The sequence below is a fragment of the Rhamphochromis longiceps genome, linkage group LG3 (assembly GCF_057381845.1).
Source record: "Rhamphochromis longiceps isolate RC_006_pf linkage group LG3, R_longiceps_female_GT1.1, whole genome shotgun sequence".
NCBI lineage: Eukaryota > Metazoa > Chordata > Actinopteri > Cichliformes > Cichlidae > Rhamphochromis > Rhamphochromis longiceps.
The window spans coordinates 20909112-20972406 of NC_140559.1; the positions used below are offsets into that span (position 1 = coordinate 20909112).

The 63295-nt window shown below is 43.2% G+C and overlaps 2 protein-coding genes across 2 annotated transcripts; both read right to left on the reverse strand.

Moving 5' to 3' along the window:
• Nucleotides 1-31831: 31831 nt before the first annotated feature.
• LOC146673366 (Fc receptor-like protein 5) lies at nucleotides 31832-39204 on the reverse strand. The gene is made up of 5 exons (XM_085401932.1): nucleotides 39174-39204; nucleotides 32903-32938; nucleotides 32467-32730; nucleotides 32142-32387; nucleotides 31832-32055 (listed from the first exon to the last, which is right to left on the reverse strand). The coding sequence occupies exons 1-5, from the start codon at nucleotides 39202-39204 to the stop codon at nucleotides 31832-31834; spliced, it is 801 nt and encodes a 266-aa protein (XP_085258058.1).
• An 11499-nt stretch (nucleotides 39205-50703) lies between these two features.
• LOC146673367 (uncharacterized) lies at nucleotides 50704-60461 on the reverse strand. The gene is made up of 7 exons (XM_085390155.1): nucleotides 60392-60461; nucleotides 58879-59241; nucleotides 58275-58628; nucleotides 53813-54178; nucleotides 52316-52678; nucleotides 51597-51964; nucleotides 50704-51371 (listed from the first exon to the last, which is right to left on the reverse strand). Exons 1-7 carry the CDS (start codon nucleotides 60459-60461, stop codon nucleotides 51285-51287), a joined length of 1971 nt encoding a protein of 656 aa, XP_085246281.1. The 3' UTR covers nucleotides 50704-51284.
• Nucleotides 60462-63295: the final 2834 nt, after the last annotated feature.

Below are 63295 nucleotides of genomic sequence, written 5' to 3' on the forward strand. Positions count from 1 at the left end.
CAGTGATCTGTAGTTTGGTTGATGAACAAATCCATGTCCATGTAGTGGACGTCCCCCTCAGTGAGAGAGGCAGATATGAGCTGAAACACAGGAATCAAACCAGGGATGCTGCTGTTATGGAGCTGAACTGGAACCATTCAGACACTGAGGCCCTCTGAACACATTTTAATTACAACTGTGCAGAGACACACTGATGACCACTGTTCCCTCTAAGCTGAGCGAGTGAGCAATCGCACTGCTGACACTCCACGCACAGAAAATCAGCGACATAAAATAAATACATGTGTTTACTTTAATTCCAATTCAGGCTGGATTTTGTTTTTGTGCGCAGCACAGATTTTCACGGGGAGTCCGTGTCAGCAGTGCACGATTGCTCACACGCACACACATGCTTAGAGGGAAAATTGCTGATGACTGACTGGAACAGTATGATCCACATTTTACAATAACACTGTCCTCACACATGTGCAGTTCCTGGTAAAGCCTGATGTGATGAAACAGACTGTGGAAATGGTGTCATACTTCTAATATAAACAATGGAAGAATTATTTTTCTTAAAAAAAACTTACTTAAATTAACACTGCCGATGATAAAATAACACGTAGGTTGCTGTTATTTCATGATACCCTCCTATTCATTCCACTTAATTTTTCTTCTGCATGTAGGCAAAATGTAACCTAAACCTACAGTTAATTGGTTACATTGGTTTTATGGTCTTACTAGTGGATCTTAACTGTTGTTATAAAGCAGTAGTTCTGCTATAACCTCTTTCACCAAAAAGTTAAGTGGAGGTACAGATATTATTTTTTTCTCTCAAAGAGATAAAAGGCAAGCATCTGTATGTGAAATGTAACATATGTCCTGGAACAAAGTGCTTTTCCATATCAGTTGTAAGCAATTTGAATCCTATGAACAACATGTGACGTTGAGGACCACTAAACGTCACATGTTGTTCATAGATTGGACAAATATATATACTCTTGATGATAGGCTGAGCCCATCGTTGATTGTTTTTACAAGGGCGATTTATTCATTTATTTGCCCATGAGTAAGTTTGCTAATAACGATGGAGCCAATAGAATAATAATAATGGATTGCATTTATATAGCAATTTTCAAGACCCTCAAAGCGCACTATTCATTCATTCTCACACACTGGTGGAGGCAGACTGACAGAAGCCAGGCTGTCACATTGCGCCCATCGGCCCCACTTGCCAATACCAGTAGGTGAAGTGTCTTAATCAAGGACACAACGACCGAGATTGTCCGAGTCAGGGCTCGAACCCGCAACCTTCCGATTACACGACAAACTGCCAACTCTTGAGCCACGATCGCCCCACAGAAGTAGTCAACAGAAAAAATAATAATAACGCTGCTCTACAGGCACCCTCTTTTATCTGTGAGCAAATGCACCTCCTCAGAGCCCAAATGCTTGTTTATGGAGCTGGTAAAAGCCTAGCATACTCAGCTGGATGGGGGATACCTACATGTTCATCTTCAGAAGTGGAACACTGCTTTGGGTACATCGTTAGGTTTACTTCTTTCATCTGGTTTAAAGCTAAAGAAATCCCATATTGACAACTTTTCTTTTGTGATGTCAGCGTTAACGTGCCGTCATCACGACTGTGTTCACACCGAATGCGATAGAGGCGGCCAGAGCGTCAGGTTTACATGTAAAGTCAATGCAAAAGCGCGATGACACCAGGGCTGGACTGGGACAAAAAATCGGCCCGGGCATTTTGACTAGAGACCGGCCCACCAAAACTGTGACGTCATTCAGGGGTAAAACCACAAAGGATTCTGGGAACTTGTGGCAAGAGGTACTAGCGCACGCAGGCTTTCAATTGAACTCAGTTACACAGCTATAAAAAGAAACACAAAAAATGGCAAGAAGCTGTTGTATTATTAACTGCAATAGCCGGTGTTGTGCAAAAAGTGATTTCCGGTATTTGCCAAAAACTGATTGCTCGTATTTAAATTGCTATGAGTAACTTCTTGGGCTATAATATGTGAAACATATGTCAAATGCATCCCTCGTGGATGACATAAAGTCATCTCTCCATCTCTCTCTGCTGCTCTTCTGTCTCCTCTGTCACAGACTTCTCCACTTTTGATGATAAATCAGCCTGGTGCAACATGTAAGGATTGGCACAATTTGTTAAGATTGTGAGGAGTTTGAGAAACTAACCTTAAGCATAAAATAAAATTTACTATCAGTAACTTCATAGCACCCGCCCAGCAGTATATAAACGCCGTCATGCTAGCTAGTACGCAGTACCAGTTATTCTAAGCGACTGTAAAAAGTCAGCACAACGAAAACAAACTACAAATAAACTTGGTTTATATCTGACACAGATAGGCAGTAGGTCATAACTTCTTACCTGAAGTTCAGTTCACCTGCCACTATGACCGGCGTCCGCCTCGGTCTCTCCTCCTCCTGCCTCCCCTTTCCCTTATCCACCTGCTGGCCTCCACCACTTGCTGATGTTGCTAAATCTGTGGAAGCTATGCCATAGCTACCGCCAAGCAGTTCAGTTACAGTGGGGCAAAAAAGTATTTAGTCAGCCACCGATTGTGCAAGTTCCCCCACTTAAAATGATGACAGAGGTCAGTAATTTGCACCAGAGGTACACTTCAACTGTGAGAGACAGAATGTGAAAACAAAATCCATGAATTCACATGGTAGGATTTGTAAAGAATTTATTCGTAAATTAGGGTGGAAAATAAGTATTTGGTCACCTCAAACATGGAAAATCTCTGGCTCTCACAGACCTGTAACGTCTTCTGTAAGACGCTTTTCTGTCCCCCACTCGTTACCTGTATGAATTGCACCTGTTTGAACTCATCATCTGTATAAAAGACACCTGTCCACAGCCTCAAACAGTCAGACTCCAAACTCCACCATGGCCAAGACCAAAGAGCTTTCGAAGGACACCAGGAAAAGTATTGTAGACCTGCACCAGACTGGGAAGAGTGAATCTACAATAGGCAAGCAGCTTGGTGTGAAAAAAATCAACTGTGGGAGCAATCATCAGAAAATGGAAGACATACAAGACCACTGATAATCTCCCACGATCTGGGGCTTGTTGAAATCTCCCAATTCTTTGAATCTTTGGGCTGAAGGAAGGACAGTACTCGGTGTATAAATGCTCAATCAACAATTCTTTATTTCCATACAATCCAACAATCAGAGCATTACAGCGTCCGGACGGGAGAGATGTATGCAGAGGGTCAGCAGCATGTCTCAAAATGGTAGCAACTTTCACAGACTTTTATAGCTAGTAACAGCCCCCCTCCTTGTCATAAAAGCTGCATCTTCACATGTTTTTCTAATTCTTAGCGAGACTGGCTCCTGACCTTGCCTCCCTGTCTTTCTGTGTGAAAGTAGGAAGGGGGGTAAGGAATGTGGTTTTATCTATTCTCCACAGACACCAAGTCTCCTGCTCACAACCTTCTTCATATGATTCAGCAATAAAACATGTCAAGAAACAATGTAATACATTCAACAGTGTTGAGTAATGCAGGTCAATCCAATAGATGTAATGATTTTCACACTCTTTTAAGTCAGAAGTATAATGCAAACTAAAACTACATACTAATCACACACTCTATATTAAAGGGTATAATATGATCTACAGCAATATCATAATTCAACTATTTTGATTACATATATAAGGTAACATATGATAACAGAATAATCTCACAGGCTCCACGCAAGATCTCATCCCGTGGAGTCACAATGATCATGAGAACGGTGAGCAAAGATCCCAGAACCACACGGGGGGACCTGGTGAATGACCTGCAGAGAGCTGGGACCAAAGTAACAAAGGTCACCATCAGTAACACACTACAACGGCAGGGAATCAAATCCCGCAGTGCCAGACGTGTTCCGCTGCTGAAGCCAGTGCATGTCCAGGCCCGTCTGAAGTTTGCCAGAGAGCACATGGATGATACAGCAGAGGATTGGGAGAATGTCATGTGGTCAGATGAAACCAAAGTAGAACTTTTTGGTATAAACTCAACTCGTTGTGTTTGGAGGACGAAGAATACTGAGTTGCATCCCAAGAACACCATACCTACTGTGAAGCATGGGGGTGGAAACATCATGCTATGGGGCTGTTTTTCTGCCAAGGGGACAGGACGACTGATCCGTGTTAAGGACAGAATGAATGGGGCCATGTATCGTGAGATTTTGAGCCAAAACCTCCTTCCATCAGTGAGAACTTTGAAGATGAAACGAGGCTGGGTCTTCCAACATGACAATGATCCAAAACACACCGCCCGGGCAAAAAAGGAGTGGCTCCGTAAGAAGCATTTGAAAGTCCTGGAGTGGCCTAGCCAGTCTCCAGACCTCAACCCCATAGAAAATCTGTGGCGGGAGTTGAAAGTCCGTGTTGCTCGGCGACAGCCCCAAAACATCACTGCTCTCGAGAAGATCTGCATGGAGGAATGGGCCAAAATACCAGCTACTGTGTGTGCAAACCTGGTAAAGACCTATAGTAAACGTTTGACCTCTGTTATTGCCAACAAAGGTTGTGTTACAAAGTATTGAGTTGTATTTTTGTTATTGACCAAATACTTATTTTCCACCCTGATTTACGAATAAATTCTTTACAAATCCTACCATGTGAATTCATGGATTTTTTTTTCACATTCTGTCTCTCACAGTTGAAGTGTACCTCTGGTGCAAATTACTGACCTCTGTCATCGTTTTAGGTGGGGGAACTTGCACAATCGGTGGCTGACTAAATACTTTTTTGCCCCACTGTATTTTTACACATTTGGCAGCGTCTGCCTGAAGGGCTTGTTTCTTTTTGGCCCTATTTTTTTCTGCACCTCCTTTCCTTTTTTTGTTCTCCATTTTCTTTAGTTCGTCTATAAGATTGCTAAACAAGGGGGAGGGTGCATCCGACCTCCTCGGCTGTATTTGGTCCAGCCCAGAGTCGATCATGACCAATTGGCCAATCCAACACCTTTCGTTATTTATACCCTTCCAAAAAAAAATCGATCGGCCCATAAAAACAAAAAATCGCCAGCGGCCCACCGGGCAAATGCCCGGTATGCCCGATGGCCAGTCCAGCTATGGATGACACGCGATTGCGGGTCCCGCAAAAATTCGGAAGCTGATTGTTTGGCAAGCCATTACTGCCAAAATTCGCCACTTTCCTAACCCGTTTGGTTAAGAAATGGCGTAAAAAACGCCGTTTAATTATTCAAAACGCCGAAAAAAACGGCGTTCTGTTCCAGCAAACGCCGCTTTTTCCGCCACTCGGCTGGCGCCCTGAACGCACCATCCGAGTGACGTAAGAAGCGGTGTTCAAAGACAGACGGAAACGCCGTTTTTTACGCTACTCGGCACAAAACGCCGTTTCTATGCATCTTTGAACGGCGTTTAAAACGGCGTTTTATTGAAATTATGCAGGGCACTCCCCATGGTTCCCTCATCCAATTACTTTCAACTCATTTCACCCAATCAAAGAAGAGGAAGTGCAGACCACACTAATGCATCACCGATTCACCTTGCTGCTAAGTGATTGCCTATTCAGTACCAGTGCTTGTCACAGTATCAGCACCGGCTCCCCTCAGGGCTGTGTTCTTTCTCCTCTGCTCTTCTCCCTGTATACCAACTGCTGCACCTCCACCCACCAGTCTGTCAAGCTAATCAAGTTTGCAGATGACACCACCGTTATTGGACTCATCTCGGACGGGGATGAGTCTGCCTACAGGAGGGAGGTTGAACGTCTGGTGTCCTGGTGCAGCCACAACAACCTGGTGCTGAATGCCCAAAAGACAGTGGAGATTATTGTGGACTTCAGGAAGCACACAGCTCCACTCCCCCCCATCATCCTGACTGACACCCCCATCACCTCTGTGGACTCGTTCCGCTTCCTGGGTACCACCATCACCCAGGACCTGAAGTGGGAGCCCACCATCTCTTCCGTCATTAAGAAAGCCCAGCAGACGATGTACTTCCTGAGGCAGCTGAAGAAATTCAACCTGCCAACACGGACGATGATGCAATTCTACACTGCAATCATCGAGTCCATCCTCACCTCCTCCATCACCGTGTGGTACGCTGGAGCCACTATCAGGGACAAACAGAGACTGCAGCGTGTTGTGCGCTCTGCTGAGAAGGTGATTGGCTGCAGACTCCCATCTTTGCAGGACCTGTACACCTCCAGGACACTGGGGCATGCAGCTCGGATCTCAGCTGACCCTTCTCACCCCGGACACAGTCTGTTTGACCTGCTCCCCTCAGGCAGGAGGCTCCGGTCCATTCGCACCAGAACCTCTCGCCATAAGAACAGTTTCTTCCCCTCTGCTGTCGGACACATGAACAATAACCGTATGACTGTTCCCACCACTAACACATGACCCTACGCTGTGTTCACTGCATCATTCCATGTTTGGCACTGATCACCACCTGCACTCATGTATATATCATGTATATATCTATCCACTTAGCACTTATAATTCTTATTCTTAATTTTATATTTTTATGACAGTATGTTTGCACTGAAGCACCGCAGCAATTTCCTAATGTTGTAAACCTGCTCAACATCTGGCAATAAAACCCTTTCTGATTCTGATTCTGATTCTGAGTATTCACTTGTATTATAATCCCACTATGCATTTTGATGTGTTTAAGGCATGATCGAGTAAACAAACGACAGAATACTTTTTCTGAAACCTTAACTGTGTTACCTGTTATGGCAGCTAACAGGTAATGAGCAGAGCTAGCTCTGCTCATTTCTGAGCTTCTTTCTTATTTTCCTCTTTACTTCTCTTAACCTTTAACTTATGTCTTAGCAATCAGATCCTGCCATCTTGCATTACCGCTTCGTGCTAGTTATGTTGACTTTTCTCTTCTTTTGTCTCCACTTTTTTCCACCCGTGTTTGGACACTCGGCGCATGGCTCCTTTGTTTACATTAGGGATCAGCTGTTAGCGCTGCGCCCTGCAGCTGCGCTACCGGCAGACAGACCCTACATCCCCAGTGAGGGAAGAAACGGGGGTGATGTCTCCCGAGGACACCTCACACACCATCTCTCCTTCCTGTAATCACTTCAAATGTGAGATCGCTCCCTGATATGATTGAGGAGCTAATGACGCTAACCCGGTCACAGTGGCAGTATCCCGGCACTGCCCGGTACTCCCCTCTGTGAGTAGGCTGCCCGGCTTCCAGCTGCTGCGGGCGGACAAGACGAGAGACAGCGGTGAGAGGAAAGGAGGGGGGCTGGCAGTGTTTGTTAAAGACGGTTGTGGTATCTCTGGGCACATCGCTGTGAAAGAACAACTCTGCAACACAGACATTGCGCTATTAGCCGTTAGCATCCGTGGAGGTAGCCTGTGACTCTCTGTGGTCCGCAGACTGCAAACGCAATCTCCGAGAGCTCGTCTTCTGATATCAGGGGACTTTAATCATGTCTCGCTGGACTCCACACTGCCCACCTTCACCCAGTATGTGACCTGCCCCACCGTAGGCAATAAAACATTGTACTTAATGTATGCCAATGAAAAAGTGGCATACAGTTCATCACCTCCCCCTGCCCAGGGAAGATCCGATCGTAACCGAGTGCGTCTTTTCCCTGTGTGCAGCCCTTACTGTGCAGGGAGCCACTAATCACCCACGCAGTGCAGAGATGGTTCAGGTCAACAAGGTGGCCATGTCATTAGTTTTTCTTCTTTTAAACCCTTTCTTGCCAGCCACGCTGTGGAGTACTTGGACGCGTGTGATGGAGCATTGTACTGCATGAAAATCATGTTTTTCTTGAAGGATGCAGACTTCTTCCTGTACCACTGCTTGAAGAAGGTGTCTTCCAGAAACTGGCAGTAGGACTGGGAGTTGAGCTTGACTCCATGCTCAACCCGAAAAGGCCCCACAAGCTCATCTTTGATGATACCAGCCCAAACCAGTACTCCACCTCCTGCTGGCGTTTGAGTCGGACTGTAGCTCTCTGCCCATTACCAATCCAGCCACGGGCCCATCCATCTGGCCCATCAAGACTCACTCTCATTTCATCGGTCCATAAAACCTAAGAAAAATCGGTCTTGAGATATTTCTTGGCCCAGTCTTGACGTTTCAGCTTGTGTGTCTTGTTCAGTGGTGGTCGTCTTTCAGCCTTTCTTACCTTGGCCATGTCTCTGAGTATTGCACACCTTGTACTTTTGGGCACTCCAGTGATGTTGCAGCTCTGAAATATGGCCAAACGGGTGGCAAGTGGCATCTTGGCAGCTACACGCTTGACTTTTCTCAGTTCATGGGCAGTTATTTTGCACCTTGGTTTTTCCACACGCTTCTTGCGACCCTGTTGACTATTTAGAATGAAACTCTTGATTGTTCGATGATCACTCTTCAGAAGCTTTGCAATTTTGACACTGCTGCATCCCTCTGCAGGATATCTCACTATTTTTGACTTTTCTGTGCCTGTCAAGTCCTTCTTTTGACCCATTTTGCCAAAGGAAAGGACGTTGCCTAATAATTATGCACACCTGATAAAGGGTGTTGATGTCAGTAGACCACACCCCTTCTCATTACAGAGATGCACATCACCTAATATGCTTAATTGGTAGTAGGCTTTCGAGCCTATACAGTTTGGAGTAGGACAACATGCATGAAGAGGATGATGTGGACAAAATACTCATTTGCCTAATAATTCTGCACTCCCTGTAGAGTCTGACAGCTGCAGGGATTATATACAAATATTCATCTATACCAGAATTAAAACAGGTCTGAATAAAAAAAGGAGTGAGTATCACAGCAAAGATTAACCCACAGTGGTCCTCGTACTAGTTTGATATCAGCAAAACACCGAGAGAATACACTGATATGACACCACAGCCATGCTATCATTGCAAACACTGATAACAGCATAAATTGAATTAAATCGGGACTTGATGAGACCTTTTGAGTATCACTAGAAATATTATAAACAGTCTTCTCCATACCACAGTTTGCTATCAGTAAACACCGACGGCATTCATTGATAGCATAGCACATCCATGTTAGCAGTGTATAAATCAGAATCAGAATCAGAATCAGAATACTTTATTGATCCCTGGGGGAAATTATTTTTTGTTACAGTGCTCCATTTTAAACCAACATTAAGACAAGACAGACAATACGCTAACTAAGAATAGTACAATATATACATATATACACATACATACATACATAAGTCACTTATAAATAAATATTTGGAAAAGAAACATGTGTAGTTGTAGCAGCAAACAGTGTGTTAAGTGGATGCGTTGTACAGGGAGATGGCCACAGGCAGGAATGATTTCCTGTGTCGTTCAGTGGTGCTTTTCGGTAATCTCAGTCTCTCACTGAACGAGCTCCTGTGACTGACCAACATGTCATGGAGTGGGTGGGAGGTGTTATCCAACATTGTCTTTATCTTGGACAGCATCCGCCTCTCCGACACCACCTTGAGGGAGTCCAGCTCCATCCCCACAACATTGCTGGCCTTACGGATCAGTTTATTAAGTCTGTTAGCATCTGCGACCCTCAGCCTGCTCCCCCAGCATGCAACAGCATAGAGGATCGCACTGGCCACCACAGACTCATAGAAAATCCTCAGCATTTTCTGGCAGATGTTGAAGGACCTCAGTCGCCTCAAAAAATAGAGACGACTCTGGCCCTTCCTGTAAAGTGCTGTGGTGTTTTTAGCCCAGTCCAGTTTATTGTCAATGTGTACTCCAAGGTATTTATAGTCCTCCACAATGTCAACACTGACCCCCTGGATTGAAACAGGGGTCAAGTGTTTCCTGGTCTTCCTGAAGTCCACGATCAGTTCCTTGGTCTTTGCCACGTTGAGCTGCAGAGGATTCTGCTCACACCACGTGACAAAGGAGTCGACCACAGCCCGGTACTCTGTCTCATCATCCCTGCTGATGCATCCAACCACCGCAGAGTCATCAGAAAACTTCTGAAGATGGCAGGTCTCTGTGCAGTGGCTGAAGTCTGTGGTGTAGAGGGTGAAGAGGAAGGGGGAGAGGACAGTCCCCTGTGGTGCCCCTGTGTTGCTAATCACCTTGTCAGACACACACTGTGGGAGACGTACATATTGTGGTCTTCCTGTCAGGTAATCAACAATCCAGGACACCAGAGAAGCATCCACCTGCATCGCTGCTAACTTATCACCCAGGAGGGTCGGCCTGATGGTGTTGAAAGCACTGGAAAAGTCAAAAAACATGACCCTCACAGTGCTCGCCGGCTGGTCCAGATGGGTGTAGACACGATTGAGCAGGTAGATGATGGCGTCCTCTGTTCCGAGACGAGGCTGATAAGCGAACTGAAGGGGATCCAGATGTGGTCTTACTATGGGTCGCAGCTGGTCCAGGATGAGCCTTTCCAGGGTCTTCATGATGTGGGAGGTCAGTGCCACGGGCCTGTAATCCTGGGGGCCACTGGGACGAGGCGTCTTTGGTACAGGGACGAGGCATGATGTCTTCCACATCACCGGGACCCTCTGCAGACTCAGACTCAGCATAAACAGTTTATGAAAGACTCCACACAGCTGGGGGGCACAGGTCTTGAGGACAAGGGGACTCACTCCGTCTGGTCCAGCAGACTTGCCTGAGTGAAGTCTCCTCATTTGCATCTCAACCTGGTATTGAGTGAAGGTGATGGGTGGGGGAGGGGTGTCAGGAATCTCACAGGAGGCAACATGTGAAGAGAGAGGCTGGCACAGTGGTGTGGCTCTGGATTCCAGGCTGACTGCAGGTGAGGTTGTGGGGGTGGGAGCAGACACTGTGGTGTCGAATCTATTGAAAAACAGATTCAACTCGTCGGCTCTATTCTCACCTCCCTCAGCTCCCCTGCTGTTGGTTGGCCTGAATCCAGTGATGGTCTTCATGCCCCTCCACACCTCTCTCATGCTGTTCTGCTGGAGTTTCCACTCCAGCTTCCTCCTGTAATTGTCCTTAGCCTCTCTGATCTTGTCCTTTAGTAACACCTGGACCTTCCTCACCTCCTCTTTGTTGCCCCCTCTGAAAGCCCTCTTCTTGTTGTTGAGGAGGGCTTTGATGTCCTTAGTCACCCACGGCTTGTTATTTGGGTAACAATGAACAGTCTGAGCTGGAACAATGGAGTCGGTGCAGAAAGTTATGTAGTCTGTGATACACTCAGTAAGCCCATTGATGTCCTCGGCGTGAGGCTCACAGAGTGTTTCCCAGTCGGTCACCTCGAAACAGCCCTGTAGTTCCGCTATTGCCTCCTCTGACCACCTCCTAACAGTCCTGGTGGTCACAGGTTCCCTCCTCACAATTGGCACATAGCGGGGGGTGAGGTGAATCAGGTTATGATCTGACCTACTAAGTGGGGGGAGGGAGGAGGAGCTGTATGCATCCTTGACGTTAGCATACAGTAAGTCTAAAGTTTTCTCTCCCCTGGTGGGACAGTCCACATATTGTTTGAATGTTGGTAGTGTATTGTCCAGTGATACATGGTTGAAGTCACCCGAGATCACAATAAAGGCACTCGGGTGCTGAGTCTGTAGCCGAGCTATGGCAGAGTGGATAGTGTCACATGCAGCTGTGGGGTTAGCAGAGGGGGGAACATAAACAGCCACCAAGATGACGTGAGAGAATTCCCTGGGTAAATAATACGGCCTGAGTCCAACAGCACACAGTTCAGTGTCCGGGCAACAAATCCTTTCTTTGATTGTTATGTTGGCAGGGTTACACCACCGGTTGTTAACTAAAACAGCAAGCCCACCTCCTTTACGCTTACCGCTAGCGATGCTGTCCCTGTCCGCCCGAACAGTGTGGAAGCCTTCCACGGAAGCATTCTCATCGGGAATGACCTGGTGCAGCCATGATTCGGTGAAACACATCAGGCTACACTCTCGGTATTCCCTCTGACTCCGTACCAGTGCTGAGAGCTCGTCGATTTTACTTGCCAACGATCGCACATTTCCCATCACGATAGACGGCAGACACGGTTTGAACCTCCTCCTCGCTTCGAGCCTCCGCTGTCTCACCGTCACCTTTTTTCTTCTCTTCTGTCCTTGACCTCTGCATCCCCGATGTGTTTTCCTCCAAATTTCAGCTGGTACTTCTGCGGGCACTTCTGCGGGCCTGGCCAGCGAGCCGGCCGGCATCAGGGCGATCAGCTGATCTCTGGAGTAAACAGTCCGTGCGTGTAGGAGATGTGCCGCGGTCCCGTTCCATGATAAAAGTAACAGTTCCACGGCCACCAGAAGAACAAAAACTCTCTCAATCCACATGATTGAGTAAGAGATAGAAAACGGAGGAAAATACAAGTCAGAAAAAAAAAAAAGAATACGTAAGAAAAAAGAGCTAAACTAAGAGAAAAGCAGGAGCGACTGTAACAGGCTGCACGCTGGTTGGCGCATGCGCACTGAGCGCATGGATAGTTTAGCATATATTAGCACAGGTATCAATAAAGGACTACCGTATTAAACACTTTTACTAACCTCAATTCAATTCAATTTTATTTATATACCGCGAAATCACAACATAAGTCGCCTCAAGGTGCTTCATAGATACAGAGAAAAACCCAACAATCATATGACCCCCTATGAACAAGCACTTTGGCAACAGTGGGAAGGAAAAACTCCCTTTTAACAGGAAGAAACCTCCGGCAGAACATGGCTCAGGGAGGGGCGGCCATCTGCTGCGACCGGTTGGGGTGAGAGAAGGAAGATGGACAGGCGCTCTGCAGGTGGGATTGAGCGCCTGTAGTTGGTGTCTAGGCGGGAGATGCTTGGACCAACGCGGGACAGCAGGTCCTCAAACTGGGCGAGGGAAAGACGGTGGTATCGCTGTCATCCAGGCGTAGCTCCTGGAGCAACTGGTGAAACTCACCAAACTGCTCACGCACCTGGAGGACCTGATGGACCCAGGTATGGTGAGGACGTCCTTTACGCCGCTGCTCTACTCTCCACAGTAGATAGAGAAGGGAGACTCTCTCTTCAAATGCTAGCTCGACAGCTGCCATCTAGCAAAGATACCATCTGGCACAACTTCCTCCCACATTCCTCTCACATTTCCGGTTCACGTGTGTCAAAATATGCAATTTTGAGGCGCGATGGATTTTTCTTGGACACGCGTTGAGGTGCGAATGTGCATGCGTCAAATTAGGGGCGTTTGGTATGTTTTCGCTCGTGTCTATCGCGTTTGGTGTGAACACACTGTAACACGATTAACAATTAACGCACCTGGAGTGCAGACACAGTCAAAATCTCAGTCAGGGAGTTTGTGCGAATAACGACGTTAATCATGATGCCCGCGGTAACTCCGTATTAAAGTGATTAGCACTACCCTATTTTTTTTTAGGGGGGGAATAGTTCGTCCATGTTTGGATTTCTGTGTTGTAAATGCATAAATCAGTCTGCGCATGCATGAATATATATTGCCCATCGTCGATTATTGGTCTGAAGATTGTTGGTTAGAAAATTTTTACATATTGCCCAACCCTAACACAGACTGAAATAAACATACTGAAAACCAGGTATGTCGTCAAGAATGTCCTCTCTTTATCAACAGTCGGAATTTGTTCAAGTCTCTTTTTGACAAAATACCAGCAACAGAAGGAGTTAGCCCACCATGCAGAAAGACTTTTTCAGAAGAAGCATTAGAAGCATTATAACCAAGAGCGTAGATTTGGTTTTGGCATTGGTAGGGATGGATGATTCAACCAACAAACCCTTCCCTTTTTCTTTTTTTCCCCTTTTTGTCTTTGCTTCTTGATAAAAATAGAGAAATATACTTGCCTACATATGCTATTCTACATGCTTTTAAACCATTTAAAATTACAATTCATAGTTTTATATGTGAATTATATAATGTTAAATTTAACTAAGTATTTTAGACTTTAGTTTAAAACCAGCTCATAACCATAACCAGCTCATGTCTGCCAAGAGGCAGATATGAGCTGGTTGGATGCACAGGAAACACAGGAATCAAACCAGGGACGCTGCTGTTATGGAGCTGAACTGGAGCCATTCAGACACTGAGGCCTTCTGAACACATTTTAATTACAGCTGTGCAGAGACACACTGATGACTGACTGGAACACTATGATTCACATTTTACGTTAAGACCATCCTCACACATGGTTTATATTTGGCCACTAGAGGGAGATGTTTATACATGTGTATTGACAATTTTATGTTTAACTGTGCATAAAGATTGACTTAATGAAAAGATTTTGCCAGGATGTTGTTGAAACAGTCTGTGAAAATCTTGAGTTTCAGAAGCTTCTAAATTAGGCTGTAATACTTCTAATATAAACATCCATCGATCCATTTTCTTCCGCTTACCTGGGGCCGGGTCGCCGGGTGGAGATATAATCTCTCAAGCGTGTCCTGGGTCTGGCCCGGGGCCTCCTCCCGTGGGACTGGCCCGGAACACCTCAACCAGAAGGCATCCTTGTCAGATGCCCGAACCACCTACACTGGCTCCTTTCGATGTGGAGGAGCAGCGGCTCTGCTCTGAGCCCCTTCCAAATGGCCAAACTTCTCACCCTATCTCTAAGAGAGAGGCCAGTCACCCTTCGGAGGAAGCCCAACCGCAATCTTGTTCTGTCGGTCACTACCCACAGCTCGTGACCATAGGTGAGGGTAGGGACATAGATTGACCGGAAAACTGAGAGTTTTGCTTTCACACTAAGCTCTCTCTTCACCACAACAGGCCGGTACTGCGTCTGCATCACTGTGGCCGCCGCACTGCGGCCGCCGCACCAATCTGTTGATTTCCTGCTCCCTTCTCCCGTCACTTGTGAACAAGACCCCGAGATACTTAAACTTTTCCACTTGCGACAGGAACTCATCCCTGACCCGGAGTGGGCACTCCACCCACCCTTTCCCAGCTGACGACCATGGCCTTAGATTTGGAAGTGCTGATTCTCGTTGCCATCGCTTCACACTCAGCTGTGAACCCTTCCAAAGCAAGCTGGAGGCCATCATCCGATGAAGCCAACAGAACCGCATCATTCGCGAAAAGCAGAGATGAGATTCTGACACTAGCGAAGTGAAAGTGAAATCATGTTCATAAAAATTATGAACAGAATCAGTGACAAAGGGCAGCCCCGGCGGAGCCTATCCTATCACCCACCAGGAACAAGTCTGGCTTATTCCTGGCTATGCGGACCAAGCTCTTGCAACGGTTGTAGAAGGACTGAAAGTCTCGTAGCGAAGTATTCCTTCCGCTGCCCAACAATTTTCTCTGTCAAAGTCAGCAGCGCTCCACCCGAACTATACACAGTGCAGGTAGAACACCGCTTTCCCCTGCTGAGTTGCCTGACTGTTTGCCAGAATCTCTTCGAGGCAGTCCGAAAGTCTTTTTCCATGGCCTCTCTAAACTCCTTCCACACCCAAGTTTATGATTCAGCCTGTACCCGAGCCACGTTACGCTTAGCCTGTTGGTACCTATCAGCTGCCTCCAGAGTCCCTCAGGCTAACTAAGACCGGTAGAACTCCTTCTTCAGCTTGGTGGCTACCCTCACCTCTGGTGTCCACCATTTGGTTCGGGGATTACCACCACGACAGGCACCAACTATCTTGCACCCGCATCTCAGTGCAGTTGCTTCGGTAATGGAGGTGCTGTAAATGGTCCATTCGGACTCAATGTCCCCAGTCTCAGAATACTGTTGAAGCTCTGCTGGAGGTGTGAGTTGAAGATCTCATGGACCGGGGCCCCTGCTACGTTCCCAGCACACCCTCACTGTACGTTTAGGTGCGCCAGGTCTGTCCAGCGTTCTCCCCCGCCACCTGATCCAACTCACCACCAGGTGGTGACCAGTTGACAAGTCATCCCCTCTCTTTACCTGAGTGTCCAAAACATATGACCTTAGATCTGGTGATACGATTACAAAATCGATCATCGACCTGTGGCCTAGAGTGTCCTGGTGCCATGGGCACTTATGGACACCCTTATGTTCGAATATGGTGTTCGTTATAGCCAAACTGTGGTTTGCACAGAGGTCCAATAACAAAACGCTGCTCGGGTTCAGATCTGGGAGGCCGTTCCTCCCAGTCACAGAAACCCCAACATACAGCAGCAATCGGAGGGGATACCAAAATACCCACCCCAGCCCATTGCCTCTCACCAGGGACAACTCCAGACTGAGACAAAGTCCAGCCCCTCTCCAGGAGGCTGGTTCCAGAGCCCAAGCCATGCATTGAGGTGAGCCCAACTATATCTAGCCAGTACCTCTCAACCTTACTCACTAACTCAGGCTCTTTCCCCACCAGAAAGGTGACATTCCATGTCCCAATTGCCAGTCTTGGTAGCCGGGGATCGGTCCGCCAAGACCTCTGCTCCTGGCCGCCACCCGGCTCACAATGCACCCGACCCCTGCAGTGCCTCCTGCAGGTGGTGGGCCTGCAGAAAGATGGGCTCATGTCCCTTTTTCGGGCTGTGCCCGGGCTGTCCCCATTGACTAAGGCCCGGCCACCAGACGCTCACCCTCAAGCACCCTACCCTGGGCCTGGCTCCAGGGTGGGGCCCCGGTAACCCTATCCTGGGAAGGGTGAACTATTCCCTCGATAGTCTTATCATAGGAGTCTTCTGAATCGCTGTTTGTCTGGTTCTTCACCCAGGACTAATTTGCCATTGGAGACCTTACCAGGGGTCAAATCCCCCAGATAACATAGCCCCTGGGATCCCTGGGACACACAAACCGCTCCCCCACACAAATAATTTTTAATTAAAAACAATGAAATTAAAAATTAAAAACTAATAATGATAAAATAGCACATATCTTGCTGTTATTTCATGATACCCTTCTATTCATTCCACTTAATCTTTCTTTAGCATGAATGTAAAATGTAACCTAAACCTATACATAGGTTACATTGGTTTTATAGTCTAACTAGTGGATCTCAAAATGTTTAACTTTTGTTATAAAGCAGTAGCTCTGCTGTAACCTGTTTTTCCAAAAGGTTGCAGCACACTTCAAAATAGGATTTGTGACCGTTTCAAACTTGTCTGAGCTCCGTGCTGGTTCAGGAGATCCACTCTGGGTCACATGTTCATGAGTTTGTTACCTATCAATAAACACTAAGCTCTCTCTGTCTATATTTTATTATGCTCAAGCACAGCTGAAAATAGTTTATAAACGTCCAACCTAACATGTAAAGATTACTTTAGTTTATATCAATTACAATCAATATATTTAAAAAATGTGGAGATGCAAGGATTCATATCTTTGAAGAGTTACCAGAGTTCTGTTTTGTTTCTCTCATCTGCCTAAAATTAAGAGAAAAAAATACAATTAACGATACACAGTACAATGAGAATTTATTAGCTAATTTCTTAGTGACACAGAAAAATTATGACATTTATTTCCTCAGTCACATACTCTTAGTACTAACTAGTGATGGTTTCCGGTATCAGGTTGCCATAAAAAGTAGTAACCAGACCGAAAAGTAGTGCACATTTTGGTGCTTTATTTCTGTGCTTTTTTTTTCCTGAGATGCCATACACTTTGGATTCTAGCCAATCATTTTACCTTTGCAAGGATAGTAGGCGGGCCGAGATATGTACATTCTTTTAGAGTAGATCTACAGATTAAAAATGCCCAAGGCGAAGTGTTCAAAAGTCTGGCTGTACTTCACAGCAAAAGATGCAAGCTCAGCAGCCTGCAACAAGTGCTTTAAGGTAATACTGCGATACTGTGCAAAGGAGGTAACACCTCGAATCTGACGACAAACCTGGCGACGCATAGCGTTTTTTAAAAGCTGAGAAATGCACCGTATTTGATAGCTTGCTGCGAGACCTCACATTAATCCTACAACTGTTCATAACTTGCATAGTTCACATTTCTGTATAACTTTATATCTCATATTTCTGTATAGTTTTTTATTCCATATTCTGTATAGTTTTTCATATTTATATCCTGTTCATAGCCTGTACATAGCTTGTACTCACTACAGCCTGTACATACTTGTAGTTATAGCATATTCATAACATACTTCATACCGTGTACATTGTAACATACCATAATAGACCCATTTCTGTAATATACTTACATATCTATATTATTGCTAATATATTGTAATATATCTATATCATGGCTAAAGCACTTCTGGATGGATGCAAACTGCATTTCGTTGCCCTGTACCTGTGACATGTGCAATGACAATAAAGTTGAATTCTATTCTATTCTATTCTATTCTTTAAGCACCAGTTCGAGCACCGTTTAAGCACCGGCACTATTTCAAAAGTACCGTTTTGGCAATGGTATTGGATATAACCTAAACGATACCCATCCCTCGTACTAACACCATCTTTTTAGGTTACATTCACAGAATTTTGCTGCCATTCCAGTTACATGCTTATGCTTTCTTTTCTCCAGTGAAAGGTGTGTATTTGTTAGCCACAACTACATTGGGAGAAGCCCAATTTTCTATATGACACTTTGGTGAAACCCACAGAATCACATGGAGAAAACAAAATGGAAAAAAAGTTTTATTAATCTCACAGAGAAACTAGGTTTAAAACTCTGCTAAAAATACATCTTATTTGAAGTGGCTAAATAATTGGAAAAAGAAGATATAGAATGCATAATACAAATAATTCTTTGTAACATGTGGATCTCCTTTGGTCTGATGTGCTGGGGGGACCAGTTAAAGACCAGCAGCTGGACGTCAGTGGTTGGACTGTTAGACTACTACTGCTGGACTGGCAGTACAGAGTAGACGACGTCTGGCTCTGGTTCAATGTCTGAACACAAACACACACAGTTCAAACAACAGAAAACATGATTACACACTTTGTAGTTCAGTCAAGATCTCCAATCGCCACCTCACTGCATCATCCACAGTCCCAGTTCAGACTTTACAGGGAACCAGCTGCTTTATAAAAGATTAAAATGTGCAAAGAACAAACCTGAAACGAACAGATCTGTAGCAATTAGCTTATGAAAAGCATTAAATGACATTAAAAAGCCATATAGTCACTGTTTCCACATTTTCAATCATTTTCATTGATTGGCCAAAATACTGTGTTGTCATGTACTGATTCAAAAATCAAGAAAATGGCAAATTAGGTCAGATAGAGGGCCGTTATTGTCTCAGGAAGTGCAGGGGATTAGTAACAAGGATGTGAGGGCAACTATGAAGGATCAAGTTTATATAAAGAGCTGGTAACTATGTGAAAGTACATCTTATCACCGTGTTACAGAGAAATGCTACAGTAATAGAAGCATTGTACAGTAACTAGTGTAACAAATTCATTTCTTTGGGAGTCATTACTTAACTCAAAACAATTAATGTTAATGTTTAATTTGAGCATTCACCAGAAGAACAGGTATTGACTTTAACAACAAAAAAATAAAATAAAATAAAATAATGGATTGCATTTATATAGCGCTTTTCAAGGCACCCAAAGCGCATTACAATGCCACTATTCATTCACTCTCACATTTACACACTGGTGGAGGAAGGCTACAGTTGTAGCCACAGCTGCCCTGTGGCGACCTTCCGGTTATAGATGCGCTTCCCAACCCACTGAGCCACGGTCGCCCCTAAGAACTTTAATTATTTATTTATTTTTTACCTCAACAAATTCCTATTTATTAAAAAATTATTATTACTTTTTAGCTACATTTTAATAAAAACCTGAGAGCTTTCAGTTTTGCTTGCATAGAGTGCAAGATATTTCTTAACGCATATTTATAATGCTTAATTCTGTGATTGAAAAACTTTAAAGGAATTGTTTGAAATGGCAGGAAAAAAGACTGAAAATAGTCTGGAAACAAGCAGCTCACTCGGCTGTGTTAAAAATAAGGAGGGGCTGTACCTCTGGTCCTCTTTGGTGTGGCTTGTGTTCTCACTGTTGAGTAGATTACAGTTGAATCACTCACTGCACAAACAAACAAAAATGATTGCATGTACAATGATGACAGTATTGTTTTATTATATAGCTGTAACAGTACGGTTTTATTTTGGGTTATGCAGAAATTAAAATTATACACAGATGTGGGTTTTCACAGTTGTTGTTTTTTTCCACTTCTTACCACCTCTGCTGAAAATCATCTTACCAGACAGAAGTGGTGAGAATAGGAGGCAGATGACCACAAAGCTGCCATTTTCTTTTAATACAGACTGAGACGCTTCACCACAGAGCACAAAGCAAACGTGTTCTCACAACATGAACACGTCTGTTAGCCAAACCAGGACACACTGTGGTGACAGGTCTGATCAGTCTCAGACTACAGTTAACTGGTGTCAACAAAAAGAAGTTGCTTCAGTGGTTTCATATACAGAAAGAAGTCAAAAGTCAATATTATACACACACACACACACACACACACACACACACACACACACACACACACACACACACACACACACACACTGTTGAGAAACCAGGACACATTGACGAGAAGCTGACTACTGGAATAGGATGACACAGAAAAAGGGATGAGGAGAGGCCACTGTTGGCCCCAGTGGAAGGTGTAACATGAAGAGCATGAGGAAAATGAAAATGAGGAAAACCCTTCGATACCCAACATCTACACTAATGGCAAAACAGCTAGTGTCTCACAATATTACCGGTACGGTTTTTAATTGGCTGTTTTTCACTATGTGATGTGTTGCTGTTCCTCTACATGATGTTGTCTGTGACATTATTTTCTGAATCTTTGTTTTGAGCTGCTCTAATGATCCAAATTTAACACCAAAGTTCAGATAAAAATGTCAAAAAAAATCTATATTTGTCATTTCTAACAATCAGCATCAAGACATGCAAGCAATAAGACATTTCCACTTAATAAATGTTTTGATTATTCACCAAACCAAAAGCATGCATTTGAAATCTAGATATCCTGGGTCTCACCTTTAAGATTTTTGTGAGCATATCGTCTCACCAGTACCACCAGTAGAACCACAACACAGACTGATCCAACACATGACAACACAAAGAGAACAGCAGGAGAGGTGGATGTAGGTGGAGGTGTTTGCTTGTGTTTCTCCTCAGAGTCCATCCAGCAGAGCTGTCGTCCTCCTCACAGCTCAGAGACACAGATTGATCTTCAAAGAACTGAGAGCCGTTGGGACTCGCTCACAGTCAGACGAGCTGTGATGGTTAAATTTAAAAACTGATGATTAGTTATACTTTTGTGAGAACAATGGCATAATTATTCCCTCACTGCACTGTGCAGTAACCCAAACTGTGTATACAAAACACTTTTTATTTGTATATTTAGTTTTTGTTTACACCGGATTGCATATTTGTACAATTTATATAATTTCTTCAGTTAATACTGTTCATATGTATACAGTGATGCAGAACTGTGCAACCCCCCACCCCCTACATGTTTACACTGAATAGGAGAGGCTCAATATCTGATTGTACATCTGTATAGTGACAATAAAGGCATTCTGTTCTATTCTATTTCATCAGTTTCAGATGTGAGCTCCGCTGTGAATATATGAACTCAATCAGGTCATATCAGTGAGCATTTCTCAGGTTTAAACTGTGACAGAAGAAGGTTACTGACCTTGGTTTGTTGTGCAGCTCAGCAGTGAGATCAGAACTAAAGAGAAATGACACTCAGGTTGATTTGAGGTGACAAACTCGTCTCTCTGTGATATATCTGCTCATTTTCAAATTAACGCTCGAAAAAAGAGAAAGGACTGAAAACAATGTTGAAAGTTGAACAAACAAAAAAAGGAACATTTGGTAGGAGAACATCCATCTTCTCGACTAAATTTTGATCTTTGGGTCTACAGAGCCCAACTGTCGCTTGCTTACCATGACATTGGACCAGTAACATCTGAAATGTTACTGGTCCAATGCAGGGTTAACACATGAAACAAATCCCTGATTAGCCTGAAATGTTAAGTGAACATGTTTTAACATTTTACATCAAATTTAAAATCTGACACAGAGATTCTACTTACAGAGCAGACACAGCACAGATGTTTCCTTCATCGTCCTTCTCACTCATTTGAGCTTTTTTTCATTTCTGTCACTGACACCAAGTAAAGCCCGCCCTCTTCCTCTGAGCACCAGCTTTCTATTGGTTCAAGACATAGTGAGTGGTCAGTGTGTGTGTGTGTGTGTAGCCAGAACAGGCCCAAACTGCTGTACAATAAATACATTAAGAACTATAGCATAAAAGGAACCATTAAAAAAACAAACAAATAATACATACAAATTAAAACAGCCCTGTATTAAAAAAAACAAGATATTACAACACAGAATCAGCAAAAACTACAAAAATAAAAATAAACTAAAACCAACATCTCATACGTTGTCAAAGAAATTAAATAGTAAATATCAAATACGGCGCTTTTTTCGGCTTTAAAAAAACCGCTATGCGTCGCCAGGTATTTCATCAGATTTGAGGTGTTACCTCCTTTGACAGTATCACAGTATCAGCTTAAAGCACTTGTTGCAGGCTGCTGAGTTTGCATATTTTGCTGTGAAGTACAGCCAGACTTTTGACCGCTTCGCCTTGGTCATTTTTAATCTGTAGATCTACTCTAAAAGAACGTACGTACCTGGCCCCGCCTACTATCCTCGAAAACGTAAAATGATTGGCTAGAATCTAAAGTGTATCACAGCTCAGGAAAAAAAAAGCACCCAACTGATGGTCTAAACCAGTTGTTAAGGAAATGTGTTGCCCAAGAAAACTGCACACATGCATTATTTGAACTAAACAATGCTGAGATATTTTAATGTTCCTGAACATATCCTTGAGCTATAAGAGGTTTGTTATTTTACAGCTGTGTACAGGCAAGAGAGGACCCAAGATGCAGATTCATTGAGGCGAAACATGAACTCAAAAGCAGCTTTATTGCTGACGGGAAAACAAAACAGCATGAGGGGACAACACGATGCTGACCAGATGAAAACACAGGCAATGAATACAAGAGGAAAATGAGGGAATGAGGACCAGGGCCCTGTTTCAGGAAGCCGGTTTGGAAAACTCAGAGTGAAAAACGATACTCAGGGTTGAGTAACCCCGAACTGTCCAACTCAGAATATTCGGTTTCAGAAAGGCTGATAACAAGTAGTTCAATCAACGCGGAGTTGCTTTAACCCCAAGTTAAGCACGCGCACGAGGATACATAAAGCCCTGATAAGCGGAGCACAGATTAAGCGAGTCACCATGGAGACGGAGGGAAAGAAGGCGCGGTCAATGTATTTCACAGCGCTTGAGGCCGAAATTCTGATGGCAGCATATGCCGATAACATGCAAATTTTGCGGAAAAAAGTAACACAGCCTCAGCTGCAAAACAAAGGGAGCATGCATGGCAAAACATAGCCGACAGAGTCAATGCGTGAGTGTTAATATAAACATTGATCTAGGGATTTCCACCCATTTAACACGTTATTTTATCATATGTTATTTTATTTGTTATTTTATACATTTTATTTTGTGATGTGATGTGAGGGCAGGCGCAACCCAACAGGCCCCAAACGTGCCTGGCAGCAAGTAAAAATGAAATATAAAAATATAGTCCAAACAGGTAAGGTGTAATTGTATTATGAGCCATAGTGCTTGGTCTGTTTGTCCCATGTAAATCAATTGCAGTTAGAGGCTACATTAATTTTCTTTCTGTAAGCACTTATTGAAGTTATCTGAGCACATTACAAGTACATATTTGCTTACTCTGTATGCTCAAATGTGGCCCATTATAGCCAACAGAAAAAAAGCGGAGGCCCGAAAAACAGGTGGGGGTCCTCCACCACCACCACTCACAGAGGCTGAGCAGTTGGCCCTCAGCCAAAACAGTGGGCACCCTGTGGCCGAAGGCATCTCTGCGGGGACATCCTCTGAGTCAATAACCCCGCAAGACACAAGTGCCCACATAGGGGGTAAATTCAAAATAATACATGATGTGCATACATCCTTTCTTCACAGTCACCTTTGCAGTGCTGCTCATTCATTTGATAAACTCTTTACCATAATGGATTATTTTGTAGTGAAGTTATTTTCCTACTGATTTTGCCTTCCCTCAGTCTTGGTTGTCTTTGAGAGCATAATGACAATGAAGTGTAAGGTGATTGGTATGTTTGTTAATTGCCATTTGGTCCCTTGTAAGTTATAAGTGACCTGTATAAACCTCACATTCTATCAGTTGATGGTGGTGGTGTACTGCATCTGGTGCAGCCTCCTGTTGAGCCAGACCAACATGCAGTTGTGAGTAATACTCCACAGATTATATGAGTTTACAGTAGAACAGCAATGTTGTTTATTTCTTTACTACAGGAAAATAATGAAGAAACATTGACAGCTGTTACAGAGGAGGAAGCAACAGAGACACTTTATGAGGTTTACATCTTTTAATACTTTGTGTACAGGAAATACAGGCGACCAATAAAGCCAGTTGAACAAAAAATCTGTTTATTCTTCTTTCAACATGTTGAGGTGATGGGTCAAAAGAAATGATTGTGACATATGGTGTCTCTGACTGCGCTTCCATCTTGTATGTCCGTGGGAGGGTCAGGAGGTTCATGGTTTGGATCACTGCTGATGTTTGGTTCAGAAGGACAGTGTTCTCCTCTAATTGTGGCAATGTTGTGAAGAATCACACATGCCACAATAATGTCACATGCCCTTTCTGGGGTGACCCTGAGTCTTTGCAGGCACTGGAACCGGGCCTTAAGCATTCCGATAGTCATTTCAATTCTGGCTCTTGTCCTGCAATTAGCCAGATTATATCGCTGCTGTGGGCCCGGTTCAGGGTCAGGGTCAGGGGTAAGCAAATAGGGTAAACATGGATACCCCCTATCACCAAGCAAGTAGCCAGTGAACTCTCCTAAGACAGAAGGATACACTTCAGTTCAAATGTCCCTGAAGCAATTGGTCTTTATATATTTTAAAGTATTCTCAACTCACCATGTCCAAATTTTGTGCTCAGTGTACATTCACGGAATATTTGTGAGTCATGGACAGAGCCTGGCCACTTGGCTTCCACATTTGTGATAATGTTGGCAGCATCACATATGATCTTCACAGTGCAGAGAACACAAATTAGCATCCATTACTATAATGAAATAATTTGTTAGTTTGAAATGCTACGGGGAACTATGTACCTGTACATTAATGCTGTGGAAAGACTTCCTGTTCACATAGTCTCCTTCATTTACTGAAGGAGCAATGAGTGGAATGTGAGTGCCATCTGTACAGCCAATCACGCCTGGGAACCGTGAAAATAAATGTAAAATTTAAGTAGTAGTTCAAGTATCACCACATCATACATTAAGTTTTGTTCATCCTGATACCTGCAATTTTGTGGCATCCCTCTTTGATAAATCTTGTGGGTCTGTGACCGGGGAACACCACAGACGAGTGCAGGAGATGTTTCACTGCAACTGTAACATTCCTGACTGCCCGACAGACGGTAGCCTTGGAAACGTGCTCAGCGTCACCAATATTATACAGAAAGCTCCCGTTTGCAAAAAACCGAAGTGCGATACAAATAATATGTAATGAACTGAGAGAATGTCCGCGATGTGTCACATGCGTAATATAGGGCCTGCGGATGTTATCCAAATAACTTATAGATTGTGCTGAGAAACGGTAACGTTCGCACAGAAAATCATCAGGAAATGATAAAATGTCCAAACGCGCTCTGATCACTCTCTCCCGGCGGAGAGCTCTGCGGAGAATTTGGGCTTCACGATCTACTGGCTCTTCAAGGAAGGGACACGCCATGTCCGACACTTCCTACTGTCAGGTTTCCGACAAAGGGGCGGAGACAGTCAGGGTTAGTTGTAGTAAACCTGCTAGGGGGCAGGTTAGCTTCACGGCGTGTGTCGTCATAGTGACTCACTGAGGCTTCATCTGAACTCGCTTTGTGAAACCGAAAACCCAGAGTTTTCGTTAACTCAGGGTATACTTACTCAGTTTTTCCACTAAACCGGCTTCCTGAAACAGGGCCCAGGTGGGAAACACATCTGATATAAATTAACTGACGGGGCCAGGGTGCTGCAAAACTAGAAACAGACTGTCAAAGTAAAACAGGAACTCAATACTTAACAACATAATGTTAATCAGAGCGCACAACCAAGGAATCAGAACCGAAACCATAATAAAAAATAATACAAATGCACAAGACAGAAGATGCTGGGTCAATGACCCAGAACCATGACAAGGTTGAATTGATGAACACGTTTCCTAATCATCAGCCTTTCGTTTATATATATGTTTTTATTTAGTGGCATATGTCCATCTATCCATATATATATATATATATATATATATATATATATATATATATATATATATATATATATATATATATATGTGTGTGTGTGTGTGTGTGTGTGTGTGTGTGTGTGTGTGTGTGCGCGCATTGGTTAGTTAAAGTGTAACTTCCATATCAAACCAACATGAACCATGTTCCCACCACTTTGTTGGTAAGTTAATGTAAATTATATTCAAACCCATGAAAACTGAAACAATGAAAAAAAAAACATAAACAAAAAAAACCTGCAGCTTAATAAAAGTCAGAAGTAAATTTACTTTAATATTGAAAAATGTCACAAGACACTGTGAATATGTAGATTTCTTCCAGGTTATGTGACAGTGACACAACACTGAAACCATTAGGTCAAAGTGGGAAATTGCACTAGCTAATATTTCAGGAAATAATTTTAAAATATAGATTTAAAAAACCATGAAATTCCAAAAATTAAAGGATGTGCTGTGATTTTTTTATTTGTTTGTATTTTTTTCTGTTTGATGGTTATTGTTTTTCAGCCTGTGCAGATTTAATCATTTTTTGGCAATTAAAAATTAATCCAGCTCAAGCTGTGATGTTTATTGTGTTCAGAATCAGAAGCCTTTATTAATCCCTGTGAAAATGATGTGTTCACAGTTGCTGTGGTCTCGGCATCATCCTTTTCTTGGACAACCTCCGCCTCTGACACCACCTTCAGAGAATTAATTTCCATCACCACTACGTTACAGGCTTTGTGGATCAGTTTTTTTTAGTCTGTTAGCATCCGCAGCCCTCAACCCACTGATCAAGCATGCAACAGCACAAAGTATAGCACTGCCCACAACAGACTCATAGAAAATCCTGATGTTAAAAGTCCTGAACTTCAGAAGATGGCAGGTCTCTGCAGTGACTTAATTAAGTCTGACGTATAGAGGACGGTCCCTTGTTGTGTCCCTGTGTTGCTGAGCACCTTGTCAGACACACAATGTTGAAGACACACATATTGTGGTCTTTCTGTCAGGTAATCAATAATCCAGGACGCAAAAAGGCTACACCCCAGGAGGGTCGGCCTGATGGTGTTGACTGTACTGGAAAAGTTTTAAAAAAATGACCCTCAGAGTGCTCGCTAGCTGGTATAGATGGGTGTAGATACAACTGAGCATGTTTAGTGATGTTGAGAAGCTTCTGAAATGTGCTTTGGTTTAGCAGATGAAATCACAAGTGTTGCCGTAATTTCTACATGATGTTTTCTGTAAAAACAGCTAATCTGTTTAATAATGATAAAAATTAAGTGGTGCGGTGATTAGTGCTGTTTCCTCAAAACAAGAAGGTCCTTGGTTAAATCTATTCATATCTGAAAACAGATTAAAGCATTCTCTGTGGTCTGAAAGGACCATGATAATCCAGATGTTTGGAAGAATCTTAAGTGGTTATTTTGAGGTTATTAGTAAAAGTCAGAGTTCAGAGATGAATTATGGAACTACAACCCATCTGTCTGGAGAGCTTGTGGATGCATCTTCATTAGAGGAGAAAGAATAGTATGCAGTTATTCGGTCAAACTGGATAACTGCATTTAAAGTCTGACTGGAACAAACCTGTCAGATTTGGCCACTAGAGGGAGGTGTTTTAGTTTAGAAGCAGATAAGCAGGTCATCACTGATGCTTCCACAGTTTATTTTAGAGCACAAGGAACACATCTAACATGTGCAGTGAACAGAAGGACCACAACATTTCTTTTTTCAAAACAATACTGTAAAAATGACTTTTACTTTGAAACCCTACTTTGAAAAAGGCCTAGGCACATACGGACCAGAGCTGTGATGAAATTCACTGAGAGGAAATTCCCAGACTGTTTTGTATGAATTGGGATTATATAAGAAGTGACTGAAGCACGCGTGGTTAGCCTGAAATCTATCCATCCATCCCCTTCGGCTTATCAAGGTCATGCATGAACTGGAGGCTATCGTGGCTCCCACAGTGCGAGAGAGGTGGGGTACACTCAGGATATGTTCCCACTCTGCCAACACAGCAATAAAGATAACCCTTTACACTTAAATTCACACCTATGGGCAATATTGAATCATCAATTATGGTAATCGCACTAACTGCATGTCTTTGGACTGTTGGAGGAAGTCGGAGTACCCGGACAGAACCCACACAGAAATGGTTAGAACATGCAAACTCTACACAGAGAGACCCTGGCAAGATGGTGGCTTTAAGCTGGGACTGTTTGTTTTGGGGTTTTATTACTAATTGTTTGTTCTATGCATTAAAAAAAAAAGATTGGTGTATCAATTCTGGAAAACCAAACCACTACATATTTTTCCCATCTGATACTTTGGTGAAAGTATCACAGTAACAAAGTCAGACTAAGAGTGCATTTATTAATGATGCAAACAAACTAAACCACTACCAGCATTACAAAAGCAGGGTGACCTTATTGTAAGCACAAAACATATTAGCATACTTTTATTATCATTGCTGAAAATAGATACCTATATCAATTAAGATTATATGATTTTTGAAGTATGTGAGTCTAAATAAGCCAAAGAAACACATAAAATACACAAAGTCTTTTGAACATGTGGATGTCCTTTGGTCTGAGGTGCTGGGGGACCAGTTAGAGACCAGCAGCTGGATGTCAGTGGTTGGACTGGTGGACTACTTCAGTGAAGAGTAGACGACGTCTGGCTCTGGTTTAAAGTCTGAACAAAAACACACACAGTTCAAACAACAGGAAACATGATTACAAGCTTTGTAGTTCAATCAAGACCTCCAATCTCCACCTCTCTGCATCACACACAGTCCCAGTTCAGACTTTACTGGGAACCAGTTCAGACACAAATCAGAGCACTGTGAAATTAGCAAGTCAAACAGGAACCCGAAGAGCTGAAATTAACTCATACATGTATAGGGTCAGTTTGAAATCACAAACAAAAATAAACCCGTCATGTACTGGACTGTGGGAGAGAACCTGCACATCCACAGGGAGAACATGTAAACTCCAGACATTAAGGCCTGAGCCTGGATTTGAACTCAGGATGTTTTTGCTGTTAGGAAACAGTGCTAACCATCACAACCCTGTGCAACCCAATCATTGTTAGCTTATAGTAGAAATGGGACCTGGCGGCCCTCAGAATCTGCTCTTCCTGCTGTGCAAAATGCCCCTTAAAAGCTGATGAGGCATTGTCATCATCCCGGCTGGCATGCTGACGGACAGCATGGACACCTGCATTGATGAATATGACAACTTGAGATCTAGGGGACAGAGTTTCAAAATGATACCAAGCTCATCTACTAAAAATCTCCGACAAGTTCAAATCTCAGTATCATTGACCTCAAGGTCAGAAGTCAAGTTTTCTGAAAATCTGTAAATGCAATAAATTGAGCTCAATGTGACAAAGGATAATGAAAGTGATACCACAGGTGTGTCTATCAGAAGGCTGATTTTTGTTTGTAGTCATCCATTTAGAATTACAGAATCACTTGAATTACATGTTATGTGACATAAAACTCTTAAGTATTGTTCCAAGAGAAGGGGGGAGGCTCTTTTATCACTGATCTAATGTTTAGCTGTCCATGTCTCATTTAACAGGAACAGGTTTGTGTGCTTGTTCAGAGATGAGAAGTGTGAGTGTATTATCCTTCAAAAATCTGAGATCTGAAATTGAGTCATGATGTGGTTGTGTTAGCTTAGGTTAGGAGGATGTCTGGAAACAGAGTAGCCTTTATTCAAAGTTAAAAGTAAAGAGCAGTTGTACCTGGGCCTTCTTTGTTCAGATGGTTTCTGGTTGGTAAGTTTTCACTGCTGAATGGACTGCAGCTGGATGTAAAATAAAACACATTTAAATGACTGCAGGTACAACAGCTACAGCATTGTGATATTATCACACAAGAGCAAAAAGTTTGCTATTATTTGTATTATTATCATATTTTTTGTAAAGTTGCATCATGAAAAGTTTAACTGACAACATATAAAGATTAAAACCTTTGTAAAGTTTCCATTTTTTTAACAGCTCTGCTGAGAAACACAGACCACCACAAAGAACTGGGGAGAGTTTCTGAGAATAACAAGGTGGACAACCACAAACACACCTTCTTCTTCCATTGCAGACCGACGCTCTTTACCACAGAGCAAAGAGCAAAAATCTGCTCACATCACGACCACTTTAAGTGCATTGAGGCAACTGTTTTTCTGATTTGGTGCTACATAAATAAATCTGAAATGAACTGAATTATGATTGGCCAAATAACAATGCACTGCAGTGAGAAGCAGCTTAAGACTATATTTAACTAGAATCAATATCAATATGAATGGATCTGTTTTACATATTAGTGTGTCAAAGACACTAGCAAAATATTAATGTTGTTAAGGTGACACTCAGAATGCAAATATATATACTGATGTAGATATGATTTAAAATGCTATTGTCATTCCTTTCTGTGTTTAAAATGAGCAGCTCTGTGTTGAAACAGCTGCAGCTGAAGTGTTTTCTTTCTATCAGAAACAGGATGCTGGACGACTGCAGAGCTGTTAGCTTCAGTTAACCACAGACCACAAACACACAGTCCAGCTCACAGTGAGCAACACTCAGTAAGTACAGTGTGAAACACACATGGTAACATTCGTCTAAGTTAGCCAATGTTTAATCAAAGGACACAGATGTATATATAGGTGTGAACTTAATTGTTATGATTTCAGGCTTTTGATCAAAAATAGTTTTACTGTTACAATAATCTGCATTTCTACAATTCTGATCATCCCTCACTGCTTCATAATGTCCTCAAAATTCATCATATCACCAAAGTCATAAACAGTCTTCATGGACTAAATCTAATATACCTCCAGTCAAACACTCAGCAGCAGTCTTATATTGGGTCTGAGCAGAAATGTGAAGTTATTTTATAACCTCTGCCTAAATGAAAGTGAAACAACAAGGGCAGATGCAGAGTCACCAGACACCATCTGATAAAACTAGATTCAATGGTTTGATGACTTTGTCATTGAAAATAAATAAGTAAACCACACAAGTTATACTTCTACTCTTTATGTGTGAGCTGGTCTTCTAGTAAGGATTTTCTAATAAGTCTTAGATTAGAACAATAAACAAACTAAGCAGAAACTTGCAGAGGTGAAAAGAACAAGTGCAAAAAGCTGCTGTTCCTCTAATATTCACTTTCCTAAAGAAATTTATTCCCCACACAGTAATCCAGGAAGTTACCATAAGTATATTGAACTCCATCATTACTATGAAAAAAAGAAGCTGAAACTTTCTGATGTTCATATACTTTGTGTTTAAGCTGCTGATTGGCTCTTTGAGAGCGTTGCAACCATCATGTTTGTTACTACAACTTTCAAGCAAAGTATGCCTTACCTATTTATGAATGTTCTCACATTATAAAACACACCACACATCTACTCCCAAAACACACACAGACACAAAACACTAAAAACCGAGTGAAGGAAACACAGCGATACCTCTACTTTGTATTTTGACTGCACGGTACATGACACGTGTGATGATGTCATCTTCTCCAGCTTGTTGATCTGCTGAAATTTTCCAAAATGAAAAATATTTCAAATTAAATATCTAAACAGAGATTACATTTAATCAAGTCATTACTGTGGTCATCATGAATGTGAACTTTATTCTACTAAACAAACTCAGACATGAAAGATCAGGAAGTCTGAGTCTCACCTTCAGGTTTCCTGTGAACACATCGTCTCACCAGCAGAACCAGTAACACCAGTAGAACCACAACACACACTGATACAACAAATGAAAACACAGAGAGAACAGGAGGAGAGAGTGATGGAGGAAAAATGATGGAGGTGGAACCAGGAGGACAGGTGGATGTAGGTGGAGGTGTGGATGTAGGTGGAGGTGTGGTGGTGTGTTCCCCTAAAATAAAGCAAACACAGTCATTAAGTTGTCGTCACATTGTGAATGTTGAAAGCTGCAGAAACACAGACAGGTGAGTGTGTCACCTGTGACAGTGATCCAGCTGGATGGAGACTCTCCATGACCGCTGATGTCACACTTGTAGAGGCCTTCATCAGACCTGGAAACATGCTGGATGGTCATGTGACCTGTAGGCTGCTTCCTGATGAGGGAGCCATCTTTATAGAAAGCAGCTGGGAGGTTGGAGGGAGTGGTCTTTGTTTTACAGAGCAGAGTGACGTCATCTCCCTCCATCACAGGGAGGACAGGACTCTGCAGGATCACTGATCCACCTCAACACAGAGACAAACTACAGCATTTCATCCATTTACACACAGCTTCATCAACACTAACTCCACACACTCAGCTTACCAGTGACTGTCAGGTTAACCATGTTACTGATGGGACCCTCTCTGGACTCACACCAGTAAACTCCACTGTCCACTTGATATGTGTTACTGATGTTACACGAAGAACCAGCTGGTTTTCCCCACCCATCTCCACACTGAGTCCTCTGTCGTGTGCTTGTGTTTCTCCTCAGAGTCCATCCAGCAGAGCTGTCGTCCTCCTCACAGCTCAGAGACACAAAGTCTCCTTTAAAGAACTGAGAGCTGCTGGGACTCACAGTCAGACGAGCTGTGAGGGTTAAAAAAAAAAAACTGATGATCTGTTTGCTGTTGCATATTTTGGAATTATTGCTTCATTTCAACAGTTTTTTATTCAAAATCCATTGTGAAACATGAACCCCATCAGGTCATATCAGTGAGCATTTTTCAGGTTTAAACTGTGACAGAAGAAGGTTACTGACCTTGGTTTGTTGTGCAGCTCAGCAGTGAGATCAGAACTAAAGAGAAATGACACTCAGGTTGATTTGAGGTGAACATAAAGAACAACTCCACACAAACAGAAAAGCTATATGTGGAAGGAAATGACTACAATTGGCTACAATAGGTGACACGGGGGAGCCTATTGTCACCTATTGTAGCCAACCTTTACATGGAGGAAGTGGAAAGGAAGGCTCTTGGCTCTTTCAAAGGAAGAGTACCCAGCCACTGGTACAGATATGTGGACGACACCTGGGTCAAAATCAAGACACAAGAAGTGGAATCCTTCACTGCGCACATTAACGCTGTGGATAAAAACATCAAGTTCACCAGGGAAGACACAAAGGACAACTGTTTGCCTTTCCTGGACTGCGCCGTGCACATTGAAGAGAACGGCAAACTCAACATCGAAGTTTACCGGAAGTCCACACACACGGACCAGTACCTCCTTTTTGACTCCCATCACCCTCTGGAACACAAACTTGGAGTAATTAGGACCCTACACCACCGGGCAGAACATGTTCCCTCTAAGCCTGAAGGAAAAAAGAAGGAACACACACGTAAAGGAAGCACTCAAAACGTGCGGCTATCCTAAATGGGCGTTTTTAAAGTCAGCAAAGAGGCACAGAAAAGAAGACCAGACACCAGCGAAGGAGGATAAGAAGGACAGACGCAACAACATTGTCATCCCCTATGTAGCCGGTGTATCAGAAAAACTCAGGAGAGTTTTCTCCAAGCATGACATCCCAGTGTATTTCAGACCCAGCAACACACTCAGACAGAAACTGGTTCACCCGAAAGACAAAACGCCAAAACACAAACTTAACAACGTGGTGTATGCTGTACAGTGCAGCGAGGAATGCTCAGACCTCTACATTGGAGAGACCAAACAGCCACTTCACAAGCGCATGGCACAACACAGAAGAGCCACCTCCACAGGACAAGACTCAGCAGTCCATCTGCATCTTAAGGATAAAGGACACTCTTTCGAGGATGCCAATGTTCACATTTTGAACAGAGAGGACAGATGGTTTGAAAGAGGAGTGAAAGAAGCCATCTATGTCCACTGTGAGCGACCATCTTTGAACAGAGGCGGGGGTTTACGACACCAACTCTCTGCCATCTATAATCCAGTTTTGAGATCCCTTCCCAGACGCCTTAACGCCCACTCACATCCTGGGCCATCTGACCTCAGGAATTCGCATGACAAGGTGGGGCCAGGTTTCACACTGAACACACCCGAAACTCTGGCTGATTGGGTCCCACACCCAATTTCACAACTTGGCTCGGGTGATTAGAGGATCATCAGGGGGTCCTTTTGTCCCTCTGTGGGGGTCACTCCCACTAGGTTTATATCTGGGACTCTCCACCATTTGACCTTAGAACTGAAGAAGCTTCTCGGATGAGAGGTGAAACGTCTTCAAGCAACTTAAATAAGTCCAGACGCTTTTCTTTGCAAGCTCCTTTGACTACGATGACCTGGATGACTGAGAACCTTCACAGACAGCTTTAGTGAAGGTTACAAATGATCTTCTTGTGGCCTCTGACAGTGGACTCATCTCTGTGCTTGTCCTGCTAGACCTCAGTGCAGCATTCGATACTGTTGACCATAATATCCTATTAGAGCGATTAGAACATGCTGTAGGTATTACAGGTACTGTGCTGCAGTGGTTTGTATCATATCTATCTAATAGACTCCAGTTTGTGCATGTAAATGGAGAGTCCTCTTCACACACTGAGGTTAGTTATGGAGTTCCACAGGGTTCGGTGCTAGAACCTATTCTGTTTACATTATACATGCTTCCCTTAGGCAGCATCATTAGAAGACATAGCATACGTTTTCACTGCTATGCAGATGACACCCAGCTCTATCTGTCCATGAAGCCAGATAACACACACCAATTAGTTAAACTGCAGGAATGTCTTAGGCTACGTTCACACTGCAGGTCCTAATGCTCAATTCCGATATTTTGATCAAATCCGATTTTTTTTGTCTGCTTGTTCACACTACAAATAAAATGCGACAGCAAAGGCGCTCTAGTGTGAATGCTCAAAGCGGCCTGCATGCGCAAGAGAAGACTTCACACACAACGCTCTCTGTTTAGACCCAGAGCAAACAGTATTGTTTGACAGATGACCCTTAATATAAAGACTTCGGACTTTACGTTTCCCAATTTTTGCTTTAAGTTATTTTGTTATTTACATAATAATGTAGATAACCTAATAATGATCCTTATTGCTGTTTTAGAGAGGAGCGGTGCTTCAAAGGATAGCTGCAGATTTCTGTCAGAATCTGCAGATTATACAGTACAAATAAAATGTTCACGTTTCTCCAACGTTGTCTTCCCAACAGTTTCACTGACTTCTACACGGGATGGCCAGGAAGTGTTCGCGATGTCTTATCGGGCGCTTCTCTGGCGCTGATAATTGGCGTCTGTCTTGTGTCGATGACGTAAAATACGGATTTAATGCGACATGACCGTTCAAACAGCAGTCGCTTTCTAAAACATCGGATATGTATCGGATTCAGTACCACATACGAAAGTGACCCAGATCGGATTTGAAAATATCGGATTTGCGCCGTTCACACTGTCATAGCATGATCAGATATGGGTCGCATAGGGTCAGAAAAATCGGATTTGATGCTCTTTCGCCTGCAGTGTGAACGTAGCCTTAAAGACATTGTTAGGTTTTGTATTGTTGATTGTCATTTATGCTTAGAAATATTTAACCATATATGCTTAGAGGTGTATAATCAATTGTGTAGTGATAGGCTGCAAACTTTGTGTGTATTAGAGAGCACTCTGGGAGCACGAGAGAGGTCGTACCTTGTTTTATTGTTTTATGGTAGGATTAACGTGGCTGTGTTTGTTTTAGGCTAAGTGCCTTTTGTTTAGATGAACCGCTGGACTTCCAGACCAGCAGGTTTAGGGAAGTCATTTATGGGGTCACACTCTGACCACACACACACACACACACACACAAACAGGCAAGGTACTCTTTGTTTGTATGTAGACGTCATATGTTAATGAACCTGTGCATATTCATGTAGCCTCAATAAAAGAGCAGTGTTACAGGGGAGCGGTCGAGAGCAACTGGGGTCAAGCGAAGGAACGGCGTCTGTCCGGTTCTCTCCCGTGCACGAGAAACATGAAGAACTTTGCCTACTCGTGTCTTGCTTTGCTGTGTAATTATATTGTCTTCAACGTTCCAGCGAATAGGTTCAAGCTACAAACCTATCAGACATAAAGAACTGGATGGCCGCTAACTTTCTGCTTCTTAATTCAGATAAAACTGAGGTTATTGTACTCGGCCCTGAAAAGCTTAGAAATATGGTATCTAACCAGATTCTTACTCTGGATGGCATTACCTTGGCCTCCAGTAACGCTGTGAGGAACCTTGGAGTCATTTTTGACCAGGACATGTCCTTCAACGCACATATTAAATAAATATGTAAGACTGCTGTCCAAAAAACTCACTGAAAAGCCTTCAGCTAATCCAAAATGCTGCAGCAAGAGTATTGACAGGGACTAGAAAGAGAGAGCATATTTATCCTGTTTTGGCTTCCCTTCATTGGCTTCCTGTTAAGTCCAGAATTGAATTCAAAATCCTGCTCCTCACATACAAGGTCTTAAATAATCAGGCCCCATCTTATCTTAATGACCTTGTAATACCATATCACCCTATTAGAGCACTTCGCTCTCGCTCTGCAGGCCTACTTGTTGTTCCTAGAGTATTTAAAAGTAGAATGGGAGGGAGAGCCTTCAGTTTTCAGGCCCCTCTTCTGTGGAACCAGCTTCCAGTTTGGATTCGGGAGACAGACACTATCTCTACTTTTAAGATTAGGCTTAAAACTTTCCTTTTTGCTAAAGCATATAGTTAGGGCTGGACCAGGTGACCCTGAATCCTCCCTTAGTTATGCTGCAATAGACGTAGGCTGCCGGGGGATTCCCATGATGCATTGAGTTTTTCCTTTCCAGTCACCTTTCTCACTCACTATGTATTAATAGACCTCTCTGCATTGAATCATATCTGTTATTAATCTCTGTCTCTCTTCCACAACATGTCTTTATCCTGTTTTCCGGGCGCGCTGTAGCTCTGTAGTTTTATTAGATCGAACTTCTACTTTTAATACGGTTGACCATAACATTCTCCTTACAAGGGTAGAAAATGTTGTTGTGCTTAACCCTTGTGTGGTGTTCGTACTTTTGTTACTCAGCCAGTGTTCATGGGTCTGGTGGACCCGCTAGAGTTTTGGCTTTCCAAATTAACACTATCAAACAATTTTATGTTAAATTACTCAACAGATGTTTACTTCATCCCAATTACAAGCCATATGAACAGCAAACATGGTTAATTTTTTCCCTTTACCTTTGTTAGATCACATTTATGAATTAATGTGCTTCTCATTTTTTTTTTATAAAATGTTATAAAAAATAAATCAGTTTTAATCAAGTAGAGTGAAAGACACAACACATTTACACGTGAAGCAATATGTTTCACAACTAAATGGGATCAGCTGCTCATCAATGGTGACATTAGGCCCAGGGTTGTAAAACAGGGGAAGGTGGTGCACACACTTATCCCACACTGTCCTGATGGCAGCTAGCTTGTCTCTCTGCCGTCGAGCTGGTCTGTCATCTCGGTTATCAAAATGGATAATCCTGGAAATTTTGTGGAAGTTTTCCAGAGATATTGATGCACGGAAAGGTTCTTGCCGGTTTCTGCATCCCACAGAGATTCTGTGGATTCCCCTTTGGACCTGAAAACTCCTGCAAGGATAAGAACCCCAAAGTAGGCCTTTGGGGTTCTTAGATCAATTCGGTCCATCTCCTTCCACCTCTTTCCAAAAACACACCTTCCTTCTAGATTACTGCAATCCAGAATAATTTTCTGGATGGAATCTGGGATGAAAAGCTCAAATGACTTGATGTCCTGCACATGAGTAACTGTCAGCCGTGTTGGCCCTGGCTTATCACAGTAGCAGCTCTGCAGGGTGGCTCATTTCTTGGGCAAGGAGACCATTCAATTTCACCATTTATTGACATCCATATTTCTTCACTTGCTGTCTGGTGGGCTTGTTCTGGTCCTGGAGCTGGCTGCAGATCGTCTTTGTTTTGTTACTAAATGGTGCTCAACCTCATCCTCTTCTTCAAAGTCACTGTCAGACTCTGAATTTTCAGAAATCTGAAATATTCTGAAACCTCTTTGTCAACATCATCATCCGAAGCCCCTCTCTCTTCCAAAATCAATTGGATGGCCCTCGCAGTAGATAATCTTTTGACATCTTTTCCAGTGTGGTTCTGATCAAGTCTTATTTATAGTATTATGCCCCTAATTTGCAGGTGGGACAGGGTATGAGAAAATAAAATTTGGATCCCTCAAAAAAGAGGGTAAAATGTGTATGTGAATGTAAGTAATGTAAGTTAGCAAGGACAGGGATCGTCCCTGTCCTAGCTAACTTACACTGGCTTCCCATCAAATATCATATTGATTTTAAAATCCTTTTGCTCACTTTTAAACATTTAAATAACTTAAAACTTCAAATAACCCTAGCTACTTCATCTCCTTGACCTGTATAACCCAAAGTTCCTCCAGCCAACTGCTCTTGATGCAACCAAGGTCTGGTTTAAAAGCCTTTGCTATTGCCGCTCCTATACTCTGGAATAATCTCCTAGTTGATATCCGTACATCGGAATCTATTCAATCATTCAATTTGTTTCCCGTTCTGCCCGCATTGCTGTACTATTGTGAAGCATTTTGATGTATGCTAGTCTTTTAAAATGTGCTATAGAAATGAACTTTAATTGATTGACATGTACTTTATCTTTAAACCTACTGTATGGCTCTCATGGAATTACATTTTTAAAATATGGCGTTCATGGCTCTCTCAGCCAAAAAAGGTACCCGACCCCTGTCTTAGAGTGATCATAATGATTACAGTCATGTGCACTGAATACACTGTGATTACATCGAAAATATCCACTACTTATAATGACACAGCAAGGTCGTGTGTCCACTGTGCAGCTGTGTTGATATAATGAGTGAATGATTTGATCTTTTCACTGCCTGCTGTGTTTCCTCGACTCCTGAGCAAAGATAAAGAGTCAGTTCAGACCTGCAGTTGGTCCTCGTGGTGTTTTGAACTTGAATTCAGCCTGATTTGTTTTCCATGTCTTCTCCTCCATCATCAGTTATCAGGAGAGCAGACAGTCAAAGTACAAGAATTCAAACAAACACAGAGATTCTACTTACAGAGCAGACACAGCACAGATGTTTCCTTCATCGTCCTTCTCACTCATTTGAGCTTTTTTTCATTTCTGTCACTGACACCAAGTAAAGCCCGCCCTCTTCCCCTGAGCACCAGCTTTCTATAGATTCAAATACAGAGGTGGGATACTACTTTTCATCGTGTAAATATTATTATTTTATTTATGTTATTAACAGATTAATTTTAAGATGTAACTTGTCTGTGAAGGTTCAGGGGTCCTTTTGTCCCTCTGTGGGGGGACCCTCCCACTAGGTTTAAATCTGGGACTCCAGATTCTCCATTCTCGTATTCTCAAAATGAAGAGAATGAGCAGTCTTTTTAGCCCAACGAATCAGCAGCCTTGGAATAAACGATTTTAGATTTGATGTTCTTAATAGGTTTTGAAGAGTGTTTACGTTTTTGGTATTAACCATCTCAGGAGGAACATGAAAAAAGAAATCATTTTCACTCCCTACCAGGAGTTGCTCGGTGAAGGAAGAGTGTCGGTGGCATGAGTGCTGCATTCTCTGGGAGAGGGAATTGAGCTGTGCCTCCAGTGTGCAGAACAACAGCACCGAAGCTGAGGTGTGAATGCCTGCAGACACCTTGATACCGAAAAAGCTTTATTTATTTATCCAAAATAATAATTATTATTTGTTAACTGATGAGTTTCAGGGGTTTTTTGACCACAGAATGCAGGTTATGTTACAGCAAATTTATTACTCTTACTTTCCATTGTTTTTTTTCGAAGTGCATTATTTGAATTATTTAAAATGACAGAAAAACTTTCCCTTTCTGAGAGATGTCCAGTTTGATATCCTGAACTTTTCTAAGCAGCTTACCACCTCTGCTGAAACACATCTGATTAGAAAGGACCAGTGGGTGTTTCTGAGAAAATGGAAGTCAGACGACCACAAAGGTGCCATCTTCTTTTAATACAGACTGAGACGCTTCACCACAGAGCACAAAGCAAACTTTTTCTCACAACATGAACACTTCTGTTAGCCAAACCAGGACACACTGTGGTGAGAGGTCTCATCACAGTAAAACTACAGTTAACTAGTGTCAACAACAGGAAGTTGTTTTTGTGGTTTCAGAAGTGAAAGTAATGTATTGTATCATAGTAGATTAAGCCTGGTCAGTTTTTCTCCTTAGACACCTTGTACTGACAATGAAGTCTTCATGTGAACAACTTGTTTACATTTTAAATCCTAATCAACTCTGTTGAGGGATTTAATGCTCAGTTATGGCACTGCCAAATGTCACAACACAAGGTCCAAAGTGTTCCAGAGGCTGAAACTACACCATTGTGGTGGACCACTGGAGGGCTCCACTCACACCCAGTTTCTCAGGAAGTATTGTTGCTGTGTTTTGGAGGGAAAGTGTTCAGTTCTGTGGTGATGAGCAATAAACGAGCAGTGTTTATCGAGAGCTCTCGTGTCGTCTGTGTTTACCTCCACATTGGTGACCCCTGACTCGAACATGCTGCAGTCCAATGGTGGCGCCGACTCCGCTCTGGATGCATCAGCACGCGCCAGCCCTCTGTCTCCAGCTACAGCTATGTTTGCTGTGGCGCTTGAGCTGCCGGACTTTTGGCTTCACGATCCCCCGTCGTGGTTCGTACACGTGGAGGCCCAGTTCGCCCTTCGTGGCATCTCGGCTGACGACACGAAATATCACCATGTGGTGGCTTCTCTCGACCCTCTAGCCACCCGTCGTGCGTTGACTCTCCTCCAGTACCCACCCACCTGAGAGAAGTACGCCGCCCTTAAGGAGCTGCTTCTTCGGCGCTATGCCCTCACCGACGCAGAGCGAGCCGAGAAGCTCCTCTCCCTCTCAGGCCTGGGTGGTGGTACGGCTCTCGAACTGATGGAGCACATGCTATCCTTTCTCGGACCGGACGACGGGGGATTCCTCTTCACCCACATTTTCCTCAGACAGCTGCCGGCAGCCGTGAGAGCCGGCCTCGCCAACTCTCCGCTTCTGGGCACGAAGGATTATCGCTCCCTGGCTGAGGACGCGGATCGTATTCTCCTGGCTACCCGCACTTCCCACGATCACGACCTAGTTCCAGCCTCGCCGGCGGTGCCTTCCACTTCCCTGCTGACCTGCCACGATGTACCCGATCCTTCGCTGATGGCAAAGATCGCGGCACAGCGACACCACGGACGGGACCTCTGTTTCTACCATCAGCGTTTTGGCGCCGGAGCGCGCCGCTGCCTGCCGCCATGCGCTTTTCTGACCCTGGGACATGGACCCCGCCAGCGCGCTGTAGCGGCCGCGACCGCTGGCGACAAAGAAAAACTGCTCTTCATAGAAGACTCGCGCTCTGGGAGACGTTTCCTGGTTGACTCCGGCTCCCAGAAGAGCCTCCTTCCCCCGTCCGGAGCCGACAGTTTAGCAGCGGGCTGCGGACCGCAGCTTATTGCGGCTAATGGCTCTCCCATCACAACGTTTGGGGAAAGGTTCGTGACTGTTTGTTTTCATGGTCGGGATTTCCAATGGACCTTTGTTGTTGCCGCTAGCTCTGTACCTATTTTGGGCGCTGATTTTCTTTGTGCCCACGGACTGCTGGTCGATGTCGCTAACAGACGCTTAATCGACGCACTGTCTTTTTCTTCAATGCCCTGTTTCACTCGCGCCATGGAGCTAATTTAGTGACTTCAGGGAATGTTTTTCAGCGTTTGCTCTTGGAGTTCCCTTCACTGACTGTTCCTAATTTCTCGAATACGGCAACGAAGCACGGGGTTGAACATTATATTCCGACAGTCGGTCCCCCAGTGTTCGCACGTGCGCGCTGCCTCAACCCCGCGAAACTCTCCGTCGCTCGGGAAGAGTTTGCCGCAATGGAGCACCTCGGCATAGTGCGGCGCTCGAATAGTGCCTGGGCTTCTCCGCTACACATGGTGCCCAAGTCAGACGGTCGGTGGCGCCCGTGTGGGGATTTTCGCCGTTTGAATAATGTCACAGAGAATGACCGTTACCCCATTCCCCACATCCAGGATTTTTCCGCCCACCTCGCCGGCACCTCGATTTTTTCTAAAATTGACTTGGTGCGGGGGTATCACCAGGTTCCCGTGCGCGCCGAAGACGTCCCCAAAACTGCTGTTATTACCCCTTTCGGCCTGTTTGAATTTTTGCGCATGCCGTTCGGCCTGAAAGGCGCCGCCCAGACTTTTCAGCGGCTGATGGACTCTGTTTTGCGCGGGCTGCCTTTCGTCTTCGTGTACCTTGACGATATATTAGTGGCCAGCTGTTCTGAGAGTCAGCACGAGTCCCATCTGCATCAGGTTTTCCAGCGCTTGGCGGCACACGGCCTGATCATCAACCCCTCCAAGTGCCAGTTCGGCTTGCCGGTTCTGGATTTCTTGGGCCACCGCATTTCCGCCGACGGTGTGGTTCCGTTGCCAGACAAGGTCCGGGCCGTTTTGGCTTTTCCGCATCCTGCGTCCGTTAAAGCGCTGCAGGAGTTCTTGGGGATGGTCAATTTCTACAACCGCTTTCTCCCCAGAGCTGCGCACCTGCTGCACCTCTATGCTGCCTTGAAGGGTAAAACAGCTAAGGACCCGATTGATTGGCTCCCTGAACGCATCCAGGCATTTTCTGGGGCCAAGACCGCGCTGGCAAACGCCGCCCTGCTGGCCCATCCGTTTCCGTCAGCGGAGATTGCGTTGACCTCCGACGCGTCGGACGTGGCAGTGGGCGCAGTGTTAGAACAGCGGGTCTCCGGTGTCTGGCAACCGCTCACTTTTTTTAGTCGCACGCTTAGAGACAGTGAGCGCAAATATAGCATTTTTGACAGGGAGTTGCTGGGCCTACACCTCGCCACGTGGCATTTTCGTTTTTTTCTCGAGGGTCGGAAGTTCACCGCGTACGTCGATCATAAACCTTTGACATTCGCGATGTCCAAGGTCTCTGATCCCTGGAGCAGGCGCCAGCATCGCCAGTTGGCAGCCATTTCCGAGTTCACGACTGACATTCAGCACGTGGCTGGTAAGTCCAACTGCGTGGCTGACTGTCTATCCCGCGTGCTGGTTTCTCCTGTTTATGTTGGCATAGACTTTGAGGCTATGGCCGTGGACCAACAGGCCGACCCGGACATCCTTGCCCTTCGGTCTGCGCAAACGGGCCTTGTACTGGAGGACAGACCCGTGTGGACCGGCGGGCCTAGCCTGCTTTGCGATGTTTCCACCAGCCGTCCACGCCCTGTAGTTCCCCTTTCGTGGTGTCGTCGCGTTTTCGACTCCGTACACGCCCTCTCTCATCCAGGCGTCCGGGCCTCGGTCAAGCTGGTCAGCTCTAGGTTTGTTTGGCCGGGCCTTCGTAAATCGGTGAAAGACTGGGCAGCCGCATGCATCCCATGCCAACGCGCTAAGATCCATAGGCACACACAGGCGCCCCTCGAATCCTTCCGCGTTCCAGGGAGGCGTTTTGATCATGTGCATGTGGATCTGGTTGGTCCTCTGCCGCAGTCACAAGGTTTCACGCACCTTTTGACTGTAGTGGACCGCACAACCCGCTGGTCTGAGGCAGTGCCCCTGGCGTCCACTACAGCAGCAGCAGTGGCATTTTTGTCAACGTGGGTTTCGCGTTTCGGTCCCCCCACCGACATTACCTCAGACAGGGGCCCCCAGTTCGTTTCCGAGCTTTGGTCTGCCATGGCTGACGGCCTGGGGGTCAAAGTCCACCGAACCACTGCGTACCACCCGCAGGCCAACGGGATGTGCGAACGTTTCCACCAGTCGCTTAAGGCCGCGTTCCGTGCTTCTCTCACAGATGGCAACTGGGTTGACTGCCTTCCATGGGTTTTACTGGGGTTGCGCTGCGCGGTTAAAGAAGACCTTGGGGTTTCCCCGGCTGAACTTGTCCTTGGTCAGCCCCTCCGGGTCCCCGGGGAATTCTTGCCTGAGAGCCCACCCCCGTGCTTTGCTCCCTCTGTGCTGTCTCCCCGTCCCCCTCGTTTTCTCTTCCTGGCCCAGTGCACCATTGTGTGCCCGACACCTTTGTTCCGAGGTCGTTGGAATCTTCGCAGTTTGTTTTTGTCAGGCATGACGCTCATAGGCCTCTGCTGCGTCCACTGTATGACGGCCCCTTTCGGGTTATTCAACCGGGCCGGAAGCATTTCCTTTTGGATTTTGGGGGTCGGCAGGAGGCTGTTTCTATTGACAGACTTAAACCAGCACATGTGCTTCTGGATGACCAGGTGGTGCCGGCTCAGGCACCCCGCCGTGGCCGCCTGCCTTCCACTGGACTGGACAACCCTGCTTCTTCCTCTGAGAGCGCCCCCCACCTGGCGGGGCCCGAGCTATCTTCAGTTTTTCCTGACCGCCCATGCCAGCCTGGCCCTCAGGCTAGTTTCCCCTCCGCCAGCTCTCCACCTCCCCGGTTCAGCCGTTCTGGACGTTTAATCAAAGCAAGGGTTCTGGACTAGGGGATAACCCTACTGGGTGTTCGGGGGGGGGGGGGGGGGGGGGGGCATGTGTGGTGGACCACTGGAGGGCTCCACTCACACCCAGTTTCTCAGGAAGTATTGTTGCTGTGCTTTGGAGGGAAAGTGTTCAGTTCTGTGGTGATGAGCAATAAACGAGCAGTGTTTATCGAGAGCTCTCGTGTCGCCTGTGTTTACCTCCACACCATTAGTTGTGGCCGAATGTGTTAAAAAACCACATTTGAAATAAAACAAACAATTTGGGATATTTTATTCTTTCTAAAGCACATATGTGTTTCTCAACATCATTCTGGCACAGTAGTCAATATAAAATGAATACATTTAAAAAATAAATAAATAACTAAATAAATAAGTAATGACTTGAGTATTTTAAATAACGGTGTCACGGTACTGGGTCATGAACCCAGTGCCTTTGGTTTATTATTAAACTAATAGTTCCAACTATTGTCTTGTAATTGTAAGGTCTCAGTCGTTGTGTCCTTGGGCAAGACACTTCACCCGTTGCCTACTGGTGGTGGTCAGAGGGCCTGGAGGTGCCAGTGTCCGGCAGCCTCGCCTCTGTCAGTGCGCCCTAGGGTGGCTGTGGCTACAATGTAGTTTGCCATCACCAGTGTGTGGATGGGTGGATGACTGGATGTGTAAAGTGCTTTGAGGTCCATAGGGACCAAGTAAAGCACTATACAAATACAGTAAATGGCCATTTACCATATTTTATCATATGATTACCATATGATTATTTTGCTTATATTACATTCTTAGTCCTTGGATTTCTGTGTCATATAATCTCTGCTTCATGTTCCCATGTTCCACGTTTTAGTGTCTATAGTGTTTGTCTCAGTTTCCTGTTTTACGTTGGTAATTCCAATTCCCATGTTTCCGTTGTCAGTGTTGTTTCCCCCTGTGTCATCATGCCTGAATTGTCCCTGCTGTGTTTCCCTCCTGTCTTGCATTCTCTAATTACGACGGTATGTATTTAAGCCCTGTGTTTTTGCCCTTTGTTGCGTCCTTCATGTTAGCTGTTTGTTCATCCCTCATCCTTTGTCGTCTTTGGTTATGACATGGCACGCCATGTATTCCTAGTTTAGGTCATCCCTCCTATTTTGAGTTTTGGTGTTGTTTATAGTACTCATGTGTTGTGTTTTACATTTTACATTAACACCATCCTCCCTCATGGTTTATATATATATGGCCACTAGAGGGAGATGTTGGACGTGAAATACTAACAGTGATACAAGGAGATCATCAGTGATGCTTCCACAGCTTGTCATAAATAAAAACTTTTTGATACATAGATGACTTCTATGTTCAAAAAGTGGCATGCAGGAGAGGAAAATTAAGTCATTTCCAAGGGCTTCAAACGCACTACGTTAATTATTTAGTCTTCTGTACTTTCTTGTCATTAACTTGGAAGCTTATTAAGATTATGGTTTTCTGACCAATGTTATTTTCTAAAAGCAGGCGTGTTTACTAGAAACTACTAGCATTAAAAATAATATTGGTTCCTTATCGTGGTTTTTTACTAGCAGAATGAGATTCTGATCAACTTCTTTATCTATTTCCTTGGCTATTTATAATTGTTTTACACATCAACAACTTACACTTGATGTCATGGTCCTGGGTCAGGGACCCAGCGCTTTGAGTTTATGATTATTATTTTCTAGTTTATTCTGATTTTGTATTAGTTCTTTGGGTTTGGTTGTCGTATTTATTTTCCCTACCTGTGTCTTCCCTCTGTGCTCTGTACGGGTCCCAGAGTTTTGTGTTGTAAAACAGTCTGTGTGTTTCCTGTTTTACTTTGTAGGTCTGTGTCTCGTTATGCTCATTAGTTCCAGCTGTGTCCCCTCCTGTGTGCCATTTCCTGATTACCTGGTGTGTGTATTTATAGTTTGTGTCTGCCTGTGCTTCTCGTGGCGTTGTCTGTGTTTCTGCCGTGTATTTAATGTCTCGCCTCGCCGCTCCTCGTCCTCCTTTTGTATTAGCTTTTCCAGTTTAGGTTTATGTTCAGTTCTGCCCATACCTTGGTTATTGTGCACTGTATATAAAACCCGCTTGCACCTCCGCCACTGTCTGCTTTTGGATTCTCCTTCCTCACCGCCACATGACTGCCGCCCCAGCTGTGACACTTGATGAGTTCTGAGAGATTTCAGTCTGCAGGAGGTTCGTTGGAAATCTTACCTGATGAATCTTTATGTTTTCCCTAGATCACAAAACCAACAAAATAGCATTAAAAGCAACACGATTACCAAAAACTGATGCACTTGTTAGCAATCCAGCACATCCTCTACTTATTCCATCCTCCTTCCTTCCACCTTCATCTTTGTCGTCGTCTCCTTCTGACCTGCAGGTGAGAAACAGGTGTGAGGTGTCAGCTGTCAGGTAGGTGATGAGTGAAGAACAGAACAGAATCCATTTCCTCTTCAAACTGCTGTCAGACATTATCTACTGCACTCTGATCACATCACTCAGACCAGCTGCTTTCTACAAAGTCTCATCAACATCATCTTTAGAAACAAACATCAACAACCAGGAAGCAGCTTCACCTCTGATCACACACACACTCTACTCACTCACTTGGAGGATAAACAATCAGGTAGATGGTTTTGATGTGAGTCAAACTATCACTCCCACTCTTGTCAATACTGCAGTCGAATGAATCTATGCCTTGGAGGATTAAGGCAGTTCTGAAGGTAAAACCAAAAGTGGTTTTGATGTGAGTCAAACTATCACAGTCGTATGTTCCATTATCATTAATCGTCACATTCTTCAGAATTAAAGACACGTCTCCATCCTTCATCTGTCCTGCAGATCCACCCAGTTCTTAAAAGATGGATGCTGTTTGGCTGGAACACATTGAATGTCCCAGTACAAAAGAACATAATCTGATTCCATCCAGATCAGCTCTGCTCCTCTCCACAGCTATGATGATCTCATTTGGAGCTCAATATGTCAGAGTGATGTTGTGCCCAGACACAGCTGTTTGTATTATTATTATTTATTATTATTATTTCAGCCCATTGCAAACATAGTACAATATTCATATATATTCAGGAAAAAAATAAACAGCAGCACCAGTAAAAATTGACTGGTGCTCAGAAAGCAGAAAACATTCCTCAGTAAGCAGGACACTTAAATCTGTACTCAAGTAAAGGACTGTGTGACATCAAGCCACATCATGATCAGTAATATTCAAGGTTTTCTCTTTCTTTTTTGTTTACCTGTGTCTATGTGACTTTGGTGAGCATTTTTTATAACCAAAAATATATATATTTACATATTTCAATATCACAGGGTTCAGGGTAATGCGTTAGCAGAATTAAAAGCACATAGAGTTTAAACTATGCTGCTTGTAACGTTTTCTTCAATAAATATGTGACCTGATCTTAGTCTCATTCTTTTTCAGTCTTATGCTGCTCAAGCTTTGTAATGGCTGGATTACTGTTTGCTGTGGATGTGGACACGGTCTGCTGGAAACCTGTCAAGTGAGCAGTCATTTCTGTTATACTTCTTTTCTGCCACCTGAGGCAGATGTGAAGTTTTAGTCAGGCTTTCTTTGCGTCAGCTGGCTTGATTCAACCAAAAACTGTCATGGTCTGGGTGAGTCACAGTATTTTCCACAGCCCCTGCTCCCCTTCTCCCAGCAGAGTCTTTATCACCCCTCCCAGGATCACCACGTAAGACTAATTAAGCCCGTTTTATTTAAGATCAGCATTCACAACCAGCCCGTGCCAGATTGTCTGCTAACCTATGTTAGTGCATGACTCCCTGTTTACTCATGTTTTTCACAGTCCATGTATTTACCTCTGCTCTCTTGTGTCTTCAGTGGTTCCTTGGAAAACTCTGTCATCGTCACAGTAATATCACTCATCTGGATGCTGGCCTCTCCTCACGTTTCTGAGACTACCCAAGGGAAAGCCACTTGGCTACGCCTAGAAATTAGTGGTGGACAGATTGATCCAAATATCGATTGTATCGATACCAAGTCTACATCAATATCGGATCAATACTAGCCTGGGCAAAGGACTTGCCGCTCCCGTGTCAGCGCAAAGCAGGCACATTTTGCTCCCCCTCCCCTGTCTAATGCTTAGATGTTGCACTGTCACATGACGCGACTTAGATGCTTTGGGGGGTTTTAAGTTGTTTATACATTATTTATATTTTCATCAGTTGTTCATGTTGTTGAGAATTTTAATTGTAATTTATGTATTATAGTTTCTCAACAGTACTTGCTTTAATTTGTTCACTGGTTTGCGTTCACTGTAGGTTCAGTGAATGAAATTTAATTTGAATTAAATTGCACTGATTAGAATATACTGGAAATTCAATGCAAAGATTCAGCGCACTGTGTTAGAGGCTGGGATTTGATGAATTCATCATATGTACAACCTTTGATCATCATTTATGTCCAGTTGAGAATGAATCTGTGCACTCACATATTAAATGAACTGAAACCAGTAGTGTGATCTCCAGTCTTGGTATAAGGAATGAGAGAACTCACAGCTGTTATTTTAATCAGCCTGTCACAGTTGTTTTAACTCTTAAGTATCACAAAGTAATGTGGTAACATCTGGACTGACGAGTTTACTGTCAGCATTTTAATCACTAGTTTAAAGGCTGTAGGCTGGTACGGGTAAACACCGGCTCACTCCTTGGCGGCCGCTTGTCGGGGCCTGGGGCCTGGGGCTCGCTCGGGCCCCTTTGGAGGTGGGGTGCCCCCGGCCTCTCGGCCTAGGGCTCGGTCACTCAGGCGCAGCTGGGGGCCGGCGGAGCTCACGGGCGCGTCACTGCAACTCCCCCTGACTTCTGCTCCGCGGCTGCTGGGCGAGCCCTCATCTGGGACTCTCCTCAGCTCTTACTGGGACAGTGGCGCGGCTGCCCCTCTGTTGGTCTTCCATGGTCTCTTGTGTTCTGGGGGCCTCTGGATGTCTGGAGTTTTGATCTCCTCCATACCCGCTTCACACCCTGGAGGACGGGGCTGTGGCCCCCCCACACTCCCTAGCAGATCATTACATGGAGAAACCTTTGGAATGCAAGCATGCTGATCCACACAGGTATGCACACATGGGTATTCACAGACACGGACTAAAGCTTTCTTGGCTGCTGCCTCAAAGCACATTGTGCGCTGTCTATCTTGCGTGCTGCACAATATCGTTTATTATTTAGTAAATATTGATATCTATGACTAGCTAGTTTATTGTGATGGTGCTTTGTTTTCTCTATTATTATGTTGCTCTTTGTTGTTTGCTGTCTCCTCTGTTTGTTTTTTTTGTTTGTTTTTTTTTTTTTTTTTCTCCATACAGGTGACCCAGGAGTTCTTTTTTTTTTTCTCTCTCTTCCCCCCCCTTCTCACCGTCTCTTCTCCTCTTTGGTTTTCTTTCTTTCTCTCCCCCTCTCTCTCTCATTCATTCCCCCTGTCCTATTTATTAAAAAAAAAAAAAAAATGACAAAGGATGAACTGAAGCTCTGCCATCACGTAATGTCGCATACTGCTGTTTCTGATGTCATTTAAAAAAAAAAAAAAAAAAAAAAAGGCTGTAGGCTGCAGCCGTTGCTCTATCACTGTATAAATGTAACAGGCCTCAGTGCTGGTTCTAATGCTGCTTCCAGCTTTATTTGTGAAGAGCACAGCAGCTTACAAAACACGTAGCTAGCTCGTACAGCTGCGACGTAAAACTTTCACAAGCTAAAATGACCTTAAAATAACGGGGCTACCTGCGGTGATGCTAGCATTAGTATATGTTAGCACGTTACCTTCAAATGTTGGTCAGACTGCGTAAACTCCGTTTCACTGCAGGGTCCCTTCATTCTTCACATATCCGTGCCGAGATGAGTGTAAATCTTGAGGCTGAACAGTTTATTAAATTGGAATTTGAAAATGAATTTATGAATGCAGAATTTATTCTAAAATGTATTATTTAAGCACAGAATTCTTTATTTCATGACTCTTGTGGTCCTCCATAGTTCTTATAACTGGTTTATTCTATTATTATTCTATAACTTTAAATAAATCAGTTTAAATAAATAAACACTTGACACGAATAGAGTATCACTGTTTATTATTAGTAAGCAAAAATGACAAAGAAGCTTGCACAGGAAAGTTATGTAACCATTGAGATAAGAAAACACCCAAAAAGAGCAGAAGCTGCACATGATGAAAGACATGATAAATTTAACCTTCCCTTCTTTCATTTAAATAATTCTGTTCAGGCACTAAACACCTAAACCTTCATGGGAAATAAACAATAAATCTGATGAGGAAATGACATGGAAAAGCCTTCACAAAGACCCATACTTTCCCTGCATTATTTTTTTTAGGTCCTCCACAGAGGTTTCAGTCTTCCCCCAAAGGAAAATAATGATGATTGTAATCAAAACTTTTTAATATATTCTTATATTGCTTGATTTTTAACAGTTTATAGACTATATGCCCACCCCCACACATTTCCAATCAAAACCAGAAAACCCCCAAAGATGTTAAAAAACAAACAAGGGCTGTGTGAGACATTTGCAGCTGACTACCTCCTGCTGGATTCACATCACTGTGAACTCACGTCTGTCCTCAGAGCATCTGGCTTTTTGCCACGAAAGGTGGGATGAGTGGGATGAAGAGAAAGTTCTACCTTGGTGCTTGGCTGTATTTGTGTTGTGCTGTTTTTTTTTCTCCTTCTGACTATTGTGTCATTTTTATGTAGTAGATTATACTTGCAAAAGAAACCAATAAAAGCACAATAACAACTTTCAGTCCAACAGCCCCATCCTCTCCGTGCCCCCCTGGCTGACCTGCAGGTGAGAAACAGCTGTGAGGTATCAGCTGATCACATTGCAAAGATCAGCTGCTACACACAAAGTCTCATCATCAACATTTTTAAAAATAAACAAGCTTCAGCTCTGATCACATCTTTTTATGTATCTTGAGTTTTCGACTCCCAACCGGACACCTCGGAAAATAACTGAATGTGTCCAAAGCCAAAATGAATTTGACTGACTTACCTTTTGGAATAACTTTTAGGTGGATGATGCTGATGGGATCAGTCTTTAAAATGTATAACTTTCTACCGTCTCTCAGTTCCTGGATGATGCAACACTCGTATGTTCCACTATCAGCAGTCGTCACATCCTTCAGAATCAAAGACATGACTCCATCCTTCATCTGTCTGTCCTGCAGATCCACCCGGTTCTTAAAAGAGGGATGCTGATAATATGAAACAAACTCTTTTTCCCAGTACCAAAAGACATATTGTGCCTTCAAGTCACGTCTGCTCCACTCTACACCTGGTATGAGGACAGTGTTTGGAGCTCGACATGTCAGAGTGACGTTCTGTCCAGACTCAGCTGTGATGATTTTTTGGCCTGAAAGAGGAAACAACAGAGAGCAGAGAGGTTAAAGAACTAACTGATAACTACAACAGCCAATCACAGACAAAAAAAATACAAACCAAGAAAAAGACCCAATGCTATATGTCTCATGTTTCAACTATTTCGTCAACGTGCAGCCCTTTACCTACTTTGTTTATGTTACTATAACCATTTAGGAAGAACAGAAGTTAATCACCTCTTTTCTGCAGGCTGTAGCCAGTTTTAAAGTTTAAAGTATACTACAAAGATCCAAGCTTTTGACTTTTATTCTCCTCAGAAACATCAGACATCAAGAACCAGGAAGCAACTTCATCTATACTAACAAACTGAACTCTACCAACTCACTTTGAGGAACAACACTCAGGTAGGTGGTGCTGATGGGGTAACTATCCAGACTGGCTCTCTTCCTGCGGTTCACTCCTCTCTGCGCCACATAACACTCGTATGTTCCAGTGTCATTAATTGTCACATTCTTCAGAATCAAAGACATGTCTTTATCCTTCATCTGTCTGTCCTTCAGATGCACCCGGTCCTTAAAAGATTGATGCTGGTAATCTGGAAAAAGCTTGTAGTCCTGATAATAAAGGACATATTTTGGCTCCAGGTCAGCTCTGCTCCACTCTGCAGCTATTATGGGGTTTTTGCTGTTTAGAGCTGGACATGGCAGAGTGACCGTCTGTCCCATCACAGCTATGATGATTTTTTTGTCTGAGTGAGAAAAGAACAGACTGGTTAAAGAAAAGAAGGGATCGCCAATCATGGAAACAAGAAACACAAGTATCATATTCATATTTAGGAAAAAATAAATAAATATATATATATTAGGGGTGCAACGATACACAAAATTCACGGTTTGGTTCGGTTCGATATTTATTCGATACGAAAAATGTTCATGCCTTTTTAATTTGTCATTTATTAAAATTATAAATATATATTTTAACTCAAAAGTACAGTTTTTAAATTTAATGTTGCTGAAACCACAAAGTAATAAAAAAATATATATCTGATTGAGGAACCACTCATCTTTGGAAAAGAGAGTTTATTACAGAGAAATGTCTCTTTCCAAAATAAAAGCTATACTATAGCTTCTTCTGGGGTATATTCTCAGCAGCATATTAAACATATCAGGTCCCCATGAGGAGAATCATGTGCTAACGGCTGTCTAAATGACTCGGGTAAAGTTTGTAGCATGCGTGCTTGTTGTTTATGTCTGCTTTCACTTGTCTTTGCACTACGATGATGTTGGAGTAAATGTGCAGTCATATTCGTTGTGTTCCCACTAGTGCTGTCAGCGTTAATCTGAAATGACGTTAACGTCACAACACGGCAAATCTCCGTTAACGAGCTACCACAGATCGCCCCGTGCGTGGGGCTGGACGGCGTCATCACGTTAACAAGCTAACTGCGCTAACGCACTAGTTCCAACCGGTTGAGCATTGCGTGGCACATTCGACATACTGTTTTACTTTTGTCCATGACGCGCTTACCATCAGGGTCATGCTTCACATGAAAACCATAATAGTTCCAAACGCCACATCTGAATGAGGGTGGGGGAGGCTCAATTTTGGATAGCGGTGAGGCAGTTGCCATGTTGCAGTGAGCTTAGCTTCTGTCTTGCTAGCTTGCACTGCGCTCAGTGGATCTGCACTCGTCAGTGTAGCCTACGCGGAGTGTATGTATGTATGTATGTATGTATGTATGTATGTATATATGTATATATATCTATGTATATATATATATATATATATATATATATATATATATATATATATATATGTGTGTGTGTGTGTGTGTGTGTGTGTGTGTGTGTGTGTGTGTATGAACTGAAATCTGTCAACTCACTTGGACGCACAACACTTAAATAGTTGGTGCTGATGTGTTCACTATCAGGACTGGCTGTCTCCCTAATGTACACTGCTCTCTGGACCACATGACACTCGTATGCTCCCGAGTCATCAGTAGTCACATCCTTCAGAATCAAAGACACGTCTCCATCCTTCATCTGTCTGTCTTGCAGATCCACCCTGTTCTTAAAAGATGGATGCTGATTTTCTGGATGAAATCGCTGATTCTGGTAAGAAAGGACATATTCTTCTCCCAGGTCAGCTCTTTTCCACACTACAACCATGATAAACTTTAAATCCGGGAGTGGAACTCGACATGGTAGAATGATGGTCTGCCCAGAATCAACTATGATGTTTTTCTGGTCTGAAAGAGGAAACAACACAGAGTAGAGAAGTCAAAGAACTAACTTACAACTACAGCAGCCAGTCACAGAAAAAAAAAGAAAAAAGATTGGATCTTTGGATCTTGTACTCAGAGCTTGTTCCTGTGCTGCCATAATTTTAGTCCAGCTCTGTTAGCCACTGGTAGGATTTCTGGATGTCAGCCCCTTTCTCTATCTGCCAGTGCTATATAATGTAATGGACCTGTCCTTCCATGATGGCTCCTCCTCTTCCTACTTTTTCTGACACTGACTAGTCCCCTGCCTCTATCCTTCCGCTTAGCACACAGTCTTAGGGTGCTGGACTTGGGGTGAAACCCTCCATGCATGCTTAGGAGCTCGGACAACTGCTCCGTCTATCAATAGCTGGTGTTTTGTGCCTTTGGTATTCTTGCCAATTAAATTCTGTGCCCCATTCATCTATTCAGCCATGTGCTTAATAGTTTTAGGCACAGTTATACCTGGAACAATATCTGAGTTATCAACACCTACACCATGCCTGTGATCAGGTACACTCCTGAAATAATAAGTTGGCCAAAGGAGGAGATGGAAGCCAGTGACATCAAGACATGTAAGCTCCTTCATGGAGGGTTTCATCCCAGGTCCAGCACCCGGAGGCTGAATAGTAAGAAGAAGGAAAGAAGCCAGGGACTGGTGAGACTCAGTAACAGAGTCCAGGATGAGACAACAAACATCCAGGAGTAAATCAGGAAGATGGCCCCAACTGACCGTGTGCTCAGTTAATACCTCTAGTATCCAGTGTTGGGAAGGTTACTTTTAAAATGTATTCCACTACAGATGACAGTATACATGCCCCAAAATGTATCCTGTAGCGTATTCTGTTACGTTACTCAATGAAAGTAACGTATTCTGAATACTTTGGATTACTTAATATATTATCATGCTGTTTACAACTACGTGAATGTACTATTGCTGTGATTTATTACTGTTACTGAAGGTCCGCGGCTCCGAACCGTAGTAAAGGGACCTCTGACTAATACGGTGGGTTCCGTGTCGGGCTCGTAGCTGAAAACTAGCTTTACTTGGTGTCTGGGTCAACTTTGCTAACGAGAGACAGAGAGAGGCGCTGAAAGGCTGCTCCAACAAAACTTATTGTTTCGGAGGAAAACACGAACACTGTGTACAGTCGAGTCTTAATAGCTTACTTACAACTGGGATCGTCAGGCACTCTTCTTGGCTGCAGTGGTTATTATTATATTTACATGCTTCCACCTCCCGTCTCTGCTCAGTGACAACTCATACTTTTTGACTATCCTTTTTCTCCCTCCCTTTCTCTCACAGACACATAACTGGTATGGCAGTCCGTTCTCCCTGCAGCATGGACTACACTGCCCATGAGGCTACATTCTTTTTGTAACACTCTACCTATTGTCTTCATATTAAATCATTTTTGGAATAATAATTTTTTAAAACATTTCTTCACGTCCTTTACATGGGCCACAAGTAGAGGTGACATGGGCCGCCAGATTGAGACACAGACATTAGAGCCTTTTAACCTTCCTCTCGTGTTAGGGTCAGCACCGACCCATTTTAAATTTCAAATGCATAAAAAAAATCACATTTGTTTATTGTATCAAGGCTTTTTGACTTTGTCAGCAACCTCTATTTCTACAAAATTAAACAAAAAAAATATTTTCACTAAATTATAAAATGCCCTAGTTTAAATTATGACCTTTGTGTTGTTAGGGTCGGTTTTGACCCAGTTATAATATTATGAGTATAAAGCAATAATTAGAGCCAAAACTGAAATCATAAGTGCACTGTCAGTTGACACACTGACAGCAAGCTCCTCTCCTAATCATATGAGCTTCAGGGGATTCTTATTTTTTGTGTTTTTGCAGTATACCTGCACAAAAACAAAACAAAACAAAGACGGGCATGTCAAGACATTTGAGGTGAATTCACTCATTTGAGTGGCCATTTGACTTCCAGATTGCACATTTCCAATTTGCAGCACACAAAAATGAGAAGAAGATTTACAGTGAGCCAAGTTCTGGATCATATTTTTGGTGAAAATGAAGGAGAGGACACAGAGCAGCATGATTCAGATGGGCAGGTTTCTGAGGGGGAAGACAATGTGGACTATCATCCAGAAGACACAGACACATCTGATCAGAGTTGGAGGTCGCTGGTGCTGAAGCTACTCCGGCTGAAAGATTCAAGTCCAAAAATGGTACAATCTTTTGGAGCTCAGTACCTCATTATGTTCATGACAGGCCAGCTGCTGCAAATGTCATCAAAATGACCCCTGGAATCACAAGGTTTGTTCTGACCAAAGTCAGTGACATCAAGAGATGTTTTGAGCTATTTATGCCATTGTCACTAAAAAGGATCATTATTACTATGATGATGACCTTGAAGGAAAAAAAAAGTCCATGGTGACATGTGGAAAGATAGTTATGAGGAATACCTGGATACTTTCATTGGTGTTCTTCTTCTTGCTTGAGTGTACAGATGCTGCAATGATCCCACTGATAGTCTATGGGACGCAACAGGCAGAAATATTTTTTTTGGGGGCAACGATGTCATTTCACACATTTGATATCATTTTGATTCAAGAGTCCTCAGATTTGACAGAGCAGACTGAGGTCTGACAAGCTTGCTCCCATCAGGGATGTCTGGGAGAGATGGATACAGCTTCTTCCGCTGATGTTCATCCTAGGACCAGAGTTGACAGTGGATGAACGTCTTGTCCACTTTTTGAAGAAAATGCCCCTTCCGGCAGTACATACCCAGTAAGCCAGGGATATATGGCAGAAAAATCTGGGAAGCCTGTGATGCAAAAACCAACTATGCCTGGAATGTACAGATTTTCACAGTCAAAGCTGTGAGTGGCATCCCTGAGAAGAACCAGTGAAAATGTGTAGTCTTCAATATGACCACTGGACTGCAGGATCACAATATCAGTTGTGATATTTTATTTTATTGTTTTTTTACCAGATATGACCTTGGACAAGAACTTCACAAAGGAAACTTCACAAAGACACAGCTGTATCATCAGGACGTGATAAAAAGCCCAGGTTTACCCACGACTATAACCAAAACAAAGGAGGAGTGGACTTTTCTTTGTTTTTTAGTTTATATTAAAGGTCTACTGCTGAAAAAAAAATTTTTTGGGCTTTTCTTGATGTAAATATCAATGGGTCGAAAGTGACCCGTAACACCATAGATGTTATTTAGTTAATAATATTAAGATTAAAAAATCAATAAAACAGATTTATTTAAGAGATGTGTCCTTTACCCCTCAATAATAGTCAGGTAACACAAAAACCTTTTATTTATTAATAGGATTCTCTTGAGGTTAATTTTACTATTTTTTTTAATTGAAATCGAGGGGTATTGTGACAAAAAAAGACCCAGAGGCGCACACCAAAAGTATTAAAACCAACATTTTCATGGATAAGGAAGCCTAACAAGGTAAACAAGAGATGAGAAACAAATTGGATGATAACTTATTGTTTTAGTATATTTTATAGCTGATTTAATTCATGGGTCAAAACCGACCCACTAACATAAGAGATGATAACAGAAAGCTAACACAAGAGGAAGGTTAATGCGTGTTTTGTTTAGGTTCTACCGGCGTGGAATCACCAAAAATAGAGAGGGCATAGCCTATATATGAAACAGGAAAATACCTATAAATATATATATAATAAAAAGTAACTGTATTCTGAATATCACTCTTTTAAACTGTAACTGTGATGGAATACAGTTACTCATATTTTGTATTTTAAATTCGTAACACTGGTACATGTATTCCATTACTCCCCAATACTGGTGGTACCAGAAAGCCAAAGAAGAAAGGACGGGGATCCATGAACCATCATGGAAGAACAGGCCCCTGCACGGCACGTAGTACTGGCAGATAGAGGAAGTGGCTGGCATCCTGAAATTCTACCAGCAGATAGACAAAGCTGGACCGAAATAAAGCACTGAGTCACTAATCATGGCATGGCATGCTATTTTTTCATGGTCAGTGTAAATGTGGGGTACAGAAGATTATATAGGTCCCTCATCCTATTCATGTGAACCCCTCCTTCATGTAAAACTCAAACTTACCTGGAGGAACAACAGTTAGGTAGGTGATGCTGATGGGGTGAATATCCAGACAGGCTTGTTTCGTTTTTCTCTGGTCAACGTAACACACATAGAGTCCTGAGTCATCAGCTGTCACATCCTTCAAAATCAAAGACACGTCTCCATCCTTCATCTGTCTGTCCTTCAGATCCACCCTGTTCTTAAAAGACGGATGCTGATAATCTGTATCAATCTCATCATCCTGGTAAAAAAGGACATATTCTGGCTCCAGGTCAGGTCTTATCCATAATGCAGCTATGATGGGGTCATTGCTGTTTGGAGCTTGACATTCTAGAGTGGTCGTGTCTCCCCCAATAATTATGTTGTTATTGTGGTCTGAAAGAAGAAACAAAATAGAGCACATGTTAAAGAACTAACTGATCACTACAGCAGCAGCCAATCACAGAAAAGAACAGGGGATGCTATGGCAACCTAGACATCTCTTCTCAACAACAGATGTCTACAAATGCACCTGTCTTTTACAGGCTGTAGCCAGTTTTAAAGTATAAGGTACAAGTACAAGGATCCAAGCTTTGTTCACCTCAGAAACATCAGACAACAAACAAACTGAACTCTACCAACTCACTTTGAAGAGAAACAGTCAGGTAGGTGGCTCTGATGTAGTAACCATCCAGACTCGTTGTTTTGCTGTGGTTCGCTCCTTTCTGGACCACGTAACACTCGTATGCTCCCGCATCATCAGTAGTAAGATCCATCAGAATCAAAGACACGTCTCCACCCTTCATCTGTCTGTCCTGCAGATCCACCCGGTTCTTAAAAGACGGATGCTGGTAATCTGGAACAAGCTTATTGTCCCGGTAAAAAAGGACATATTCTGGCTCCAGGTCACGTCTGCTCCACTCCACAGCTACAATGGGGTTGTTGTTGCTTGGAACTTGACATGGCAGAGCGATGGTCATTCCAGTCTGACCTAATATAACTTCTTCTACTGAAAGAGGAAACAACAGAGGGGTTCAAGAGATCAACGAACAACCTGAGCTACTGGGAGATCAGGGAGCTTTTTACTGTACATTGCTTCAGACAAACACAAGGGGCACATTCAGTCAATGACTGACTGTCTAGTGAAGGAATATTGTGTGAACTCACATAATGAAGGGCTACTGTACTTACAGCACCACTGTTTCATAATTACTTATTATTTAGTCTATAAATACACTGTTATGCTTGGTCTTCATTAGCTTTTTTTTTAAACCTCTGCTGTGGAAGTGACAGAAGGCATATTCTGAAGCTAGACAGATTTTTTGTAGACATTTGATATCAACAATATTCAGTCACCTAAATAAACTTTTCTTCAATCAGAATACAAAGTAGCATAATTATCATGCCTATGTTCATCAGCCAATAGGATAGTTTTAAATTTGAAACCAGTGTTTAATGTTGCACCAAAATTCAAATTGCTCTCATGTGCAGCACTGAGTGGTCAATCATCCGTTCTTGTGTTTGGTGTCAGGAGTGTTCAAATGATCAATTTTGTGCGGAAGAAGAGTCAAATGATGAGTCAAACACCTTATTTAAATTTTAGCACTCACTGGGCCTAAAGCAAGAAGCCAGAGTTAACAGAGGAAGTGTACTACCTCCATCAAGGCAGCTTTATCACTGAGGTTTTAGGTTTTTCGACCTAGTTTAAAAGTAAAGATTTTTTTTCCCAATGAGTAGCTTTTAATTGAAGATTTTTTTGCCAACAGTTTACTGTACCAGCCCACTAATGACTAACTGCTGGTTCAACCTCACTTGTTATCTTTGTAATAACACAAACTTGTGCAGAGTAGGAAAAACCAGATTTGTTTTGATGTGAACTTAGGAATGAACTGTGGGTTTGAGGAAATGAAGCAGGTGTAGCAGGAGGAGAGGACAAGCTCAGGTAAACAGAGTGTTCACAAGCTAAATGACCCAGCTCTCCTCCCACATTTCTGGTTTAACAGAAATGTTTGGAAAAGAAACAGACCTCAGATCAGTCCTTCAGCTTTAACTCTCGGCAGATGTGGCAGGTCATACAGCCCAGTTAAACACACCTTTAAAACAATGAACAGAATCCTTGAAGAGTGTTAATAATTTATAAATCTGACATTTAATCTCACCTGCAGAGACAAACGAGAGGCAGACAGACAGTAAAGTCCAGCAGATAAATGCAGACGTTACAGCAGACATTGCTCCTTCGTTTAAAGTGTAATAAATGTCAAAAAAAATGGTGGTATTCTTCAACAATTACAAAATCCCTGAACTTAAAATCTGATGTTTTTAAAGAAAGCTGAAAGTCTCTTAGTTTGATACCAGTAATCAGTTAGCTTGTTCTTGCGATGGTCCAGAGAGGCCAGCGTTTCTTTCTCTTTAGTTGAGTCTACCGTAGCGCAAAGTAGTAGTAGTGATGTGCGTTTTTTTTCTCTCTTCATTTCTGTCTCTATCGTCCTGCAGGTGAAGAGGAGACGGAGAGTGTCATCTTCCCTGTCTTGGCTCCGCCCAGAGGCTGAGTCTCTTCTGTTGATCCTGTTTGCTTTAAAGTCTTTACTTCAGCAGATTTAAAGACCAGATATAACCTCGTTGCCACTCTAGTACTGTGACATTGCAATGGATATTTCTCTTCTGTCACATGTTTTTGACATCTAAACTTTACAAAACAAGGAATTGTGACAGGTTTTAGGAACTAGAAATGGATCAGTTCCCCTTTTTGGGAGGGAGAGCCTTCAGTTTTCAGGCTCCTCTTCTGTGAAACCAGCTTCCAGTTTGGATTCGGGAGACAGACACTATCTCTACTTTCAAGATTAGACTTAAAACGGTTTCACTTTGAAAGGTCCCGTGTTTCTTGGTTTAGCCTCACTTCCCCTGTTGTGCCATTATGTACATTTGTGTCAGCTGGTTCCTCATTGTTTCCATTTCCCATGATCACCCCTTGTTTATTTATTCTGTGTGTTTCCATTTGTTCCTTGTCACGCCATCTCATCCTTATTGTCGCCACAGGTCTTTCATGATGTTTCTGGATTTCATAGATACTTCATAGCTTCTTTTATGCTCCTGTACCAAATCATATTAAGTCATAGTCAGTTCTAGTTCCTCCAGTATAGGTTTAGGTTTAGTTTTGTTTAGTTTTGTTCTCACTTGGTTTTCTGTTCCTGAGTCTCAGCCAAATAAAGGCTAGATTTTTGTTGTAATTATTCTGTCTCCTCATCTGTGTCCACACTTGGGTCCAAAAAATATAAACATGAACTGTGAAAACATCTTTCAAGTATGGGTTTTATGGTGGATAAAATAAGATAGGTGTAAATCCTAGTTGATGTAATATGTGGTAAAAAAAAAAAACTATATATATATATATATATATATATATATATATATATATATATATATAATGATTAAAATAATTTAAATATAAAAGATAAATATCTGGCTGTATCAAACAAAACAAAACAAAATCTACACCAAAAATGTAAATAACAGTGATTTGGCTGAGGGGGAAAAACAAGACCAAAAAAAAATTTAAATGAAAACCTTGTTAATATGTGGACATCCTCGTATCTGAGGTGCTGGCAGAACCAGTTGGAGACCAGTAGCTGCATGTCAGTGGTCGGAGTGGGGGACTACTTCAGCCTCTGGTTTAACTTTTATAATATCACAGATTGAAAATATGATGTCATTTTCGGGGTAAAACCGCAAAGGATTCTGGGAACGCATGGCAAGCGGTACTAGCGCATGCAGGCTTTCACATGAAAACAGTCACACAGCGATAAAAAGAAACGCAAAAATGGCAAGAAGCTGTTGTATTATTAACTGCAATAGCTGGTTTCATGAAAGCCACGGGAAGCCGACGGGTAAAGAGATGGTTTTTATCGGATTACGTAGTGGAAAAGAAATTGTTCAGCCATGTTTCCGAAATAACAAAGAGCCGACCGATGGTCTGGATTGCAGCCATTCAAAGACCAAATATAACGTCCCAGATCACTCCCGCTCACATGTTAGTCTGCTCCAAGCATTTCCACAAAGGTAAGTGTTTTGTTGTAGTTATTACGTAATTTATCATAACATAATTGTTCATGTAGGTTACAAATAAGTCTTATATTGATTTGAATTGAATTCGTTGCGCTATGCTGCTTTGTTCACTGTGGCTTTGCGGGCTAAAGTTTCTTGTGTTTTGTAGGAAAACCAGCCTGCAAAATGCTGGAATGCGATCCAGACTGTGCACCCTCTATCAACCTGGGTCATACCGAGTTTAAAGCTGCTACCACAGCGAGATTTGATCGGTTAAGAGAGAGCGATATCAAAACAGCCACGAAACGTCCGCATATATATGCCAAACGGTTGTATTGAAGCAGTCAAGTGATCAACTGAACTGTTTTCCAGTTTTCCATTTCCAGTGTTGCTTTGCAATGATTTGGGTGTTTTATTTTCCGTTGTTGATTTGTTTTTTACCGAAGCAGCTAATAAAGCACAATGGAATACAATTTTGCCTCTTTCTTGTAAGATTCTATAATACAGTGGTTCCCAAACTTTTTTTGCTGGGCCCCCTTTTGTTTTACAGAAAAATGTTCGCGCCCCCCCCCCCCCCCCCCCACGTGCACACACGCACGCACAAACACATCCTCCAACCACACACACCCATATTTTGCTCCATTGCGGTTTATTTCACACCTCAAACATTTAGTAAACAACAAGCAAATACAAGTAATCTGCAATAAATTACAGGTAGTAAGAAAATAAACTACTAACTCTTTTACGCTACGTCCACACCTGCATGGGTATTTTTGAAAACGCAGCTGTTTCGTCCACACGTAAACGGCGTTTCGAATCACCGAAAACTGAGATTTTTTAAAACTCCTTTTTTGCTTTTACATGTGGACGAGGAATACAGAGTTCGTCACACAACGTCAAAGGTATGTGCCTTTTTTTCACGTCACGTTGTGCGCAACGTTATTGTTTACATGAGATGAATTGCAGATAGAGACAAAATACTGTTAATCTGACTATCTGCAGGTTTTACACGCTTACACGTG

Bases quoted from the DNA above. Each gene is read 5' to 3' on its own strand.
- LOC146673366 (XM_085401932.1), bottom strand. From the start codon at position 39,204: ATGAAGGAAACATCTGTGCTGTGTCTGCTCT. The intron at 32,731-32,902 runs GTCAGTAACCTT...TAACCCTCACAG, and splicing joins GAGCTGCACAACAAACCAAG to CTCGTCTGACTGTGAGTCCC. The intron at 32,388-32,466 runs GTAAGCTGAGTG...CTCTGTGTTGAG, and splicing joins GGTTAACCTGACAGTCACTG to GTGGATCAGTGATCCTGCAG.
- LOC146673367 (XM_085390155.1), bottom strand. From the start codon at position 60,461: ATGTCTGCTGTAACGTCTGCATTTATCTGCTGGACTTTACTGTCTGTC. The intron at 58,629-58,878 runs GTGAGTTGGTAG...TTCTTCTTTCAG, and splicing joins CCTGACTGTTTCTCTTCAAA to ACCACAATAACAACATAATT. The intron at 52,679-53,812 runs GTGAGTTGACAG...TTTCTCACTCAG, and splicing joins TTTAAGTGTTGTGCGTCCAA to ACAAAAAAATCATCATAGCT.